Below are 59,064 nucleotides of genomic sequence, written 5' to 3'. Positions count from 1 at the left end.
ATGATTTTTCTAGGTTTCTATGTCTGTGATAACTCAGTAGAGAGGGATTTGGTTGGCCAAAAACAGAGAAATTGTGTCCTAGATGTGAAGTGATCATACAGCTAAAAACATTGTAGCTTATTGACCAGGTTGTGTGTTTCATATTGGTGCCTTGAAATAGGCCAGATTGTGATGCTGTTGCTCTGCTAATAGTCCCGTCAGCCAATGGGATTTCATACCTTGAATTTCTTTATTCCATTGAAGTCAAAGAGACCCTTTGCAGAGGAAGGTACTACCAAGCGAGCATCACAACCTGAGCATATATCTCTGTATTTAGGAGAGGGGGATGGGGAGGGCTTTGTATTGCAACGCCCTTCATGCCCTGTGGTTTGTGTGTGTGTGTGTGCGCGCGTGCACGTGATGTCTCTAAATTAGCTGAGTGTTTTGGGGTTTTTTTAAGCCAAAAAGAGGTAGAGGGGGGATTAATTTAAAAAAGAGGGTATAACTGAAGCTGTAATAGTACAAGCCGTACTGTCTTAACACTAACTCTGAAATAATAAACGGATGCATGTCAGGGTTCATAAGTAACTGACTACACATACTGATATCAAATAATATGTTTCCTGCAGGTTAATGCTAAATAGTAATACTTTTCTAACTCCTAGGAGACTAATTACAAGTAATTCCAGATTTCTCTGAGTTGCGTGCCCCAATACTCTCTCTACCTGTAAAGATCTCCCACTGGGGGATAAGCTACATTCTGAAAACTCTCAAAGCACATAGGTGCTTATGTTGTAGAATGTAGCAGCACCACTATGAAATTATACCACTTACTCAAGAAGGTTATAGATTTCTGTATCATCAGAAGTAGCTAGCATTCTCCACAGACTAGATGGGGAGTGCCATTGTACAGATAAGCACACTTATTTTATCTAGATTTGGGGAAGAGGGTTGGGGTTAGCAAAAAGCAGTCTAACCTCAACATTTTTTCTTATTGTAGGTGTTCTCTTAATCAACAATTAAGGGACCAAATTCTGCTACAGGAGAGGTGTTTATTTGAAAAAGTAGGGCAAAATTCTCCTCTCTCATCCATACAATGAAGCTAGACTCGGATATTTGGCACTCTGACAAAACCAGATCAGGGTCAGGAAAACCAAACATTGGAGCAGACTTATGCCAGATAGGTGCAGGAAGAGAATTTTGCACTTAACAGTAAAATATGCTCCTCTCATTTAGTTTACTAAATTGCTTACATAAGCAATAAGATATGTCAGGCAGCCTCTAGGAATTATTGCACACTATTGGCATGCAATCAAGATGAGGCTGAAAGGCTGAGTGGTGGTAACCTTGTAACAACTGCATTAAATGCCCAGGAATTCCCTGACCTTGCTTTACACCCACTGGCATCTGCTGTAGTAGCAAAGCCAAAGTATAACTGCAAGCAGTTCCTTCAGTGTAGCTGAAATGAAGTGAGATGCGTGGGTTGCTCTTCCTGATGTGCTGTCTGGGGAGCTAAAATGCTTGTAGTTCCTGCTAAGGAGTAGGTTTGGAAATTCTTTCAAACAGAATTCCCATTTGAAGTCAAATTTGCCAGAGTAATAACAGTAGACTCGTCCCCTGGAGTGCAACGTGACTTGATCCTCTCAGTCAGGGTGGAGTCATGCTGTACTCCAGCCGACAGCGAAGGCTTGATTCTAGCCTGTGCGTTGCTCTGCAATCATTGCTCTGCAAGTGTGGCAGCAAGTATTCCACCCTAGTTGGTTTTGATCATTAATAGATAATTTTATTAAATTATCTTCTCTCTGAATCAAATCAAATATGTGCATCGTGTCATGTCCATGTGAGAGCAGATGCCATCACCTTGACAGCTTGAAGAAGTATCCGTTTCCTGTTCCGTTTCTTTTGGGAGGGGGGCATTTGCTAGTCGAAGCTTCTGCAGCACCAAAGCAGTATTGACCTTGGAGTATTATGTGATTGTGCACAGGCTGCAGTTAATGAAATTATCTTCTCTTTCAGAGATAAGAACATGGGGAAATCAAGCAGGGAGGGGACAGGCTGAATTGTGTGTCACAATAGAGTTATCAGTGAATCCGGAGAGCTGAAGGCAAATTCATAATCCTGTATTACAGTATGTCAGAATAGGACATGTAGTGACACATCAGTTAAGGACCTATTGGCTGCTGCTAAAATGTGATATATGAAATTTAACTCCCTGTCATTCTGGGAGAAGAATGGACAAGGTAGCATGGATCAAAGGCTTATATTTTCTTTTTAAAATCTGTATAAGTTTATATGAAAGTGAGAAAACTGGCGGTTTACCATTTGTAGATGCCCTGTCTGTCTTGGATATTTGCTGAACTCCATAATTCAACACTAGTTATTTTTAGAATTGATGTATCTCGAATAAGACTGGGACCTTCTACATAAAAGAAATCATTTCAGCATCGGTGACAGTGAGCTTTTATGTTCATTCAGATTTTTTTTAGCTTTGTTTACCCTAAACACATATTAAGAAATTCAAGTCAATAATCCTCTTTTTTTAAAACTGCCTGTGGGTGAAATCTACCCATTACGGCATCTGTGGAAAAAGCCTACCGGCCATTTACACCCCACATAAGAGCATCGGTGTGTGTGGAGTCTTCCAGAGGCCTTCTGGGCTGGGATGAATTTCATCTTCAGTATGCACTTGGGAGCTAACATGTCACTACCCAATGATGACCCGTTTCTTCAAGAAGTTTTTAGAGCCATCTGTATTTCAGAGGTGGCATGAACACAGACTCCGGGAAGGAGTCCCAGTTAAATACATGCGTACTTAATCTACCATGAAGGAGTCAAATTCTGCTCTCAATTACTGAGGGTCGCTGGGGTTGCATCATAACAACAGAGCAGAAAAAGACCCTCTCTGTCTATCTAAGTGAGTGCGTAGCTCATAATTGTGCTGAGAAGTGTCCTATTGGGGCATCAGTATGTTATAGAAACCTGTCAAGCTGCTTGTGTCATTGCAGCTTGTGCACTTCTTGGGGTTTAGGACCAAACTTGCCCTGAGGATGCAATTTGACCCTTGCTGCTATGCACTATTTCTGACTTGATCAGAGTGAGCATTGCCACCGAAGTGCCTCAGAATAACCACGTGCTGAGCGAAAACCACTGTACTATGATAGCAGAACTTCATTTCTGGCCAATAATCTCTCGTGGGCTAAACCACAACACTAATTCAGGCAATGTTCAGAACCAAAATTAATATTTGTATTGCATTGCTTGATTCTTAGCTTCACTAGTTTTCACAGGGGAAGAGTAACCTTTCCTCATCCGACTGGACGTGGAAAATCTGAATGGGCTTAACGAGCTGAGGATATTCCCCAAACGTTCTAATTTCCAACTGTCTTGTAACCTGCCAGAGGCTTTAGAAATATGCAATATACAAGTCCTGCTTAAACACTCATCTGGCTGGCAAGTCTGATAACACCAGCATTGTAAGGTTAAATATTAGTGGCACTAATGCGTACTTGGTTCCTTTTTAATTATTTTTACATAGCTGCTTTCTGGGGGGGTCCATTGACTTGGTAAAATCAATTATAGAGTCCCTGAGCTAATAGATCAGACAACACTAATTCATGACAATTAAACCATATGAGGCTGTTTCACACATTTTGTTTTTCTTTCAATACAGGGAAACTCCATTTATTATGAAGCAAGATGACAATCCCAAATTGTCCCAATTCCTAACAGTACAAACTACCTGTATAGTTACATAATTTTGCAGTGAGGAAATGATTTGAGTATCATAAGGTTCCAGTCTGATTAGTCAGCTCAGCTCCAGAGCCTGTAACATAGTTTGCTCCTGCCTTGGGAAGTTATTTCATACACAGACATCCCAGCGCATCTTTGGGAGCAGAGCACGTTCTGTTAGTTCCATCTTCATTTAGTTACTGGATTTGCCTCCCATTAATCAGCATCGCTGGCATGACTTCCTGATGGTACTTGTGCACTTGTGACAGCAGGTGTGATCCTCCAGTGTATTGTGGAGTCACTTACACCCGTGCCAAGTTAGTGTCAAATGCTGCTGTTTTCATTGGGTGGCATTTGTGCAAATGGCATCACGAGTTGCAAAGCAGTGGGCCCAATGACTTCAGTTCTAGTGACATGGAAATCACCTCTGCACTGACTTTAACAGAATGATCCCGTGTGACCTTCTCATTTTTGTAAATAATGCTGAAATCTCTTTACTGTTCCCGCCATGTACTCTTAGTCTCCAAATAGCTGGAACACCAGGGACACTAACCACACCCTGTCCTTTTGTGTTCATGATTTTGCAGTCTTCTAGTCAGGCTTATGAAACTGAGTCATCTGTGAAATAAATGTTTTAAAAAAAGAAGACACACTGTGCTGTTTGTTTACCATTCAGTAAAATAATCGTAGCCTGCCAGCTCCATTTATCTCTTACCTATGCAGCTCTTTCCAAATCAAAATGCTTTTCCCTTCAAGGGTACGCCTCTGTTGACACAACATCTGCATTATTGATTGCAAATGCAGGACCTAGTGAACAGAGCACGCTCAGTGTTCACAAACCCCTCTAGTCCTTGTCACGTGCGGGCGGTGCATATCAGCGCAAATAAGCAGTGCATATTACAAAACATTGCAAGGTCTGTGAAAATTTTCCTTTTGAATTATGTTTCATATATCTAAAGATTTTGTTCATTCTATAATGTACTTTCCAAAGTTCGTTCTCTTAGCTACTTTCAATTCCAACTGCCAAGACAATCGTAAATGTAAAGCATTAAGTGTATTGTTAGTCTTAGAGTTAGCAGTTCTGTTTTAGTAAGCAATTAAACTTTTTGTACAGTTTTTTTTTTTTGGGGGGGGGGGGAGAAGGGAGGAAGGGGATTGTTGTTTTTATAATAGATGTTGTGTAGGCTGATTGTTTACTGGAGTCAGATTTGTGCTTGGATTTGTTACACTCTGCTTTTCATTAATCACACCCAAACAAACTCTTTTTTGGTAGGATTTTCAGCCTTCCCTCAACTTGTCCATGAACTTTTGATTCTGAAATAGCTTTGTGCTTTCCAGAAGATATCATTGGTCTTTCTGGTGTTTAAACACATTTGGGGTTGATGTTTTGTTGGCTCTCAAGCACATCAAATCAAATTGCTCTGTACTTTCCCAGCATATCCTATTTCACCAGACCCCCAGGAGTTTTATAGTGGCATTCAACAAAGAAAGAAATGGACTTTTCTTGGAAGATGTTGGGCAATTTGGAAATGATCCATTCCCCTCTCTTCCTTCTTGAAAGCCAGGAAAAAGAAGTGTTTGCTTAGAAATCCAGCCACCTTAAAAAAGCCACTCCTGTGTGAACACCAGCAGCTGAGGACTGAATTAATGTTGTAGGGTAACAGATGAGACTGGTCACTTTAAAGATGAGTTTCTGCACCCATTGTGAATATCTTCCTAATCCTATAGCTAATGGTCCCCCGTGCCATTACTGCAGTGTTGTGGGCGCTCCCCGTAGAATCTGGGGTGTCTCTTTATTTAAAGGATGGATTGGGTTATGTGCACGGGAATGTTTTTCAGGGCTGGGTGATGTAGTGGAAGATGTGCCCTTCAGCATCCCTGTAAGGCATTTTGGAGGCTGAAATTCGTTGCTTTAACTGGCTTTCCATGCTGATTTACTTGTAAAACTTGCTTTGATGACGACGACCAGCAGTCCCCACCAGAAAGGAGAGTGGATAAAATGCTTATTTGCCCTAGGTAAGCTTTACAAATTCTCCCATTTTTTCCTCTGCTTGGAGTTCCAGCTCATCATCTGAAGGGTGCAGCCTGCAAGGTGCTGAGCACCCGCAACACCCATTGAAATTGTTTCAGGTCAATGGAAGCAGAGTATTCAGCACTTAGACCCCAATTTGGCATAATTCTTAAGCATGTGCTTAAGTCCATCCCTATTCAGCAGAGCTCTTACTCATGTGCTTAACTTAACATTGAAGTCAATTCTGTATAGTATAGAGATGTGTTCCTGAATTAGCACTAAGCACTGTGGCTGAATAGGGCTGGATTTTAAGCATGCTCTTAACTTTAAGCAAGTACTTAAGTGCTTTGTTGAATCACAGCCATATAGTGGGTGATTAGTACTTGACAGAATCAGGCCCTAATGAAGCCCCTAAGATTCAGATAAAGAAATCTAATCAGTAAAGCTAAAGGCCAGAATTTGATGTCTCCTCCAAGTAAATGTTTTATATTCCCTGAAGTTTTGTACTTGGGAGTGAAGTATTTGGATGTGTTTTAAAATACGATTGTCCTTTTCAGACGTGAACTTCTGATTGTTGATATTAAAAAAGCACATTTTTGTAAATGTTTGTTAATGTTTTAAAGAAGCATAGAATTAAAAGAGGTAAAAAATTGACTGGGCTTTTGCATTTTTCTCTCCTTGCCATATTTCCCTTTCCCTCCTGATCTGTGCCCTCAGCCCTTTTCTGCCTTCCCATAGATCCAGTGTGAACCCTGAACCAAGTGAGCTTCTCTCCCTGAGACAGATAAACTGTTCTCAAAACACGCCTTCATTCAGTTGTGGAATTTTCAAATATAAGAAACTTCAGAGATCACAGTATAACACAGCATTTTTTTCTAGACTTTCATACAAACTGAAACAAGCCAAGATACTTTGCAGAGGTAATTGTACTGGCAAGTTAAACAGTAAGTAATAGCAAGGAGGGAGAAAAGAGTTTTAAATACAATTTTGGAGAGCTAAGGCAACAGGAAATCTGCTTAAGATAAGAGCTTCAGAGAAGACTCTCACCCCAACTCAGAGGAGATGGCAGATGGTAGATGAATGAACGGAATTACCATTTTAAAAAAAACAAAAACCTATAGGAAACATTTCAAGCCCCGTGAAATTGTCTAGGCTTTTAGAATGGCTATGGAACTCCATAGTGGTTTCATCTCTATTAAATTCTATAGAACTTTCCTGGAAGGGCAGACTCATTCCGCCATCTCTGAACTCTGCAACATGGTTTTGGAGATTGTCTTTAACCTAGTCAGTTAGTGGGCTCTGCTTTTGACAGATTTCACACTGCAGCTGTCAAATACTGACTCAACCACCTACACCAAAAAGAGGGTGGGGGTTAGGGAACAGCAATTCATGAGATTCTGGCTACTGGCCTTTCTGAATTTCTGGCTAAAGCATCGAACAATTGTGACCTGTTTTCCTTTGTCAGTTGCCAGTGTTTCCTTGATTGCACATATTATTTCCCTCATTTGTATTCGTCCAGTCCTGTGGAGCACAGAACTGAAGCGTTGCTCCTACGCCACTGCTCTCGGCATATCAAATGCTGCAGCCTGAAAGCTCCCTGTCCAGGAAAGATGCAGGCCATTCCCACTCCCTTTTGCACAGGCTGAGTTCAAAGGGAATGGAACAGGCCAGAGAATTTACCTCCCTAACTACCTCTCAGCGTGATTTTTGTCCAAGGCTCTCCAAACCTTTTACAAACCATTAGCTGATTTAAGCCTTGCAACAGCCCTGTTTTAGTAAATAGTTCAGCTGCAGATCTACATGCTGAAAAGGGTCCACTAATTGTCAGTGCTAAAATTCCTGAATGCTCACCTTGAGCACCTATGGACTCATAGACTTCGTCAAAAGGGACCATTGTGATCATCTAGTGAGGTCTGACCTCCTGCACATTGCAGGCCATGGACACCTACTATGAACACAGGGTTATTTACCAGTAACTGCTGTACTTTGAGATGTGCTGCTCATATCCATTCCACTATAGGTGTGTGCACGCTTCCCATAGTAGATCCCATAAGGCCAGCCCCCGGAGCCCTGCGCACACGCCACTGCACATGAAGCGCTGCCGGTCCCGCGCCCCCTCAGTCCCCTCTTTCCGCCAACACCGGCAGCAGGGACGGGGGGTGGTTTGTGGAATGGACGTGAGCAACATACCTCGAAGAACAGCAGTTACTAGTAACCCACCCTGTTTTCTTCAAGTGCTTGCTCATGTCCATTCCATTATAGGTGCCTAACAAGCAATACCTTGGAGGTGGGCCGGAGTTACCGGTGAGCTGCCTGCAGCACCGCTCTGCTGAAGCTCGCATCTTCCCGCGCCTGCTGGACGATGGCATGATGAGACATGAAGGTATGTGTAGATGTTCTGCACGGGCACTCTCACTTGGAAGGCTTGAGCTCCGGTTGAGTGCGCTGTGATGGTTCCCGGAAGCGGCACCCTCGCCTGCTCGTAGCAGAACCTGATGTGGCAAGTTATCCACAAGGAGCTGCGCGGGGGGGGAGACAGGTGAGCCTTTCAACTGGTCGGCCGCCGTGACGTGTCCTGAGGGACCTTTTCCACTGCCCCCAGGCTCAGGAGGGTTTCCACCTCTTGAACGAGGAGTTTCTTATGAGAGGGGTCTCTGAAGGAGGATGGAGGGGAAGGGTTGTTGTGGGGGGAAGAAACAAACTGGAGGGCATAGCCCACTGAAACTATGCCAAGGACCCAGCAGTCCGAAGTAATTTTGGCCCACTCGGATCGGAAGGGAGTTAGATGGTTTAAAAAGGGGTGGGAGGGCTCCAGGAAACAGGCAGGGGCGCTGCCCTCAGGCGCACCATCAAAAGGGCCTCCTTTGATTGCCCAACCAGCTAGATGACCCCTGCTGAGGGGCTGAGGAGGAACTTGGGGGGCAGATGGTGTCTCCCAGACCCCCTATTTCTCTCCCATTGCCTATGGCTCATGAATGGCCGAGATTGATACCTCTGTTGTCGCTGTGCCTGGGGGTGTGACTGACACCTAGAGGACTGCAGCATGTAAAGGCCCAGGGAGCGGAGCATGGCCCTCGAGTCCTTCAGACCACGCAACTTAGCAGCAGTCTGGCCCGAGAACAAGGCTGACCCATCAAAGGAAAGGTCCTGGATGGACTGCTGGCCCTCTTGGGACAGCCCGGAGGATTGGAGCCACGAACATCTGCGCATGCCGATGGTGGAGGGTATGGCTCTGCCCGCCGAGTCAGCCACATCCGAGGACGCCTGCTCTAGCCACTGTGGTACCCTCTTCCATGACTGTATTAAAGTCCAGCGCCTGGTCCTGGGGCAGAGCATCAGCAAAGCATCTCAGGGAGTCCCAAAGGTTAAAATTATACCTGCCCAGGAGAGCCTGCTGATTGGCAAGCCGAAACTGTAGGCTTGCCGTGGAATAAATCTTTCTCCCAAACAAGGCCAGTTTTTTTTGTCCTTGTTTTTTGGAGTAGAGCCCGGCAACCCCTGCCAATTCCTCTGGTTGGCAGCGTCCACCACCAGACTCCCAGGGCAGGGGTGGGTGAACAGGTACAAACCCTTCGGCTGGGACATAATATTTCTTCTCGGCCCCTTCAGATGTCGTGACGACGGAAGAGGGAGTTTGCCAGGGGGCCTTCACTATTTTGAGCATCCCTTCCTGGACAGGGAGGGCAGCTGCTGCTAGGACATTAAACAGGCTGTCTGCCACCTCTCTTAGCTCCTCCACCTCCAGCCCCACGTTGGAGGCCACCCTCTTCAGCAGCTCCTGGCGCACTCTGAAATCATCCAGCGGCACTGAGTGATCCTGGGAGACTGCTTCGTCCGGTGAGGAGGAGGAGGAGGATTGGAGGGGCACAGCGGGAGATGGCACCCCTTCCCACCGATGAGCAGTCCCCAAAGAGGTCCCTTCCTGTGGGTCCAAATGGTCCTCCAAGCGTGAGTGGTGGACTTTCCCCGGTACCGATGGCACTGACAGAGCACCCAAGGACTTGATGGACTGTGTTCCCGGTCCCACCGGAAAATCCCAGGAGCCCCAATCTGGCCATTGGGATGGCCACTCCCTTGAAGCCATCTGGGGGCTACATGCACCTGGGGCTCTGGCACCTTTTGTCGACGGTGACTCACCTTGTGACTACCCCCCAGGAGGACACAATCAGAAGACCACGGTGGGGCTGTCTCAGAGGCTCCCGCTGTGCGGTACCAAGCCTGGGGGGAGTGGTGCCCCAATCCACGGGTGCACCATCGCTCCGGAGAGCGTCCTCTCGACGTTGCTGACCTCGACGACGATCAGCTACAACGTCGACACCGCGACCGGTGCTGGTGCATGGAACCGTGCTCCGAGGAGCTGGATGTCCCAGAGCGTCGTCTCAGTACCGAGGACTTGTGGCGCGACTTGCCTCTCGGTGCCGAGTCGGCCTTCGGTGACTGGGTTCAACGCCGCCTCGGTGCGGGCAACCTCCCCGGTGCTGGAGAGCAGGAACAGCAGGATACATCTGCGGAGCAGCGCCCAGCGGGTGACCGTGACCGGTGCCGTCTCCTGGAGTGGACTTCTCCCCATGCTGGGGATTGAGACCGGGAGGGCGACTCCATTTCCCGCCTTGATGCAGGCCAGGCCGATGACGGTGACCTGGAACAACTTCTAGGGGAGTGGTGTTGCTCCACTCTAGGCAACCGGCCAGCCCCTCCCCGCACTGGAGATCTCTTGAGCCATTCAGAGGGTCCCAGCACGGGTTTCCCTTGCGACACCAGCCCCTTCTCCTTCAGTGGAGGTCGGGGCGGAGGCAAGGCCAACAAGGCTCTTGCCGCCTGAAAGGCCTCCGGTGTCGGTGCTGGCAGGTGCACAGGGGCTCCTCCCCTTTTCGGAGTCAGGGGTGGCTCCTTGATCAGAGAGACTGCCTCCGGCGAGCGGCTGTCCATGGTCCGGTCCTGGTGTGGTTTGGTGCTCGACCCCACCCGCTTGGACAGTGCGGGGGAGTGACCACGTTCCGAGCACTGCTTCTGCTGCTTCTTCTTCTTCGGTACCGGACATGATGCGCAGTGCTGAGTCGTGGCCGATGCTGACAATGCACTCTGTACCGACCCCACGCTCAGTACCGAGACAGAGTTGGCTGACTTGGAGGTCAGACAAAGCGCTGTCTCCAGGAGCAAGGCTTTCAAACGGATTTCTCTGTCCTTCTGAGTCCTGGCTTTGAAAGCCTTACAGGTCTTGCACTTCTCCTTGTGATGGGCTTCCCCCCGGCACTTCAGGCAGCTGTTGTGGGGGTCGCTGAGCGGGAAAGCCTTCCCGCAGGAGGCACACGGTTTGAAGCCTGGTGACCGGGGCATATCCCGGTCTCCACTAAGTCCCAGCCAGGACTATCCTAGGTAACTAACTACTACTGTTAACAGTTGCTTAACAACAACGATAGTTCAAACAATGGGGAATGAAGCACTTGCGATGCAAGCAAAGGCAGTTCCAGCAACCGCCACGGGCGGACAGAAGGAACTGAGGGGGCGTGGGGCCGGCAGCGCCTCGTGTGCGCAGGACTCTGGGGGGCGCCAGAGCCAGCCCTACAGGATCTGCTAGGGGGAAGAAGGTTCTGGTGGCCATGCATGGAGGTGTGTACACACCTATAGTGGAATGGACATGAGCAAGCACTCGAGGAAGAATGGGGTCTTTTAAAAACATGGCTCAGTCTCACTCACTACATCCACGGCAGAGCTGACAGACTGCAGGCATCCTGCACTAATAGCTAAAGACTCTGCTTCATGCTTTGCCTGCTAAATCATTGATGAAAAGTGGAGAGAGGCAATGGGAAGAGGAGCGAAAATTTTTGCAAAAGTCAAGCTGGGTAAGAGCCACTAGCCTGGCCATTACTGCTGTGCACCCTGCCACTTCCACCAATGAGCCGGAGGGCAAGATATGAGAAGTCCTTCCTCCCGCCCCCATCCATGGCATACCACCAGCTCCCCCTGCGGGCATGACAGCAAGTCCGCTTGCATGTACCATGTGGAAAATTCCAAGGTGGTGGCGTGAGAAGGGAATGGAGCAATGTACATGGGATTGTGGCCATGTTAACGTTTCCTCCTGCCACAGCTTTAACTTCGGGACAGCTAAACGTCTGTCAACAGAATGACCAAGAATCGGGCAAGTCTGACAAGGGGGCGGCGGGAGAGAATCCTAGAAGAAGCCAAAATTATGATAAGAAAGCTCATGTTACCAGTTAGAGTTCTGTGGAAATGCTGTAGCAACACACCCACGGTGTTTCTGGATAGGTCTGAGGAATTAAGGAAGTGCAAGTGCCACTCCTGTAATTTCAAAACACCACGTAGTGACATGTCCCATCTTGCTGCTACCTGTGGTACAGTGTTCTTTTTCTTTCCTGTTGGCATTAACTTGACATATAGTAATACTCCCAAGGGCTGCCCCTATTGTGTTGGGTAGGGGTCTCAGAGTGTGTCTGAATTACCTTCTGCCACAAATCAGAGTGAATTCTATAATGGGTTTTTCTTGGGGATTGAGTGATTAAACATAGTAGAAGCTGTAGGGGTCTGTTACAGCAACAGCAGAACATTCAAAATTAACTTCAGGCATCATACAAATTTAAAGGAAAATAAATACAAAACATTGTAATTATTCTGCTGGGTCCTGTGTTTTTAATTGGCAGCAGCTGAGAGCTGGTACACAGCTTCTTAGCACTAATGGAAATCTTCGTTACAATGTTTTCGAGAGCTCAGACTGGTCATTTTTGTATGAGGCACCCATGAAAACCCTCCCGTGTGGGGTTAGTTTTTGCAAATCCATAAATCAAGAGAAGTTGCAGGCAGGAGGGAGTGGTAAATGTAGCTTTAAAAGGAGTCTCATTGATAATACCATTAAAATGAGACTTCACCCAGTGCTTAATTTGTACAGAAAGAGGTGCCAGGGCTCAAACAATTAGGTGCTGGGGCTCAAGCAATTTTTTTACATTCATAACTAATGTAGGAAGTCTATAGGCACTGACTTCACCTGGGACTTCATCGTGTGCAGGTGTGGGGAACGGGGGAGAAAGACAGATGCCCTAACTGGTTCATTCTGTTTTTAATTTCTGCGAATGGAAACAGCGTGCACATTGTCATTTCACTTAATAAGAACTGTCCTCTTACTTTGGCGATCACTATCGAGGCTGCAGGGAAAGAAAAGGTAGCCACAAGCTGGGTTCTTGTATATTTTAATGCCCCATTTTTTGCACAGTTAACGCCTCTGTGGCAGACAACTATGAGGTTTTTTTCCTAGGTGCCGTATCTCCAGACACATTTTTGTGGCTGTAACTTCTCTCTCTCCCTGAAAATTTAATCCACCACATACACCTATAACATTGCTTTGGTACCTTCCTGGGCATCCTCATACAGGCATTGATCTGTGTTCCCCTTGTAAGGATACATACATAGACAAACGGTTGCTCCAGTGCTGCCCATTCACACTGCAGGGGATTACACATCTGGCCACTAGCCCACAGTTTGCCCTCATTAAAGTCCAGCAGTGAACAGCACAGGCCCTGAAGAAGTAAAGACAAGGTGAGATGTCTGTGGCAGTGTAATAACATCAATCATCAAAACTAGCGCCTGAAAAAGGTAATTCATAATCCTTTCTTTTCAGCTCATCTCGGAACATACCCCGGCTCAGGGTCCTGGCCCAATGCAGATAAAACAGTAACAAAAATACTAGTGCTGGTAATGCACCGCAACCGTGACAGCCAGTGCTTACACTATTACTTAGCCTGAAGCAGAGTCGACAGAGGCCTTGATAAGGCAACATCTACACCCTCCCATAGTCTAAGCAAAGAGGTAGTCTGAGCGGACAGCAGTAACGACTGAAGAGTAGGAGCCTGTTTACAGAATGAGGGGTGTTTTGGAAGGATTCACCAACTCACACTAGAAAGCGCTTTGCCCGCCTGAGATGGAACAGGCTCCTGAAGTATTACCGTTATTGCTGCACTAAGGGCTTAGGTTTGACCCCTGTACACTTAGAGCCAGCTTTTTCCTTGACGGGGCTATCCGTCTAAAGGCCTTAATAACAGCACCTCCCACACTTCAGTGTAGCTAGCCTCACCACTGCTGGGGTGGGCACAGCACCATAGAGCCTTTGGTTCCTAAATCATCTAGGCATTGTAAGCCAGAGCAGAACAATGCCTAAACACCTGTTAAAACGTGGCCCTAAGCCTCATTGAAGGGCAATGGAACTAGGGGGGCCTAGAACAGCCAGTAGCGCAGTGATTGGGGCATGTAGCAGGGATGTGGGAGGCACCAGGCCGGCTGATTTGGCGTAAGGCCATTGGATTGTGTCCCTCCCCCGACCAACGTGAGTGCCTGGGCTTGCTCAGTCACGCGTTGACGTGATGCCATGATGTTGAAATAATTAAATGGTAATTAGCACAGGTGCTTGATGAGACCTGCCGCACAGCCCTGACCACCTGGCTATAGCATCAGTCTCCTGCTTTGTCTTGTTCCTGTGCCGAAAGCTTAATACAAAAATAGAACAATGTCAAGCATAGCAGTTGAGCGCCTCCCGTCCCTCCCCACGCCCCGACTACTCAATACCATGGAATTAAGGCACACAGCTGAACAAGGTATATGTGTCTGCTCCAAATCAGAGCGAGCCAGGCTGTAAAAACAGGTCTCCCAATCCCAACTAAGTGCTGTGGCTATAAACAATTGGGGGGGGGGGGGGGGAGAGAGCGAGAGAGAGAGAGAAAGTAAAGGTCTTGTGCTTTGGGATTTGGTTTTGTTTTTTTTCCTCCCGAGAAAGGGAGACCTGCTTTAGGAGCAAAACTGCAGGAGCAGCTTCACAGCTGACCAGGTATAGGCCCTTTCCGCTAATTTATCAGGTGGGTGTCAATGGCCCAGCTCAATGGGCGTTAAATACTGTTGTGGTGCTAGGCCCTACGTTCCCTGTCCACCTTTCCTTCACATTTCATGCCTGGCTATGTTAAGCAGCTGCCCACTCAGGTCGCAAGCCTCTGCAAATGCCTTTCTTAGTGCCCTAATGTTCCTAAGACACTGCCTGAGGAGTTGGGCACCTAACGCTGGGCTGTGAAGTCCGCCAGCTGCACTGCCTAGCCAGGGCGCCTAAGTTAGTTATATCGTGCAATGCTGAGCACCTGTGGCAGAGCAAGAAACAGCCCCCAGGGGGTCTGGCTAGCACCATAGCAATTGCCCTAAGCTGCCCCTCTGATAGGAATTGCCACACACACTGTTGTCACTGAACAAAGTAATTGCCCCTCTGCTCTCAGCTAACACAATGGCACATTACCTGCTCTGGATGCCAATTTGTGCCGCCATTTAATCTGTGTGTTGCACGAACTTTGAACTATGGGTTATTTAAGTCCTAAACAGCCGGGGATAAGGGAGTGGGTGGGGGCACACAGCTCTGGCCACAGTTGCTCGAGGGGAAGGGTATACATAACGCCAGCCCCGGCCACTGACAGCTGAAACCAAAGAAATCATGGAGGGCCAGTAAAGTCACAGAATCGGTGACTAAATCATATCCTTATTCAAACAGCCATCTGCCTCTTTGGGGGAAGGCCAGATTTCAACCCTGCCTAGGAACTGTTGCCAGGTAGGTCAAGCTACCCAAAACCGTATCGCTATTGTCCAAATGGCTCGATTGGGCTGCACAGTCATCAGGAATGTGTCTGATTATTTGGGCCTGATTGTGCCCTCAAGGCATATTGGCCAAGCGGCATTGTATATGCGATGACACATTTGCTACCAGTGAACACAGATATTGTTGTACACAGATTACTCACTTCTAGACTAGGCCCAACCCAATGCCTCTGCATGGTATGAGGAACCACAGCACATGATAGCATTTGTTCCGGAATTACATGGTATTTGGAGCTAGATAAGCCCTTTGTGGAAAACTCAAAGTTATTCATGAAAGGGAATAAAAGGTATAGCTTAAATGGCTGGCTTGGGGTTTTGCCAGGTGTTTGATGCGTAGTCTTTAAGGTCTGCCAGGACCATCATGATCAGCTAGTCTGACCTCCGGCACATTGCAAGCCACAGAACCTCACCCATCTACTCCCATAATAGCCCCCCTAACTGCTGGCTGAGTTACTGACGTCCTCAAAGACTGCAAGTTACAAAGAATCCACCCTTTACAGCTGTAAGTGACCCATGCTGCAGCAGAAGGTGAAAACCCCCAGGGTCTCTGCCAATCGGTGGAGGGGGGGGGAAATTCCTTCCCTACCCCAACTATAGCACTCAGTTAAACACTGAGCAAGACCCACCAGCCAGACACCTGGGGAAAACTTCTCTGCACTAACTCAGAGCTTTCCCCCAATCTAGCATCCCGGCACCTGCTGCTGGAGATATTTGCTGCTAGCAGTCACAGATTGGCTACATGCCACTGTACCCAAGCTCATCATACTAGTCCCTCAATACATTTAGCAAGCTCAGTTCTGAAGCCTGTTTGTTCTCCCACTGGAAGGCTGTTCCAGAACTTTGATGGGTAGAATCCTTCATCTAATTTCAATTAATTATACCAATGCCTTGTATACTGGTACTAGTACATCCCTGTCTCTAGTGGAACTGCATCGCATGCTGCATCCTAGGACAGCATTAGCCTTTTTCATGTCCACATCAGACTGGCAGCTCATAGTCAGTCTGTGATCCACCACTACACCTAGGGCGTTCTCCTAGTGTAGACCTGCTCTCTGTCTTTTCCATCACGTCTAATTTCTTTAGTCTACCTCATCATTAATATCCACTGCTACTCCATGACCTTTGCCTTCATTTCTGTCTTTCCTGTCCAGCACATACGCCAGTCATTACTACTAGTCCACCATGTTTCTGTTATCCCTTTCACATCTGGTTTCACTGCCTGCACCAGTTGGTCTAGTGCCACCATTTTGTTACACACGCTCCTTGCATCGGTGCACAACCAGCTTAATTGTTGCTGTTTGGCTTCACCCACATTCCTCGCCCGTTTGGGTCCAGTCATTCTACTGTCCGTATCGCCCATCTGACTGGTATCAGCACCAGCCTTCTTCTTAATGGCCAGTCTCCCACCCACTTGCTCCATCGCTGTGGCCTTTCTTACTTGATATCCAGGCTAAGTTATGGTCAGAAGTAAGGGGAAAACCAGCTTTCCTGGGGAGGAGGGTGATTGAGTAGCAGGTGTATGCCAGGAAGCTGCACTGGTAGGATGCATGGCTACAGAGGCCTATGTTTGGCAGCATGTCGTTTTGGCCTGTGCCCCAACTAGGCCATGCCTCAGCTGTCCTCCTCTCCTACAGCCCTAAGTCGAGGCGTGACTGTCATCACTCCAGACCCCAGAAACGACATTTGCAGGCAAAACATGCAGATATTGGCACGCCTGGGGAGGCGCTCCCTTGCTGTTACACACTAAGAACTGGTCCTGCTAGTGCAAAGAACATGTGGGATAACAACCCTCTTCAGTGGCACTGAACACATTAAAGCTCTCTGCAAAAGTACCCTGGTATTTTAGCTTTCCGCTGATCCATATGTAGCATTAAATATGCAAAGCCAGACACCCTTTAACGGGACACTGGTCAAGGGACCCAGGCTCCACATTTCATCGCACTTTTCCTTTGCATGCTGCAGCGCTAGAGATGCATGCACACAGTTTCCAAAACAGTCACGTGCCTGGTGAGTTGGTTAACCCAAAAAAAAAAAAAAAAACAACCCCCCCCCCCAAAACCCTTGTACTGTTAAATGCTTGGCTGAGGCTGGAAAAAATGTATCATGGCCCACCTCGGAGCAAGGAATGCAGGACTGAACAGATGCCATCATTGCCAGTGGGTGACCAGCCCAGCAGGCAAGGCATTCCTTCAGCATTGGTGACCTTCTGTACTGTCATTCTGCTTCAGTTCTTGTGCATTGCCAGGGGATTGAGCTGAACTGTGCATGACAGCGTCTACCCAAAGTACCACCTGGCTGACATATGAGAAGATGGGCACGGCCCTGGCACAAGCAAGGGTCCCTTAGTATATTTCCCATCTACATAAGCATGCCACCTACAGACTCACAGTACAGCTTAGCACATTCATACCAGTTGCAGCCTCCACGTGACAACCAACCGAACATCCCTCTTGCATCAGTGAGCACAGTACGCTCTGATGGCCACACCATGCAGTTTTTAATGTTCTTAGATGGCTCCTTTAAAAGATGCATCTCCATCAGGCCCCACCCTCCACCCCCAGGCCACGTGCTGGGGTATCCATTAAGAAATGACTGCACCACCTATTTGCTGCCCAACACAGTCCCCTGCAGTGCCATGCTCTGTAAGGTCTGCCATCTATATATTGATCAGGTCTGATGGCTTGGAAGGATTGTTACAGTAACATCCAATTCCCTTCCAGACATAAGTTCAGTGACGTAGCTAGCATGTGTCACATCAGCGTCGCTCTTTAGTACTTCTTTCCTGCAAGGGGAAACATGAGGTTTTTATTAGATGTAGTTATTTAATGCCTGCCACATTCTGTTGCTTCGTTAATGCAGGCAAGGTCAATGAATTGCACCTTGCTCTGGGAACAGAAAGCAAAGATCTGTGCACTGCCACTGCAGCGCACTGTCCTGCTCATAGTCATCTCAATGTTCCTTTGTGCTCCCTGCCCCGCGGCCGCACACCGCTTCGTTGTGTTAGCTGTCTTTTTGATGTGCTTTTAAAAACACAACACACCACCACTTTACACAGGTTAGAAACGACAACACATGCAACACAGTGAAGGCTCACGCCCCTGGAATTCAAACGAGCAAAAAGGTCCATTGAAAAATGCAGTGATGGTAGGAGATGAGCATGGTAGGGAAGAGAGAGCTGAGGCCTGGCCTTGAGCTACTCCAGAGGACAAGGCCCATTCTGGCTGGACTGGGCTGCCTCTCTTAGCAAGAAAATCAAGAACTTAGTTGTGGAGCATGAGCCTGGGGAATGCAGTGAGAGTTGGGAGGGCAGCTCATTCGTGGGTCTTTGGGCAGAAGACAAGCATCAAACAGAGGACAGCGAGCTCTGAGGAAGAGCTCAGGGTGCAGGCTGGGACAGTCTAAAGAACCTGTCTGGGAAGCAGGCATGAGAGAAGTTTGTTGAGGGAAAAGGGGGCTGCCCTAAAAGTTTGTGTTTGGGGTGTGTTGAGATGAATCAATTGTGGCTCTAGTTCAGTTTAATTTACAGTGGAGTTTTATAGTGAATGAGGCCTCAGGACATTTGCTTTTTGTTCAAGAGACAGCATCGAGTCTCTCTCATCAGGCCCAGCCGTGTTTGCTCCCCCCTTGGTGAAGGGACACTCATTTTTGCCTCACTTTCATAACCTTCCCCTCCTCCTAACTGATACGCGGGGTGTTCTCAGCCCTCCCGCTCATGCTCCGCCCTCATTTAGTCACCGTAAGCTCAAAATGCTGTTCTAACAGGCTTCTTTTACATCACCCACGTCTGAGCAGCAGATTTTTATCTTTCTAGCTCTTCCTGCCCCTAATCTGATATAAACAAATCCCTGGGGCAGGGGTAGCAAATGTCGCTATAGCTGCACATACCATCGTCATTCATTGAGGCAAAGTGAATGGAGGTTTCTTAGTTTAGTGCCTTGGCTTCATCACCACCTTGGCTAGTCACGTGGCTACGGGTGGGCTGGGTCCTCTCAGCTGGCACAGATGTGGCCAGCTCTGCAGAATCCCATCACTGCTTCCAACCACAGGGGAGGCTGCTGAGCCTCAGAGGCAGCTTGGCTCCAGCCCTGACTCACTCCCCCTGAAAGCTCGCAAAGAATTGCACAGCTTAGCACAGCCTCATTACTACCAGCATTCTGGCTGCAAGTGTTCTTGTTGAAGTGTTCCTGTCAAATTAATATAGTTCAAAAGACTGAAATACATGTTTTTCTGCTTTCCCCCAATCTCCCTCTATATCCCAGTTAAAGCCTCGAGGAAGCACCTCTCATTTCCCCTAACTCTACACCATGGGTCACCAAACTACGGCCCACGGGCCACATCCAGCACACTGACACATTCTGACAGGCCCACTCCCCCCTTCCGGCCCCACCTCTTCTCCCACATGGGCCCAGTGCACTGCTCCTGACCACACCCCCACCCCCGCCCACGTGATGCAGGCCCAGTGGGCTGGCCAGGAGCCACTTCTGGCCCCGAGCAGTGCCATGCGGCAGCCACTCCCCCCTCCCAGCCCTACCCCTTCTCCCCCACTCCTCTCCCACATGATGTGGGCCCAGCCCCTCCGGCCCACCATAAAAGCAAGACTGAGTGGTGTAGCCCTAGAAGCTGAAAGTTTGGGGACTCCTGCTCTACACAGTTCATCGTCCTACAAAGGAACTGCTATATCATCTCACACCCTTGGTCCATCTAGTCCAGAAGTCTGCCTTTTCCAGTGGCCGTTACTAAATGCTTCAGCCATAACAGAACATGCACCTTTATCTTGTAATTTATGCCCCCTACATCCTCTCCTCTCACTGCTCCTGTCCTCTTCTTTTCTTCTCCCCACTCCCCGCACCCCTCCATGCTTGGACTAATTTCTTGTCCTGTGGGTCTAACAGGAATAGCCATACTGGATTAGACCAGTAGTCCTTCTAGTCCAGGACCAGCTCCTTCAGAAGACAGACAAATAACTTTGCTGAAGGGGGTTATAGAATCCCGCCGCACAAGGATTTCTGTCCCTCCCAACACATTACTATTGTAACTGTAGCTCGTGTCATTCTCCATGTAAATGCCGAGTCCTGGCTTGAGTCAGACTAAACTCTTGGCCTTAGTAACATACTACAGCAACTTAAGCTAATTGTATTTCCATATGGCCAAATGTAGCACACGGATGGGGTACAGGAGACTCACTCACTATTCCTGACCCTTCCAGTGGACACTCCCCTTACATTTGTCAACATTAAATTTAATTGCCAGTGAATTGCCATTCATCCAACTTTGTTAGGTAGCACTTATGTTCAGTAGCAGGAATACGGAGTCACTCCAGTGTCCCTAAAACACTCAGATGTCCTATTACCACCAACAGGGGTCTTGGCATACATCCTAGCTTAGGGTCAGGAAGTAACTTCTGCTCCTTCAGTAGCTTGAGTTTCAGCAGGACTTTGACACTTAACTGGGTTAGGTGCCTTTGAGGATGTCACTCAGTCTCATAGCAGAGGTTTTGATTTGTAGACAGATCAAATATGAATTTTTTCATGTAAGTACTATATTGCATCTTGCTTTCTATCCAGAACCCTTCAGCTGAGATGATGCTGGTTTTGTTTTGTTAGGGTTCAGAGAAATAGAAGGCTTTCATAAGCAGACAATAAACCACCAGAATTAATCCTGCTCCAGGGTCCAAATATCAACCTAAACAAGGGCACTTTTTTCTTTACAACATTTCATGTAGCACAGTACAGAAGCCAAAATATTCAGATCTAGATTGCTCAAACAACACACTCAAAGCCCATGAATCCACTCATTAAACTAACTGAGAACAGGATGTGTAGTGCTGGAAATGCTTGCTTGTTTAAAGGTTTCACACTACAGCCTCTTTGCTCGATTTAGTTCATATTTGACAATCCAGAAACATTTTTAAAATTCAAGTAAGTATTTATAAAGTGCCTATGTTGCAATGGGACATTAGAAGGATCCAAGTTTGGCTATTTGAGATCTCAAAATGCTGGCCGGAAAAACAGTTTCTGAAACTTTGTCCTCAGGCATTAAAAAATATCTACATTTCAAAGTCAGTGGGTGTTCAACATCGGTAATAAATTATACTGACATCTCTTTTATAGTTGCACAAGACATCCCCCTAATGGCTGACATTTGCAATAACACTTGTTATACAATTAATAATCATTACTTCCAATACCACTGTAGAACTGCTTCAGACAGAGCATTGCCAACTCTTGAAATTTTATCACGAGTCTCATGGTATTTGATGTTTTTCTTAAAGTCCCAGCTCCTGGAAGCATGTGCTTATGTGAGAAATTCAAACCTTTTGAAAAAAAGATGAGAGGTCAGTTCCTAGCCCTCATGGCTATGGAGAAAAGTTTGAAACCATAACCCAACTGTACCGAAGACTCCAACACAAAACAAAAACACCGCAATTGAATGATTTTTAAGCCAGTCTCATGGTTTTTTTCCAGACCATGATTCAATTTTTTGCATGCCTAAGGGTGGCAATACTGCATATATTGAATGCAACAGATGTTTTAGTGTTAGAATGCCATTAGCCTTTAAAACCGTGCTCCCTTCAGTTTAAGTTTGGTAAGAATCTGAAGTGTTTTCACTCTAGAATTTAACGTATGGAAGGTAGCAGTTTTGCTTCTAGATTCCTGTAAGTTAGATGGAAAAAAGCTGCTCAGATAACTTATTTAACCCCCCAGGTATGATTGTGTGCGATGGTACATTTAGCGTCTTCTCCTGCAAGTGGCAAATTACGGATTCTCCCTCAAGACAGATTGGAAAGCAAAGTGGTAGGAGGCTGCTGTACTTAAAAGCCATGCTCTGCCACTATTAGTGTCCACCTACCCCATGGCAAGTCCACCCTGATTTTAGCTTCCATACTGCAGTTTCCCACCTGTGTCCGCAGAGCCCTTGCAATTGGTTGAGTGAGAGCTTCCTAGTGACAGGGTGTTCGCTTATCTTTGTTTCCAATTATTAATGGCATTAAAAACCAAAAGTACATTAAATAGTTCCCTCCTATGGACTTTTCTATGTGCTTATGGACTTGCCAAAGGCATGTTACATGATTTGAAAGGGGAGGGAGACAGATCTCTTCAAATGTTTGATTCCCACCTTGAAAAAAATCTGGGAACTCTTGACCAATAGATTCATACTTTTCCCTGTGCCTATCTCCATGCCTGAAAGTCTGGTTCTGCTTCTATGTATAAATGCAAAAGTCATGTTGCTATTAGAAGAGATTTTTCTCATCCATTTGCACAGAGAGATGAGAGGTCACTGCCTACATAGACAGTCTGTTGCTCCCTGAAGTAGAGGTCAGGATTGAATGTCTTGCACTGTCCCTCATGAGAAGTCAAAACCCCTTTTAGCAGATGAGCACTTCTACAGAGCCCTGCATCAGAAGTTACAGGAAAACATTGCTTATAGAGCTTCATTTTGGAGCAAGTTACAGTTCTGCTGCAGGGGTTAACAGCTTCAAGAACTTAAGTCATCTTTCCAAGTTCACAGAAGTGTTCTCGTTTAAGCACCCAGCAAACCTATGAGCAACTTCCTTCCTTCTGCTCTACACTGATGAGAAAGTACAGAGCCACAACAGCACTTTCCCAGCATTCACAACTCCTGCAGCATGATAGCACTCTCCCATTTCCCCTGCCCCATTGACAATAAGGTAGCCAGAATACATACCAGGGAGGTACATTTTCATGCCACTTTTGCAAAGATGCTGGAATTCACGGTAGAGAGAGACACTGAAGTGTAGCTTCAGCCACAAGAGATGAATAGCAATTGCACCCTTTCTGAGCTGATCATATCTGGCACAGAGGAGCAGGGAGACATTCGCCTCTAGATATTTATGCTCATTCCTTCACTGCAGGACCTAGACTGCAAGGGATACAGGACCATGTGGAAAGAAGCCTGAAGGCGAGTGTAGAAGAACAATACAAAGCTGAAGATCATGGGCCTGAACAGAGACAGGAAGGGGGTAAATTATATAAGGGTTTGTAGGCCAGAAAAAAGAGCTCAAATTTAATGCGGTGACAAGACTGGAAAATGAGTTTGGTGGGTAAGGTTTTTTTGAGGCAGTTTAAGACAGAAAGGGATTCTTAGATAATAGGTCAGGATTGCTCAAACTGGGGGTCATATACCCACCCTAGCCTGAGGTTGCAGGGGCAGCTAGATGGGAGGAAAGTTCTGGAACAGAAAAAGATTGAGCAGGAGCTCATTGTACTAGATTAAAATCACAGAAATTAATGGATCAAGGCCCAGCAATATTAAAGATCAAATTTCAAACTATGAACAACTGAAATAGTTGTGTCCCTCTAGGACAACACAAAATCACAAAACTCAAGATGAAGCGTATGAGAGCTGGGGATAAAGCACACTAGGGCAAGGAGATCTGACTAGACAGAGATTAGACAGATCCAGAACTAAACCATCCTTTAGAAAAGGCTGCAAATCCTCTCTTTCCACCATAGCAAGTACATCACTTGCAACAGACAATTCCATCCTCTCAAAACTCACCCTCCTAATAAAAACTTAAAGAACTTATAACAAATCAACCAAAAAAAAAACCCGCAAATAATAATAGCCCAAGCAGAGTTCTTAACCCCCAAAAGTGAGGCAAGCCAAAGACTTCAGGAAGTCACTATTGCTATTGATTTTACATGGAAAGTGCTTGGAAGTGATGGGTGCTCGTATAAAACCTTAAGATAGATAGAAGTTAGAATAAGGGGGTATTTTTCTTTAAGAATTTGGCACTGGTAATAAAAAGGCAGGTTAGAAAATGAAGTCTGTGCTCTATTTATACAATAGTTACAGTGCAGCAGCAGGAGTAAGGCAGACTTCCCCTTGCTATCACAATAGAGCCCTGCAAATCCACGGATATCCACAGACCATGTTTGTGGATCGGATGTGGATACAAATTTTGTACTTGAGCCGGGCTCTACAAATCAGAGTAAACGATGCAACAAGAATAAACAATGCTAATTAAATAGATAAAAAAAATCATCCTTAAAGAGTGCTGATTCTTCACACAGAGGACACTACAATTTTTAAGGGTGCCACTCTGTCCAAACTGAACTGAATATTGTTCATTTCTGACACAAGACACTGCTTTATCAATACAGATCTGCACAAAGGGGTTAGGGAAATTGCCCAACACAGTTAATCCATCTTTCCTTCCACAGACATGGCTCTTCTTATAACGTACATACCTATGTAAGCCTTCAAATTATCCTACACAATCCTATCAGTATTCTCCCACTCCTTGTTACATCCAATTTTTATCTTGTCGAACGCTCTCATAATAAATTCAATTGGACCCCCACCCTTTGTTTCAAGGCATTCCTTTTGTCAAGGATTGGTCATGGCTTCCTACTCATAGAGCATGCACAGGGAAGCACTGACAGTCTCCGACATCCTCCAAACGGTATTTAGTTTCCTACTCATTCATGTGGAACACTGCACACGGGTCAAAGATTAATTTTAAAAGGAAGCCTCTGGCCATACGTGAATTTATGCAAACTTGGCACAGTGTTTCTATGGCCCTCTGCATGTTTCTAATTTGACTTTTAGCGCTGAGGCCAGGTCACTGATTTCAGTTATTGAATAGCACCAATAAATCACAGCTACTATTTTGAAAGATTATTTAAAACTATGTCCTTGTATTGTATGCTATGCACCAACTGATTTAGTGAACTCTGGTATGTAGTGAGATTTATTCCTTCAGTTAAGTATACAAAGAGGCAGACAAATTCATTCCTTTCCTGCTCTCTCCTTCAAGAAAGAGGAAAGAATGCAAAATAAATAAGTAAAATTCCCATCACATTTATCATGAACTATTAACTCCTGTAGTCTCCTTTATGATATTCCCACTACAGAATGAACACTCTCCCCCACCCCCACCAGGAGTGATGATCGAGCACAAAATTATCACTTCATGCATTTTATTGAGTCTATTTAAATTTGCATTATGACATCTTACATAAGAAACAAACTCCTCCTAAATGTTAGCTATCAAATATGATCAAACTGTTTTATGAGCTTTTAGAGTACCATTTTGTACTAAAGTCCAATATAAACAGATGTAAAGCACTGTACAAAAAGGAAACTTGTTACATTCTCAGTTTAATACAGGGCTTCCCAGCCAAAGCCTAACAGATACGGGATTAGGGAAGGGCTCTTGGGATTTTAATTTAAGTGACAAAACCAGATAATGGAACCAAGTAAGGTTCAATAATGGATTCGCCTATAAGAAAAAGGAAATCTCGGTGCAAAAGAGGTTGGGAAGCCCTGGTATAACAGAATCAAACTAGTTTTTACACAACATAATTTAATGTGCTTTGAGTAAATTACATTACCATTAGATTTGCTTGTCTCCTTCCCATTACCAACCCCCCCCCCCCCCCCCCAAAAAAAAAAAAAAAAAAAGCAGCCTCTTGTGGGTGGAAAATCTGAAATATTTCTAAATGTGTTGCTCAGTTCCCTTAACATGGCTCCAAGTTAACCCTTCAGATAAACTGGCACAGGCATTTCCATGACAACTGTGTGCCTAATCAACTCAACATCTGATCACATAACCCTAATCAAGTGACAAATCCCCACAGCAGTACTGAGGATGAGTGGAAACACTAGATACTTACACAGAACACCACATTACAATTATAGTAAGGGTCTCAAATTAACTATGAAAAGAAAAGTTAAGGCTGCAGCTAAACAGCTAAACCCAGCCAGCTGAACTTTGATATTGCAATATATGAGCTGATTAAGAACACACACTGTTGGAAGACCCATGGAATATCTAGGCACACTGGTACAAATGGAAACCAATGGTCAGCTTAAACTAAAATTTCTTTTCTCATCTTAAAATTAGACCTTAGTTACTGTAACGCAGCTTAGAATATGAATTTCCTCAAAGTGTAGGCAAACATTTTAAAATACATTTCTTACTGAAATTATATTGGTGAAATTGTCCTTTGGACACTACATATTTGCATAATCCATGGATAGCTGACAGTCATTATCGTCCATTGTGTCAACATTAGTTGGAAATACATTAATCTGCTAGTTGGCAAAATGGCCAATCATGGCTTCTTCAAAATCGGTATACTATCTTGTTAGTGCAGCTGCTATGCATGCACACTAATACTTTCTAAAGAAAGTCCTTAAGAAACTTTTAATGAGTAGTTTCTATGCATGCAGTGCAACTACGCTATGTCAAATAACACTATTTTCCAGACAAGTGATCAGTTAACATAAATGAGCTAACTGCCTGCAAAATAATATTTGCAAAAAGCAGTTTATTTTACAAAAGTGCAAGTAAAAGAACCCCAATAAAAACCAGTCACTTTTCACAGTTCTGTCACTTAATGGATAAAACCCATTTTAAAAAATGTCTACAAATTTGCAGTTTGATTAGAACTATATACTGCACTCTTACATAACAAAAGATTGTGCACTCATGTTTTAACCTCTTGAGTACTTTAGTATGTACACACTGGGGATCTGTGAAAGGATTTGCACAAGAAATCCTGTAAGAAAATTCCTTCGGTTAATCCCACGCACCAGAAGGATGGCTGTCCACAATGTGCAGTTGTGTTTGTTTTATCATCATCAGCTTTCCTAACACAAGCTCTAGCAGGGAAGCTCCTTCAAATAAAACCAACTTAACTAGCAAAGAAATTAAAGTTCTAATAAATAATGGAGACAAAGATGTATATTTGCCCCAACTTTGAAGGAGGGTAAGAGAAGCTTCCACAAGATGGCACTATAAGCTAAGGAGAGGAGAGCAGCAAAATGTATCATAAGGCTGCCAGAATCTTTTAAATGTATTCATCTATGTACACGTGGTCATTAAAAAAAGAGATAACGGCTGTGTTTTAACTCTGAGTGGTCATGGGCATCCAGTAAAGTGACTGTAAAAAACAGTGCACATCTATCTGCAATTCCAATGCTGGAAAAAATAAGTTTAAGCTTAAGAAAGCAACAGATGCTAACATGTTAGAATGCTTGGCACCAAAAGGATTAATATATTTTTAAATAAATTGATTCAAGAGAGACTAACTTTAGCTAATTGTGAGCATCTCACTAGAAAAGCTTCTATACTTTACCTATAGATAAAGCTTGCAATTTAATTTAAAATTGAAGTATTAATATTGGCTTTTAAAGCTTAATATAACTTTAATTTAAAGGAAAGAATGACCCCCATAAATTTTTGTACTATATAGGAATGAACTAGATTACCTTATAACACTAGGGTCTGATCCATCAACCCTTACTCAGATGAGAATTCCTGCTGCAGGATCAGGGCAATAATTGTCCACAGATTTGTTTTGCACAATTCATAACATGAAAGTCATTCATTAATGCCAGTGAGTTACTGGGTAGAACTCAGAGCACAGTTATACCATTGTTCATTTCCTGAACTGTTGTGGAAGGTGGTAAATGCCTCATCTATTTAAGAGTTCCTCACTCACAGCAATATCAATCTTGTCAACTGCTTGAAGTCAAAAGAAACAAATCCCAGTGCTATTGGCATAGTAAGAGTTTAAAATGGAATTTCATTATAAATAATTAAAACATCTGAAACATTCAAAGTATTCTTAATTGAGGTGAAACACTGGTTTCTGGTACCTTTTTGGGAACCTCAGACACTTTAAGCTGTTGTTACAATTACATAAAGTTAAAACATTAAGGCATACCACTTTTAGGCAATCATAAAACTACAAAGATGGTTAAACTGTATGATTCTTGGAAACTAAGAACAATTTTACTTAAACTAGTAACTATGCTTAATGAAGTATTACAGCCTTGCTCCACTGCATATCACTTGTTGCTAATGGGCTCATGTTCTCATTTCTGTCCTTAGCCCTCATAAGACATCTGATTTTCAAAAGCTAACAGTGTATTTAGAAATCAGTAGCAAATACCACTATAAAATAATTCAATTTTAATTCTACAGTCCAAGTCAGCAGAGTGTTACTGAAAAAACACAAGTGATCGCATACACTTATTTGCACACTACAAGAGAGATTCAAAATTATGGTTTCCAATGTTTAAGTAGTAGTTTTGGCTTAAGATTCATTATCTACATTCATGAATGAAATCACTAACACTAATATCTAACCTCCAATTTATAGATGAATATCTCTCAAGGAAAGAACTTTTGAGAGCATGTATTCATGTATAAATGCTTTTGTTTTAAAAACATATGATAAGGAACACCCTTACAATGATGGAGTGTTCCACCAGGAGGAAAGTGAGCTCACCAGCCAATCAGGATGCCCCACTGAACTGAGAATGACAGGAAAATGCACTGCTAGAAAAGCAGGAGGGCTCCAGAACACCTTGGAATCCTGAGCTAGTGAGTAGTTCAATTATAATGGCTTAACAGCTAAGGTGACGTTCTGTGTAACCACCACTCAAACAGTGAAGATTTGTTAACGTAAAAAAGATTGGTCAGGTGTGGTTTTGTCATCTGTGTATCGAGCAACATTTTGGATCTAGCCAGCAAGAGCAGTTCATATCCTTAGTTAACAACTACTATATTTTTACTTGAAACAGAACTTTGCTTTCCTTGATAAGCACATAGTACTGACAAAGCTACTAAAGAGTAAAACACAAGGATGGTTTCTTGGGGTGGGAGGAGAGGAAGAAGAGTTTTCCCACAATGCTGAAGACAGCTGAGGTATGAGCATTTCCAAAGCAGACTTAACACTGTAACAGTGTAAATGCGTTTATAAGATTTGAATTTTGATAAGCCCACACTAACTTAATACAAAATGCAACTGGTATTTAGACACTACAGTAAAAAGACACAGCTAACATTTTACTTTAAGGAAAATAAGTTGCAAATTCAAAACTTGAAATTTCATTTTTAAATATGTTCCAGTAATCAATAATTTAAGATTAATAATTCATGAGAGAAACTTCTGTTAGAAGATTATTTCTCAGTTACACCTAAATGTTAATTTCTCTACCATGGATACCATGGATACTTAGGTGACATGCAACTACTGTTGATTTGGGAGGCCAGCGTGTTAAATCACTAATAAAAATCCAGATTAATTTTTCTCCTCCCACCCCAATGATATAGTAATTTGTGAACATTTGTCTGCTGAAAGTTACATACAGCTCCCTCAGTGATTAATAGACAGCTTAATACAAAACTTGGGCAAAACCCTCACTGAATGAAACTGGTACATACAAGTTTGTATCATTACACATCAGTAACCATACAAAGAAAAAGCCAGTCTTCAGAGCAGGTTTCTATTTTTTATATATTTGTGTGTATGTGTATATATATGTATCACATACATACACACACACACACACATATACACACACACACACACACATACACACACACACAAATACATAAATCTTTTTTGGTGGCATTACTGAGCCAAAACATTGCAATTATAACATTCAATTTCCATCAGTTTTAATGCAATTAAGATTTCTAATTCTTAACTGTTTTATGTTACAGTAGCTGTTCACAAATTAAATAGTATAGATATGCACTGCTCTTGACAATAACATTTACAAAAGAAGCTCGGTTTTATTTAGTTTGCTTTGCATGTGGTGGGTGTCTTAGATGAAAAGCATTCTCTTCATTTCTAAGCATGGTACAATTTTAATTCTTAATGCATTAGTACAACAGTGCACTGGAAAAGTACTGAGCTTCTACAAAAAAGCTTTACAGTTGTAAAACAAAAAATGTGATTTTTTTTTATTTAAACAAGCATAGGCAATTCTTATACTTCCACAAGATAAATATCCCGATTAAGCTATCAGCTCACTCTACAGCGTGCCATAGTGATGGGCTGGAGACAGCTGTACAATGGGAAAAGGGCTAACATTAGTGTTATTTGCACTCACGTGTCCAAGAATACCCATTATGAAAAATTAACTAAAATTATATTTAAGGGTGCAGTTGAATTAATTTCATTGTTCAGTGGGGTAGCTGGGTTTGTTTTAAAAAATCCACTACGAAGCACATGCTGTAGCTGGGATGACTTCTCAGATAAGTTCCTTACAGGGAAGAGCTGAGTGCTGAGGTCTTCAAGATTCACAATGCCTTGGGGTGGGGATGGGGAAGGAGCTTAACAGTCTTGATGAAAAAAATAGAGAAATTTATAGCAAATAGATGTGTTTGGGCAAATAAAACTGTTTTGAATTCGAGACACTGAAACTGAATAGATCTGGAGACTCTATTTAAAGAGATTCCCATTTTAAAAGCTTTAATTCTGAGAAAATGTTTCCATGGAGGGAAGATTCAGTCTAACATTACTTTACATTGAAGCACCACTCAAAAAGTGGCCATAATGAAAGTGACTTTGTTGCCCATCACTATTACACCAGCTGTTCAGCGACGAATTCAGATCTCATTTAGACAACACTTTCTCTGTTACCAGATGCTAAGACTGCTCTACGACAAATAGGACAAGTGGAATTTTCTGATAACCAACGATCAATGCAGTGGACATGGTACTCATGGGAACAAGGCAGTTTACGAAGCTTGTTGCCTTCTGTGTATTCTGTAATACAGACACTACAGGTTTTCAGAGCATCACTTTCACCAAAATTCCTCCACGCTAGGTTGTCAATTTGTTCTTTGGTGAGTCCTCTTGGCTGGTCATCATCATCCTCATTTAGTAGAAAAAACTGAGCTAGGCTAAGAAATGGTAAAGAGCCACTTTCTTCAAAAGTGACTGATCCCCTAGTATTCCGACCTTCCCGTCTAGCACCAGATGTTGAACCTCCTTCATTACTAGTTTCATATACCTCCCCTGAGCTACCTTCAGTACTTTCATTGCGTGAACTAGTACTACCACCATCACCTCCATTCTGTAGCTCAGGAGCATCTACATTTTGGTTTGGGACTGGGCCACTAGGATCTGCATCACCATCACTGTACATATAGTAGTTTAACTCTCCAAAACCTGTCATTATCTGCCTTAGAATGGTCTGAATTGCAACTGATGTTGTCTCATTAAAGCCTGTATTTATGATTCTACGAATAGGAATCCTGATGGTACTGACATAAGTTCTCACTCCGGCCCGTTCTGAACGTGAAAACGTGCGCCTAAGCCCTCCACGTTCACTCTCATAAGTGACTGTATTGTTTGGTGTCTGGGACCTGGATCGGGTTCGGTTGGCTATGCTGTCTCTCTGCCGATATTCTCCTGGACGGACTCTTCTCACTTGAAGATCAAGAACTATAGTAGGAGGCCTCTGTCCAGGAACTGCAGACTCACTGCTGCCATTTGTTTCTGAAGAACCTAATACTGGAGGAGCAGGTCTTGTTTCAGGGGTTGAAAACAGAACTGCGTTTTCACTTGCCATCTCAGTCCCCATTGTATGTTGCCTTAATGTCACGTGCTGTCTAGTTCTTGAACTTCCCTCAGATTCATTTACCAAGGAATGATCAAGTGTCTGGGATGGCATATTGTGATGAGACCTGCGTGGAGTCTCACTTGCTGGATTAATAGGTGACCTACTTCTATCAGTCCTAGCCCGGGTTCTTCGTTGTTCTGGGCTCCTGCTTCTTGCTCTTCTCTGGCCTCTGTGAGGAGACGCGTCCTCAGTTGCTAATTCCTCAGAGGTACTTCTGTCTGATCCAGGCTGCCTTACAGATGGCGATTCAGATCTTGGAGTCTCAATGTCACTTTGGCTATTTTCCAAATCCTCCCCATTGGAGGGCTCTACAGATGGCTCATTTTCAGCTTCTGGGTTTGGGTTCCCATTATTACGGTTGACATTTATTTCCAAACTGAATCTGAAATCACCACTGTTAGGGTTAGTCCGGCTCACTGCCCTCCAAGACTGGTTTCCTCTTTGTCCGCTCCGTGTTGTATTTCCAGTCTGTCGTACTGAATTAAGCCAGTCTATTATGGAATCTCTATTAGAAACATCTTCTGTGGATTCTGCACCTGTCAAAAGAAAAGGAACTACCAAAATTAGAAAAATGAGGTAATTCGTAGATTAACTGTTCCAACAATATAATTCCTTATTTAAGCAAGTTACTTTTAAAATATTTAAGCCTTTTAAACAACATAATGGTTTCATACTTAATAGCTTGATAAATGTTATGTCTACGAGTGCTTTTTCTTTGAGGGAGAAGGAATGAACATTTTCCTACTGCCAATAATTATGCCTCTTTAGAGGTTACAGCCAAACAGCAAACAAGTCATCAAAATAATTTAAATTATTTCTTGTAACAACTAAATGGAAAGTCAGTTATGTTTCAACTGTAAAATAATCCACATTAGATAAGATGTTCTTAACTAGCTCAAACACTGTCAATTCAGTGGTCTAGTACAGTAGTTACATCACAAACCAAGTTGCTTGGAACACTTGGTTCTCTAAAGTCTAACGAACTGATTTAGCTAACAGTGAACGACAACAGGCCCTAGTATGACCTGTGTGTAAATCTTCTATGCAGAGAGGCAATGTGGCAACCTTGAAAAGAGTAAAGGTGAGAAAATGTGGAAATTTCAGAAAGCAACCCTGTAAGGGAACAGAATGGAGCGAACTCTAAACAAAAATAAAGAAATGCAGAAATAATCTTAGTGTAGCACAATGGAAGTGTGATGTGTTCCAGCTGAAATATCTTCAAAACTTTGACCTCTCAAGCAGATATCAGATGATCTTCACTTAATTCTGAAGCACAGCTCACCTCACACCTGCCTAAGCTTAACCTGTTCCATTCCTGCACTCAAATTAAGATCTATATTGGGTGCTAAAGTTAAGAGCTTTCACAAATACAGTATATACCTCTATTCTCATCACCGTTTTGCTGTGGTGGACCTTCTTTAACTTGGTGTAGCCTTCTCATCAATTCTTCTTCAGTAATTTCACCTTAGGAAGCAAGCAAAGATTTCCAAAACTATTTCCAAGACAGATACGTAAAGGCAAGAATAATCCATAGCCTAAGAGTTCTTAAGTCTACATTCTTTTTGAACTGCAAATACTGTATTAACAAGATACTGATTGCTTTTAAGTGTTCTTTGCTGAATTCTGACACTCTGTGATACCTATAAGTCAGGGGTAGCCAAAGTACACCTCAAAGCCCTCCAATACTATTGCCCTTAGGTAAGACTTGCTGAGGCTCCAGTTTCTAACAGTTACAACCTACTCAGAACAAGATGGTGAAATTATTGCTGGGTCTTGTATTCACATGTCAGCAGTCTTCTCCATCCTGTGTCAATTAAGGCCTGATTTACATGAGAAAGTTGGACTGGTTATCTCAGAGTGTTATTTTAACCTGATTTAATTAAACCAATGCAAATACCTCAGTGGACACATTTCAGATTAAGAGTTATTTATTTCAGTTTAGTATAAGTCTATTAGGAATCAGTTTTAACTAAACTGAAATAAGCCACTCATACTGAAATAAAACTGTTCACAAATGTTCAAACAAGTTTAATCAAATCAGTTTCAAAATTACACCTTTAATTAAATCAGTGTAACCTTCTTATGTAGAAACAGCCCAAGTGAGAGTCAGATACCTGGCAAGATGCCAATGCAGCCCTCAATAGTGCAGACTTTGCAAGTCCCAGTGAACATTAACCTTCCAGTAAAATAGAGTTAAGCAGCTAGTTTAACCTAAGTAGCGCTACATTACCTTCAAGGAATGTCCTACTGTGTGCTCAACTAAGCAAAAGAACTACTTTCTACAATGGCACAAAATTGTAATACAAATATAATAAATGCCGAAGACACATTCAGCACCACAATGGTGAGAGAAACTAGGTATCTGGAAAATGGGTGTAGTGACATTCACATTCATAAATTAAAGTTTTCATGCTACCTATGTGTGATAACCTACCTGGCGTTCCTAGCAAATTGTTATCCCTCATAAGCCTATAGTCCTCTTCACTCAGGTTATTTACAAAGTGATAAAAAGCTTCTTCACGTTCTAATCGATCCAGCTGACTCCGACGCTGTGCTTCTGAGTGATCAATACTTCCTTTATCGTTAGAATCAGAGCTTTCCATGTTGATGAAAGAGTGGGAAAGTATCTAAAAAAGGAGAAAAAACTACATATCTTGAAAACTGTACATACAAAAATGGATACAATAATCTGTAATGCTTACTGACAAGTTTAGTGGAATTCAGCACAATCTGTCATCGAACTTGACCCTCACAATGCACACAATCTCTATCTTATATTTAAATTATGTAAGGAAACATTTAGTTTACTGATAAAGTTCCAGTTATAAGGATATCTAGTATAACTACAACTTAAATCACTACTTGGGTCAGCGTTTAAATCAATCATTTTGAAAATGCGATATGTTTAGGGAAGCATAAAAATTGCAGACCAAATCCCCCAGGCCATGTTTTGTGCACCCAACAATGCCCAAGAAGGAAATGTCTAAACTCCCTTACAGTACATCCTGACATTGCAGCTACTTGACAAAGTACAACTATGAGCAGTCTAAGGGCTGCCTTAAAACCATCCTGTAAAGGATGTAAGTCACCTGAATCCACCACCATGTTCCTTTAGAAGGCAATTTTTATAAGATTAAGCCTCCCAAGCTCAGCCTTGTAAGGAAAGGAAGTGTTACTTGTGTTACTAATCAGCAATACTTCTGGTCAATTAAGAGGAATAACCAATCCCCAACAGCCCAAATAATTTGGAAGAAATGTGAAAACTAGGAAGAGGAATTACAGCTCAGTAGATTGTGAGTGCCAAAAAACACCTTGCAACACAAAGATCATTCAGTTCCTCAAGAAAAATGTTTCTGTAGAATGAATTCTAAGATTTAATGCCAAAAGTAACTTTTAGACAGTAGTTCAACAGTCAATTTTGATGAAAGTGGAATATGGGATCAAAAAAAGTTTTGTACATCTGGCATATTGCCAACTTGTAAACAGGAATCCAATATGCCAACTTGTAAACAGGAATCCAATATATATGCATTCCACCCATCTTTTCCTACTTAAGTTAGGTCAGAACCCCTAACACATCTCTCAACATTAGTGAGATATATGGCAATGTCTGCATTTGGTCATGGTCAACAGCAAAAATATACAACCTCTGGAGCTGGGTGGCTTGATTTAAATCAAGGCAATTTAAATCATTGAATTCAATCATGATTTAAATCACCAAGAGAAAATCATTGATTTAAATCAAGTTTTCCATTGATACTTCTTCACATATTTCTTAAACAATGGTGCAAATCTGATCACTAAAGCATGTTAATTTACAACTCAATACAGCATTTTACAATATCTAGGAGGGTATACTTTGTGTAGTTTTTTAGATAAATTAATAAAAATCAAGTTAGGAAATAGTACATAATACTCACTACCTGTGCAAAGATGCAGATGCAGCACATTAGGAATGCTAAGAACTAAATCACACACACACACACACACACACACACACACACACACACACACACACACACACACACACACACACACACACACACACACACACACACACACACACACACACACACACACACACACACACACACACACACACACACAAGCAATTATATTTTATTAAACTAAATCTTAAATGTTACATAAATGTTTCACATTCGCAATTGCAGCAGTCTCCTGAGTTGCTGGCTGATGGCTGTCCTTAACTTTTTTTTTAATTTTTAAATTTTATTAACACAACACTAAATGTACACTGCCTTAAAACTTCAACAACTAGCTCATCTTCCCCTCTCCCACTGTTATTTTTATTCATAGACTGAAACAGAAATACGAGTTTTCCTGCTTTTTCAGCTCCCAGTCCATTTCTTAGCTTTGAGTGAATAATACCAGATGATGAAAATATTCTCTCTGAGCCTGCAGAGGAAGCTACGGCTGTGAAAAATTGTCTTAGCAACTGAAGGAACTCTGTTTCAAGGTGCCTGGCTAACGATTTCTACCAATTCAGAGGAGTGACTTTGTTTAAAACATCAGTAAACATGTACTGTTTAAATGGTTCCGCTCCAGCCCTGAAATTTATTATGACTGGCATAACTGAGGAGTGATGTTGAGATGCCCATGGCATGGCAGCATCATCTTCTTCAGAAGTTAGGCATCTACCTTTATATCTGGGGTTGAGAATGTTCGCAAGAAAATGAGGTGGGGTTAGTGCTTGATCCATTCACTTCTTTATTGCTTGCAGTTTAACTTTCTGGTGAGGTATTTTTTCTTCAATGTCTCTCGAAGTGCCTTCCAAATTTCAACAGCATCAGAGATGTAGCAACAATTCCTCTGAAGTTTAAGGCTATGGATATAGGCTTCAGTATATTGAGCATATCCTCTACATTCCTCTTTAATCCAACGTTAGATTCTTCAGATGTGATACTTCCATCTATTTTATCACAGTTTCTTCACAAAGTCTTATGAGAATAGGCTAGTTTTTAAATAAATTGTTCAAAACAACCAACCACAGAATTCCATCAAACATCTTGAGGGAGAATTAGTTTAGATCCTCCTGCTCTCTTCAGTGAAGCTGAAGCAAAATGGTTGTTGCGGACGTATTTTGCGACTTCAGCAACATTTTCTTTTATTCCTGGAGAAGACATACTTAAGTCTTTAGCTAAAAGATGCATTAAATGGGCACTGCAGCCATATGTTATTAAGGAGCATCCTTCCATTTCTTCTTCTAAGTATCTTCTCATCTTTACCACATTTGCAGCACTGTCTGTGACAAAACTGCACACTGGACAGTTGAATTTTTGTTCACAGTTTATTACAGCTTTCACTGCCACTTCTTTTAAATATTCTGTTGTGTGGGCATTTCCCAATGTGTCTATTGTTTCTGAAAGACGCACAACCCCACCTTCTGTTGTCACACAGGCATATATTACTGGATCATTGTGTACATTGCTCCACCTACCAAGACTTAAACTGGCAAATTTCCAGTCAGTATTTCTTGCACGCTGTTCAAGTTCCTTCTCATACACTGTGTCTAGCAACCTTTAAATAATGTCTGCTCTACCAGGTGGAGTGTAGTCTGGCCATAAGGACTCAACCATGTCAATGAAGTGTTTATTGTTAACCATGCAAAAAGGAGAATTTGTGGCATAAATGAACCAAGCAATCTTTTCATCTATGGTGTCTTGTTGGTATTTGCTGGTCCTTACTACAAACCCATCCATGGTGGTGGTTTTACTGGATGACTGAAATCTTTTGCTTGCTACTAATACTTTGTTAATTGAAATACGTTCAGTTGCAGCACTGCTGCTAAAAGTACCAATGGATGACTCTGAAGTTGTTGCAGAAAGACAGTCTTCAAAATATTCCCAGATAGAGTCTCTTACACCCAGAAGCCATGACAGTTTTTCTGTGGCAAAAATATGGGGGAATATACGAAGCTGTATGTGTACTAAATAATGTCTTCCCTTTTTCTTTCCAGTCCACTCCGCTGTTCCTTTCTACTCTGCCTCCGTCCTTTGTCCCTGTCTTTAAGACAGTGTTTTAAATAACTCTTCTGCCTTGCTTGGCCCAGCTCCACCATCACATAAGCACAGAACAAAAATAATCCTCTCCAGCCTGTGTCTTTCTTTGCACATGTGACTTTAGTCTGTTGAGAAACAGAAACTGAAAGCCCAGAACCTTCAAGAAGCAAGAACTGGTAGTTAGGCTGGACAGACTAGAGCCATTAATTCATTTTATGAGACTAAGTGTAGGTTTAGCATGTTTTTTATGATATTTAATTGTAATTGTTATTTTTTAAATGAGAAATTTAATATTTTATTGATTTTTTTTAAAAATCTGATTTAAATAAAAAATGCATTGATTTTTATCCACCCTGCTCTGGAGAAATGAGACTAACCGTAAACCCCTACAATTGTATCCAAACAGAAGGCAAAACAAAGAAGCACGGTTATTAATCCGTATGCCTCTGCAATCATGATGTAATGCACCATCTTACACAACTGTTGGAATACATCAATTATTCAAGTGGCTGGTTATCTAGTTAGTTTTACACCTGGTGGAATAATCCACTACAACACTGCCACCAGGAATGTTTCCTTCTTTTAAACAGCTCCTGAAACCTCATGAACATACTGCAAGGAAAATTAAAATATTCTGTTTTGTGCTTTTTAATAAGGGAATTTCCAAATATAATAGGATCTGTTTCTCAGGCACTTGTTTAGTACAGTGGTTTTCCCCCAGGGGGTCCACAGACTATGTCTAAGACTTCCAGAGGGGTCTGCACCTCCATTTGAAATTTTTTAGGGGTCTGCAAATGAAAAAACATTGAAAACCACTGGTGCATAAAACTGATCCTCTTTTTGGTTTCTAAACACAACTGTCAAGAAAAATCAGATTGTCTCTACAATTTAAATCATTACATCTCCCAAATAGAAGAGTGGTATTGCATGATCTTCAAGGCCCCGCCCGCCCCCCCCCCCTTTTTTTAAACACACATTCAGATAATTTACACAAGAGTTACTGTTTGTCTTCTTCCCTCTTCAAGTTCACAATTAGATGTTCGGTATGGGAAATGTCATTATTAGAAGAAGACCTCAGAAGATAGTCTTGCATCTAGATTCAATATTGTTAGGGTTCCTCCTGGCAACATCTCTACATTAGGGATTTTCACACCGGTATAGCTACCCCAATAGCTTCACCAGTACAAACACCTACTGTACTCTGCAACAAGCCGGTTTATCCACCTCCAAGGAACAGTTCTTGTCTACCCAATGCCATTGCAGAACCCTATAAATTCTGGGTGCCTATCACTAGGATACTAATAGTACCACAATGACAGTAGAGTTTCCTTGGTTCTGCCTCGCTACACAACAGGATTTAAACGGTGACATTAAAGCAGAACCACTACCCTATTCCTACCCAACAGACTCCTGTGAAAACAATAACTAGATACAGCTGTCCTTTGGGGGTTTAATTACTGAGGCACTCCATCCAGATTGCGCACTGCACTCATGACACTATTTTGATGCCTAAAGGGAGACCTGTCTACTAAAAATATTACATTAAGAGATCATAAGCAGCATATTACCGTAAAGCAAGAAATGCAAATAAGAGCACACCATGTATGCCAATACATTACAACAGACATAACTGTGGCATCCTATTTTTACTCATGTAGTGGAGTCCATACACAGTATGTTTCACCTGTATGAGTTTCTTTTCTTGCTTTAGGTCAACTTATCATGAAATTTTGTTCTTATCTGCATAACACAACCTGAAATTTCCTTTCTTCTGCCAGTACAGGACTGCCAAGAGAGAACATAAATGTCTGGAGGAGCTCATGTCTCTAAAATGTAGTGAGGGCAGATCTGTTGATTATAGCCAACTTTAGTTTATCCAGTAATGAAACTGAACATCTTTATGGAAGCTCAATAAGATTTGTCTAAAGTTCGCTGGAAACAAGAGTCTGTACAGCTACTTGACTGAAACAAGTGTTTAAAAAGGTGATGGGAAGCGTTTTTCAGCAGCTGAATAACCAGATATTACAGTAAACTCTTAAATTTGTGTGTCCACTCTTTGACAAGTTAGTCAAATGGCTTCCCCATAGTTACTGATTAACAATCCGCTCAAAGGTACCAGGGCACAAATAACTAGTGATACCCCTACCACTATTACAGAGCAGCAGAGTCTATGAAAAATAGTAAGCTTATACTAGCAAGAAATGACTATCTATAGTTCAGTATTTTATAATCAACAAGGGAGGAGTTATGTTATGGTCTCTAGCGTATAAATGAAAGAGAACTAGAGATATCCATTTGGTATTGAAAAAAAGTTACCATTATCAGTTACTTTGTTCCACTATCACTACTAAAATGACCAATTAATTAATAGTGTGACAACTAGGCTTGAGTAGAAAGTCATACAAATGTAAGGCTATAATTTAGAAGTCAATCTAAAAGAGAGGGTTAGGCATCCCCAGAGATAAATGTTAACTGAGAAAATGGCACAATGACATAACCACTAAGCCTTTCTTCCGCAAAAATAAATAAGCTTTCCCAGGACATAGTAAAATAACCCAAAAGCTATCTGAGCTGAATTTACAGAGATATATCTTAGTACATGTTCTTCTATTTCTATAAGTGAATAAAACACTCACAAAATTAAGTAGCAGTCAAATAGTCATTGCTGAAATCTGCAATTAGGATTAGGTAAAAGGAAACTTGAGACCCTAAAGAATCAAAGTCTTTCCTTTACATTGTTTGGAGAAAAAGGAACAATTAAAAAAAAAAAAAAAAAAAAAGTTGTGATCTTCATCAGCAATACATAGTAGGTCTCAAAGTCCTTAATAAGGGGAGGAAAGAGACAAAGACCAACCAAATTAATAAAACAGCAAGCACTGTTAAGAACTGGCTAGAAGGAGTTAATCTATCCCAAAACATTGTGTCTAGATGACTGATATTTTAAAATTAAATGAAAATATATGGGTTTCAATATTTAAGAGTGATGTCATTTCCTTTGGCACCTACTGGATGTTTTCTAGAGAATTAGATTCCTATACATTATGCAGATTTCTTGACTCACCTCCCAACAATTTAATTTGTAACTACGTATACACAAAAGGGATGGTTTATAGGTGGAAACAATTTGCAGTTGCGCCCAACACAGGACTAATTTCTAAATAGTGATTACCTACTACATCTTATTGCGTTATTACTTCCATCCCACAGGAACAATTCATCCTTTCTTATAGTAAGATGCAAATTGTTATATTTAGTGTAGAAGTCAGAGTTGCCCTTACCTGAACTAAATTTCAAGAAAAACGTACAAAGACAAAAGTCAGATGTCGACATGAAAATATATTAATTCCCCACACCCCAAAGATCACCTAACTCTCTAATAGGTCTACCAACGCTCTCATGTTGAAAGCTCTTCCCCTGCACTCTGCACCCAGAAAAACTCCCCACAACTCAGTTTGACAAAAATTAAATCTTGCTATTGAAGCATCTTGAACTCCATTTCTCTCAGGGTACAAAAATATTTGCAAAAACTATGATTTTTAAAGTGCCTTATTTAACATAGATGTGACATAACCAAATTAATGATTAGGCTTCAAAAAACAAACTAGTCAATCTGTGCCCTTCTAAGATGCACGATAGAAAAAACTAATAAAAACAGTTTTAATGTAGCCATGTCAAACATCAAGTACTTTATAAATTAGTTTGACAAGAGTAACACACCACACGTTTCATGTGTTTCCAACCTTGAAGTTTCATCACTGTTCCATGCTGTAAATCTTTGCTCTCCAAAAACAGACCACAGAAAATGACTGTTGAACGAACCCAATTACTAAAAGCATTAAAAAAAATATAAAGCATGTGAGGGAGAGAGGGCTCACTGAGATTTGCACCCCAATCCTACAAGATTAATGCAGATGGAGTACTGTGTCTAACCTGCAGCCCCTCTGAAGAAAATGGGTTTTCCACATAGACACAGAGGTCTGCCTGCATGCCTCTTACTGCATGATCAGAGCCTTCAATCCAATTCGAATATCTACACTGCAGAGGCAACAGGGGATTGAGTTTTCAAATTTTGCCTTAAATTTTGGGCTTATTTTTTTCCTGTTGCTATTAACTCTAATGGAAGTAGCATGAACGTGCATTCTAAGGCAAAACCAATCACCTACAGAAAGCTCAAAGTATCCATCTGTAAATTAAATGTGATGGACAGATACGTATCTTAAGAACTTCCCCCAAACATTACACTGCTCCAATTACACCTGTACACTCTCTGCCTGTCCAAAAAACACAATTTAAGCTGGAAAATTGTCAACATGGCCAAAGAATACCAGAAAAATTATTCTCTCTTTTTACAATGTATTTGTATAAATGCTATTTTAATAAAGGAACAAAGATGTTTCCAGAGCTCTAACAAGCAGAAGCCATAAAAATCAGAATGTCATTTTAGTCATGGGTGTGACATTGCAGTAGAACATACGCCAATACTTTCACACATTCAATAGAATGTTTCATTCTTAGAATTCCACTGTCAATTCTGAAGGCTCAAAATGTTATCACTTTCCTTATTAAAATAGCATTTGTCAAAAAGACATGTTGAAAACAAAAATAAATAAGACATTATGTTGCTTCCGGTCTTTAGTTTAGATTGAGTATACCACAGAAGAGAAGACCTATTGGACATGAGGTATCACAAGCTTCCAGCACTGGAAGAGGAGTCTCATGAAAATGGTGCTCTCTTGCTCTAAAAATGAGCATCCCGTAAGGTCAGCAAGCAAGACGCCCACTCTGAAGTTAGGAGGAAGCAGCACTGTGGTATGTCAGCAGCCAGTGTCGTCACTGAAAGGGAGAGCAGCAAAAGTAGGGTAGCATCCTGGGGATCCAGACCCGCAAAACTGACGACCGTCGAGTAGTGCTCAAGTTTCAGAAGAAACAGGACCTCCAGTTAATGGAAGCTCTAAATCAAACATAACCTGTAGAATTTCAATGCAAAAAACATGTAACTTCAACTCTTCTTTTAACTTCATTTCATCTGCAAAATTGTTGCTATTACAGATTCTACAGGAAATAATAGGCCAATGCTATGCTGACCATCACTACAAACTCCAACCAACAAATAAGGATTATGGAACAAGCCTATCTTGTTGCTGTCTAATACATGATATATTCCCAAATATAAAAATTGGTTTAAAAAAGAGAACCAAATTTAATAACATTTAAGTTACATATCGTGTTTAAATATAAAACCAAGCTATACGTAAGACTACAATTTCATCATCTGATTTTGATGACAAAACAAGAAAGAGAAGTTCATGTAGATGGATACAAATGTCTCTTGCATACTGAACTTGTAAACGATTGTTCTTGTTGGAAGTTTTTTCAAAAAGTTATTAAAATTAGGATGATAAAGTCAATGCATATTAGTATATCTTACCTAATCAAGTGTTGCCACTTGATTTTTTTAGCAATGAAGCTGCTCAGCTTTGCAGTTCTCACTGAAAGAAAGAGTTAAACATTAGCACTTCAGATCAGCCAAGAAATACCAATTGGTGTCTGCTAACATAAACCAGGACAACAAGATGAAATTGCAGCCTTATTTTTTAAGTGCAGCCAAGAAGAATTATGAGACTAACAGAAAAGCAAATGAAAATGTTGTGACACTGTAAATTACCTTTATATAACCATAGAAGGATCTGTCCCTACATTGAAGTTTAACACTGCCGCATATTTTTAAAATATGGGTTGCGAGATAGTTTGAGTTACTTGCGCATAGGCACCTAAGAGATTCTAATGGCAAAAAGATATAGATGTGTTATGTTTTATCCTTTCAACACTGACTGGTTTAGGTTTTTACAAGTTCCTGCCTCTCTTAGGCTTTACCTAGAAGAGAATTTAAAAGTGTGTAGGAACATGTTAGCTAACATGCTCTAAAAGTCTAGTGTAGACTATTCAGCTAATAAGCAATCAGTTATTCAAGCTAGAATTCAATTAAGCCAGTTTAACATGCCTTAGACTATACAATACCTTGTCTCCACTAGATTTGTTAAAAAGGGTTACTGTACTAGTGTTCTAACAGACACCTTTAGATCCTAGCTTAAACACATTCTTAGAGCTTGTCTATACAAGAATTGTACTGTTTTAACTATAAGTCTATAAAGTGATACAACATCCTTCCTACCCATAGTGTGAACACAGTTTACTAGTATGAAGGAATTCATATTCGTACTGCTATTTCCCATAAGGGAAGGGGAATAAGCTACACAGGTGCAAAACATCTTTATATCAGTATAATTGTGCCCCCTTACGGGCTACACTAGTATCAATATTTCTGCTTTAAAAAAAAAATCACACCCCCAACCAAATAGAGAACTGCAAAAAATGTGTGAGGATTAGGTCATAGGCTGTTCTGAGCTTGGTAGAGAGGTGAAGTGTTCTGAAACTGTCAACACTCTCTTTTCCTTTAACATGTTGACATATCTCTGAGGTAGTTAATATGGCCTGGACAACATATTTATTATCCAGGCGAGGAACCTGCTATTTGTTTGACAGTCACATCGCCTTATAAAAATACTGGTGTAGTTAATTATGTGACATTAAGAGTCATAAGCACATACGCCTTTAGGATTGCTAATTGGGGAGGAGGAGGAGAATGTAATTATTTCCTTTGTAACCTGTTTAATAAAACATGGTGTTTTCCTCTTTGGTGAGCAGTTACATCAATATTTCTGATTCCCTTAGTTTCCAAATAATTATTATCCATTCCAAAATGGTAAAACTATGCTGGGCATACAGAGCCACTTTTAAACACTGGGCAATCACCATAACACCTCAAATCCCAGACTCAGAGAAAACTTTTTAACTTAAACTACACAAGGAAGCAGCTACTGTTTAATTCTCAGCACTACCTGTCAAGTTACTGTGGTTGAAATGATTAGAAGATGAATGTTACTGTTTCTTTTTCATAGCCACATCCAACTTGAAATTAATCAGTATAACCAATAGGGCTGATAGGAAACAAATCTTAAACGTAGTGCAGTCCACCTGATTATTGTTATTTGGGTACAACTTCAGTATGAAGGCTTATTTATTCAACGCTAAACAGGGCTCTTTATTTATTCAAACCAGAAGATACAAACTATCTCTGATGTTCCAACTTAATGTCCTTGGGGAGTTTCTTGCATTTTACAAAATATATCAAACGATAGATCAAGAATAAATCCATAAAATATAGACAGACTATATTCTGACCCTGCTTTGAGATGGATGACTACAAACAGCATAAAACACTCTAGATTAATCATGATTAGAAGTTTTGAATCTCCATAGACGGTCCCAAAAGTATATATATCATTTTTACAATATCCTCAGAACTTTTCTGGGGAGATGGTAAATAAAGGTGACTGGGAAGGTAAGCGAGATTAGGCAGACAAAATAGGGACCACAGTGCCATGAGTTTTAGTGGGTCACAAAGCTATACATAACCTGGAGGCTTGGAAATCTAAGAGTGCCTCACAAAGAGTGACATGGGGAGTCCTCTCCACCTCTCTCCTCACGATGGGGCTCCTTGCCCCTGGTGTAGGAAGAACGGAATTAAGGCTTGGACCTGAAAAGCTTGAAGGAGCCACTAGACAGGAGAGAGAGGCCCAAGTTTTCCTACAAAGGAAGGCCAAAGTTTCCAGTTTCAATTCCCCTCAAGCCCAGCCGGGTACAGGCCAGGCACAGAGCGGGTGAAGGGGAAGGGCCCTGGGCTGTCAATGTTCCCCTGCCCGAGAGGATGGGGGCAGAAGTGAGGCTCCCGTGCGCCCTACAGGGACCCGCGTTCACACTTGGGAATGAGGTAGAGGGGCACCAAAGGGTGGCCTCCAAGGAGGCCTACTGCCCTCTCTGCCCCAGGAGCGGGGATTCCCACCCCCGCCTGAGCGCCGGGGCCCTCCTCCCCACCTCGGCAAGGCCGGCCACCACAGGGGGACACAGACTCCCCCTCTCGGCCGGGAACCAGAGCCGCCGCTTCCCCGGAGCCTGGGCCTCTCCCGCTCCCTTCCTTAGGCCATTTTGAACGTCTGCGTCCGGCCTCGCTACTTACCCGCCGTTGCCGCCAGGCCCCCCCCTCCCCGGGTCTCGGTCCGTTGCTTGTCCCGATGCTCAAATGCCTCAGCCCTGGCTTGCCCTGCTCCGTCCCTCCCCGAGCAGTAGCAACGTCTCCTTCCCTCCCCCTCTCAGGCGGCCATTTTCTGCTCCATTGTTACCAGGGAAGTGTGGGGCCGGAAACGGGAGCGGCCACCAGAGGAAGTGGAGGAAAACTCGCTGCGCATGCTCACTCCTCTCCCGTCCGCGGGGCGCCTGACACTACCAGCCGCCATAGAGCCTTGGAGGACCGTGCGGAGAGAGAGCGGCCCCACTCACTGACTGGGCAGGGCAGCCATTTTGGATGGGGCCAACAAGGAGGGGGGCGGGGCGCTGACTGCGTGCGGCGGATCTCCCCCTCCCCCCCGACTAGTAGTGGCGGCGGCCGGCGCGGGGTGGGTAAAAGACGAGCTTCTTAGTTGAGTAGCAGCGGGGGTTGGGCCAGGCTGGAAACCAACGCGCTCCGGAGAAGCTTAGTGGCGCTGTGCCGGTGCCACCCCCAGGGCTCCCCTAGGCTTCCTTCCTATTCTCCTCAGGCTGCGGGCGGGCCATGGAACCTCCCAGCGCGGGCGTTGTGCAGGGCGGGCGGCCGGCCAGCCAGCCTCCGTCGTGTGGGGCGCTCAGACGTTGGGCTTTAAGGTCTCGTGGGAACGACGAGGCGGGTCCGTTGGGTTCCCGAACGAGGGGGATGGGCCCATGGAACGTGGGGTTCCGGGAGGGGCCAAGCCCAGACCCAGGGCTTGGGCCGGGACCCCACCCTGCTCATATCATGCCCTGAAGCTTAAACTCCTTTGCCGGGGATGGTGCGGGGGGGGGGGCGGACGCGAGCAGAGTCGTAAATACAAAGGAGAGTGCTGTCAAGCTGCCGGCCGTGTAAACCCCAGCGCGGGGTGCCGCCCACGCCATGCTCCAGCGCGGGGAAGCCCCAAATGACATTGCAAAGAGCGGGGAAGGTAAGAGGCTCTTCCGTCTTTCCGTCTTTGACCAGACCCCAGCGCTCCTGCAGTCTGGGATAATCAGATACCGGTGAGGTATTGTTTCCCCTTGGTTTTCCATTCCAGGGAATTTCCCACGCTCTGTGAATTACAGGGGACAGTGGGTGAGTGTGAATATACACATTGTTCAGTTAGCTGTGCACACATAACTGTGTGTAGTAGCAGCCAGACGGAGTGGCCATTAACACCAGGTTTTGTCATGGCTGTATTCACATACACAGATTCATAAATATCCACGAACCTTCCAGCTGTCTAAGGCATTTCCCGGACTTCCTGTGTCAGCAGCTGGTGAAGTTTACATTTTGGATGTCAAAACATGGATTTCAGTGACCTGGAATGGCCCAGGAACATTTAGCATTTGTTAGGAGGCAGTGTAGCCTACTAGATCGAGCTCTGGCCTGGCACTCAGTGACTTGGGTTCTATAGTATTCCTGGCTCTGCCCTAGCTTGGTGGGTGCTGGCACCTGCCAGCCACTTTGGGTTAGGCCTTGTCTACACTTAAAAAATAAATCAACCAATATAGGTCGATTTACAGCCACCCCTGTAATTACTGCGGTGGCTGATGTCCACACTGTCCTCCTTGGGTTGGTGGAGTGCATCCTCACCAGGAGCACTTACATCAACCTAAGAGGCACTGTGGGGAGCTGGGAGCCCAGAGACTCCTGGGCTTTCTGTGGGCTACTCCCCCATTCCCCAATCCTAGCCAGGAGACTGGGGAAGCTGGGCCAGGCTTCTTGGTTTCCTGCTGTCTGCCAAAACAGCCATGTCAGTTTTACAGCTTAGCCTTGTATTTGATAAAGCTGCCCAGGCTGGGAGCAGGTGGAGCAGCTCCAGGACTTCTGACCCCAGCTCCCAATGAAGAGCAGAGACCAGCAGCCCCAGCTGGAGGCAGAATAGAGCAGCAGGGAAGCGGACTGCAACTGCCCCTGTCCCAGCTGGTCCTAGTGCACAGCTGGGAACCAAGTGGCAGCCATCCCTGTCCATGCTGGCAGTGGGCAGCACCTGCCCTAGGCTTGCAGCAGCCCCTCCACCGCTGCAAGGAGACGCAGTGTCTACCCTGACACTGCATTGCCCTAGCTCTGCTGACAAAAGCCCTACACCTTTCCTCGAGGTGGTTTTATTTTGTCGAGAAAACAGCAGTTTTGTTAATGGGGGATGATTGTAGTGTGTACACCAGCACAGTTTTGTTGACAAAAGCTGACTTTTGTTGACAGAACTCTCTAGTGTAGATCAGGCCTCAGATTCACGGAGGGACCTGGGCTGGACAATGCTTGCTGTTGCCCCACCTAACTTTTAGGTGCCTAGAAAATCCCTGATATTCACAAAGCCTGAGGTAGACACTTAGTCTTCCTGTAAAATGAATGGGGTGAGATACAAAGATAGGCCTCTTAGGCCACAATCCACAAAAGTCAGCATGTGGCCTCCAAACCAAGGGGGAGGGGTGACTCCAGGGCCGTTTTAAGACCTTCGTAGGCCCTAGGCACACTTGCCTTTGTAGGCCCCCTGACTGAAATAACTAATTTGATTTTAAGCTATTAATGAATAGTTTTTTAAATAAAAAATTATATATGAAAATTTTTCATAGGCCCTGAAAGTTTTGTAGGCCCTAGGCACTGTGCCTAATGGATAATACGGCCCTGGGTGACTCCAAAGCCCCACCACTCTGAAGGAGTCTGGCTCTTAAATCAGAGCTGCAGGGAGACACTTGGGATTCTCAGCTGCAAACCCTCTCTTGGCATTAAGTGCCTATACCATTTTGCAGGATGCCCTTCCTAATAAATGTTAGCCTAGCAGTTAGGATGCTCATGTGAGAGTGCTCTGGTTCAAGTCCACCCACCACCTGAGTGGGAGAAAGATGATGGTAGAACCCTGTTCAAATCCTAGAAGAGTATTCTAACCACTTGGCTAGAAGGTGGTTCCACTGTAGATAAATAACTTAAAAGGTCATTGGTGCAGGGGGACTGGAGCTGGGATCTCCCACTGCCTTTGTGAGTGCTATCATCATTCTACAAAGTCGTTCTTATGTGTGCTTGTTCTCTCTTTTGCCCAATGACTCTTTCAGGCAGAATGGGCCCTTGAACCAGGGGTCTCTTACATCCCAGATGACTACCCTAACTCCTGAGCTAAAAATTATGAGGAAGGGCCTGCTTTCCCACTCCCTCCAGTTGTTTTCTGTGGGTTTACCTATAGGGGTCCAATCCCAAAGGCAAATTCTGAGCACGCTAACTGGATCAGGCCCCACAGGCAACTTATGTGGAAGAATGTCTATCTTCTCCCGGTTCATGCATCCCTCTGGGGGTTAGGCATCCAGATACCTCAATGATGTTGCAGTGCACATGCTCAGAAGCAAAAACATAGACACCTAAAGAATTTTTACTGCAGTATTTAAGCCTGGAATGAAATCTGGCACCTACAGCTTTCAGGGACAGCTGAGACAGTAATGAATCCTGATGGGGCCTGATTCTGGGATTTAGATGTCTAAAATCGCAATTGGGCACGTACGTCCTTTTGTGAATCTTGTCCTTCACCGCTCTTTGCCTCAGTTTCCCCATCTGAAAAATGAAGAAAGTGATACTGTCCTCTTTTGCAGAGCACTGAGATATACTGATGAAAAACAGTGTAAGAGCTACAAAATGAGCCCTAATTATTTGCATGTTGGATCTATCATATCACGGTCATTCTTCTACCATCTTATTATGGGGAGGTAACAGTTCCTGGGGGCTACAAGGAAATACTTATTCCCACAAGGCCCATATGGATTATGTCCCTGTGCTGTTCTTCCTGTTCCATAACTATCAATTGGTGCCACACACCAGCCTTTCAGGGCAAGCATGCCTCACTTGGGACATTCTGCAAGAGAAATAAATCCAGTTGGGAGAAAAATTGAGACCACACAAGAGTGATGGAGAGAAGATTAGGGAAATATTTATGGTCCCAATTTTTATAGCCACAGGAGTTTTGTGGTCATTAAATAACTACAGAATTAGGCTGGGTTGGGGGGGAACGGGGGGCTCACAGGTTGTTCGTTTTGAAGCTGACCTAAAAGAAGGGAACTATCAAACAAATAAAAAAAGAGGGTTTCCCTAAGACTCTGAGAAGATCCCCTCTTAATGGCTCAGAAATAACCCACAGAACTTTGGAAAGAGACACCTTCCAAAAAAATCCATCCTCAGTTTTAAACAGACTAATTGCATGAAGGGCACAATGCTTCAGGAAGTTTGTGTGGTGCCAGAAAGATCACAAAGAAAGCTGTATGCAGAAAAGTGGCTAGGTTTTTTGTGTGTGTGTTTGTTTTTTGTTGTGGTGGAGGTGTTGCTTTGGTTTTTGTTTATTTAGCTTTACTGTGTCTTATCGTAATATTAAAGGGAACACTTTAGTTTTTGGAGTTTAAATTTAGACTTTATAAAAATTTAAAATGAGGAAGATCAGGGGAGAGAAGTAATTCACTTAATATGAATAGAAATATTTAAATTATCAGTAATGTTCCCCTCTAGCTTTGAGAACACAATGACAGTATTATGCTAATACTAGTGCTAGAGAAAATAGACGGATCAGTTTTAGTGTTTTTAAATCAGTCTAACAACCAGCAAGTGAAATTAATTGGAATAGATAGCAAAAATGACCAGTCCATTTTCACTGTCCAAGGAGAGTGAAATTTTATAAAAACTTAAAAAGGCATCTGTGATGAAACTAAATGTAATCTTTTAAAATTATTTTGCAGCTTTAATATGCTGTAATGTTTTAGTAATATAGGGAAGGCCATGCTTTTTCTAAATATGTCTTATTTACACACAAGTAGTTTTGTACCTAGACAAGCCAAAGCTCCTGTAATTAACAATAACTTACAGTAACTAGAGAAGGCATACAAGCCCATTTAACTATTTTCCCCTTTAATTCATTTTAGCATAAAGTTTTGTGCTGATAGTACCAAAGATAGATGCTTAGCGTGAGCCAATATTGGCAATTAGTAAATCAGCTTGGTATCTATCCAAGAACTCTACCAAGAGTTCTCAAAGAACAGGGAGACAAACAGGAGATGATGTGTCTGGGACAAGGTGATTTACACTTTTAAATGAATACTGTATTTTATTTCCTCCCTCCCCTTTTAGTATGCTGATTACAGTCACACAGTGGATGCTAGCTGTGCTCTACAGGCAGTAAACCTAAAGCAGCAAAATATTAGGGACAGCAGACTATTCAGTAATTGTGGTTCAATGTCTTATACTTCAAGTGTGGTACCATAGTTTCTGTTCCTGGAACTGCCATTGACCAGTTTGTGACAGATGGCAAATAATTTCCCAATCTACCTAATTAATCTTGATAAGTTGCTCTGAGATCCTCAAATGAAAGATACTAGAGAAAAATATTATTCACTGGTTTTGTGGGTGACTGTAGGCTGCTAGGGGAAGACCGTTGTCATTTTGCCAGGGGACCAAGCACCCCTTAGTGCTTCCCATGTGCAGCAGATACTCTGGGTTTCAAAGCTTTTCAGAACCAGCTAAGGGATTTCAATGCCCAATTGCCACTTGGAATGTCGCTGGTTCTGTGTAGAAGCATCATATTTCAAAGAGACTTCAGGAAAAAATAACTTTGCTTACAGAACTTTCTGGTATAGAGAGAGAATCCAAATCTACAATAAAAACAACATGTAACTCATCTTAAAGTGTTTTCGATTTGATAATGTGTGTGCCAAGAAAGACAATTACAACACTTTTCACTGGAAAGTTTAATGTCTTTTCCTTCTGAGCTGGTAAATACATCTGCTTTTAAATCCCCTCGAGTCTCAAAAACTGGTTATTTGGTATGCAGAGACATAAGCATCTTTTTTTTCTTAAAATGTATTAAAACTCTTAACACAACTCTTAATTTATTCATAATATATATTAGCTAAGTAATAATCCAAGTGCAGTGAGGAGAAAACTCCAACCTCTTGGGAGCTTCTAAACCTAAAGCAATAAAATAAACTCAAATCCTATACATTGTAGTAACCTTAGCAGCATCAGGAACTAAAACAGGTAAATTAAGTTGAACAACACTAATGTGGCTTGCATCTAGGACATCTCAGGATGTGAATTTGCTAGATCTTGCAAACTAAGGACCTAATGCTGCAAACACTTATTCAGATACATTTCTTTACTCATATAAGCAGTCCTCTTAACTTTGGAGTCTAAAAAAGACAGATGATGTATTCATTCATATGATGATGCTGAAATACTTTCCATTCCAACAATAATTCAAGAAGATGATAAACAGCAGTTACTATATTAGACATTTTCAAATCATCAGGACAGGATAATTTTCATCCAAGAGTTTGGATTTGCATAAAAGAGCTGGCTGAGGAGCTCTATCAGTGTTGATTGTTAATAAGATTTGGGTCACTCAAAAGTTCCAGAGGACTGAAAGAAAGCTAATGTTGCTCTTATATTTATAGACAGTAAACTGGATGACCTGGGAAATTATAGGCATGTCAGCCTGACATTGCTTCTAGGCAAAATAATGGAATGGCTGATGCAGGACTTGATTAATAAAGTATTGAAGGAGAGTAATATAATTGCCAATTAACATGGATTTATGGAAAATAGATCTTGTCAAGCTAACTTGATTTTTTAAATGTGATTACAAGTTTGGTTGATTAAGGTGTTGGTGTAAGATATGTAGACTTCTGTAAGGCATTTGATTTGTTACTGCATGACATTTTGATTAAGAAACTAGAATAATGCAAAATCAATATGGCACACTAAAAACTGGCTAATTGACAGGTCTTGAAATGTAATTGTAAATAATCATCAAGCAGGTGTGTTTCTAGTGGAGACCCATAGGAATCAGTTCTTGGCTCTATTCTCTGCATTTTTATCAGTGACTTAGAAGAAAATATAAAATTACTGAAAGTTTTCAGGGGACACAAAGACTGAGATTGATAAATAATGAAGAGGCCTGGTATCTGACACAAAGCAATCTAGATTGCTTAGTAAACTGGGCTTCAACAAACAACACGCATTTCAATAAGGCCAAATGTAAAGTCATGCGTTTAGGAACAAATAACATAAGCTAATCTTACAAGACGGGAGACTATATCCTGGGATGCAGGGACTCTGAAAAAGACTTTTTGATCCTGGTGGATAATCAGCTGAATATAAACTCCCAGTGTGAATCTGTGGCCAAAAGTGCAAATATGATCCTTGGATGTATAAATAGGAGGGAGGCTACGGAATAGTAGAGAGATTATTATTAGCTCTGTAGTTAGTGACCACTACTGCAATACTATGACCAGTTCTGGTGTCCACAATTCAAGGAGGTTGTTGATAAATTGGAGTGGTTTCAGAGAAGACCCATGAGAATGTTTAAAGGATTGGAAAAGATGCAAGGAGCTCAATCCATTTATCTTAATGGAGAAAAAGTTAGCAGATGACTTGATCATAGTCTAAAAGTAACTACATGGGAACAGAAATTTGACAGAGAACTCTTCATTTTAGTTGATAAAGGCATAACAAGATCCAATGGCTAGAAGTTGAAGCTGGGCAAGTTTAGATTAGAAATATGGCACACATTTTAATAATGAGGGTAATTAACCATTGGAACAATTTACCTAAGGTCTGTGGTAGATTCTCTGTCACTGTACATTTTTAAAATCAAGATTGGATGTTTTTATAAAAGATATACTGCAATTCAAACATGAAGTAATTCAGGGCAGTCCTATGGCCTCTTATGCAGGAGGTCAGACTAGATCACATCAGTCTCATCTGGCTTTATAATCTATAAATCTGTGAATAAACACGGAAAGGCTACTACCATAATTATTGCAAACATAGCCCCATTTCTGCACCCCCTTTCGCATCTGCTTAACGTAGTAGGGCGGTTCATATTTTTTAAAACTTAAAAAAAACTGTACTTTTTAAAAAAAGTCACACTTTATTTTTATGATCCGTATCAAGTTTTGTTATTGAATACAAAGAAATTGCAAGCACTCATTTTGGGAGGCTCTTGGTTAAAAAGATACTAATACTATAAAATACAAGCTAAAGGATATCAATGTTTGCAACAGCATCTAAATATGAAGTGCTTCTCCAGCATCTGTGTTCAAGCTGCATCCTTGCACTATGTAACATTACTATTTCTATTACCGGTTGCTGGGAGCCTTGTGTGAACATGTTATGATGCAATATTAATGCAAACTAACAACAACTTTATTGAACACAATTTGGTTGTCCGAATGGCTAGGTTGAACTCACTGAACACTCAGACAGCATCTTGTCTCAGGGGGTGAGGTTATTATTTATATAGCACCAACAGTAGGCTAGGTATGTTATGTATGCGCTGATTCTTGTGCAAAACCTGGAATGGGTTTTTTTGCAGGGGACTTTTATTCTAAAAATCCTGATCAGGAACAGAGAGGGGAACTTGCCAGGACATTTTACTATTCAGTCATGATGCTCTCAGCCCAGATCCTTAAAGGTATTTAGATGCCTAGCTTCTATAGAACTCAATGAGAGTTAGGTGTCTAATACCTTTGAGCATCTGGGCCTTCTAGCCTTGCCTCTATTTGAACCAAGAGGGCAGATTCCCATGGTCACTGAAGAATCCTTACACTTAGATATCATTTACAGCATTATTTAATATATATCTGGAGAGTATGTAAATGAAATTTATACTGTCTGGTTAATTACACAAGTAGCAGTGGGGAGCGCCTAGTGGGTTTGCCTCTGCTCTCCTTTGCAGCTACATTGTGCTCTTTCTGGGAATATAAAAATAACTTGCCTCATGAAGCAATGCTGAGCAGCTCATATGTCCAAACAGATAGGAGTCAAATGCCTGAGTTTAGAATGCAAAGTTATCTGTTGTGGGAGTGAACAAGTTTCCCAAGGCGATTTTTCAATAATCTCACGACTGATTGAAATTAATGCAGAAAGAAATTCAGTGCAATGCTAAAAAATCATGTAAAAGGGCTGGGCTTTGGGAAGGAAATTTGTGGATGAGCTGTTATTAATAATCTGTTTTTATTATCTGTGTTAACAGAATTTTGAATTGTTTGATTTAATGGGATGTTGCAGGGCAATATGGATCCCGTACCTCGAACATGTCACTAATGAAGAGGTTCATAACATCATCACTCAATGTTCTGGATCATATGAAGATCTCTTGACGACTGTGAAGAAGCGCAAGCTGAAGTGGTACGGCCATGTAACAAGATCTGGCATATCCAAGATCATCCTCCAAGGGACACTACAGGGGAAGAGATGGACTGACAACATAAAAGAGTGGACAGGAATGGATTTTGCAGAGACTCAAACACTAACACACAGTTGTCAGGGGTGGAGACAATTGGTTGATCGTTCATTAATGATGATACCCCAACAAACCAATGTGGTTATGAGAGCAATAGCAATAGTAGTACCACGCTTACCTAAAATGTATAAAAACAGTTTAGGAGTTACAGAAGCTTTACAAACATCACCTAACAAATCCTCATCAGATCCCCTGAGGCACAGACAGGTGAAAATATACCCAGAGCTGCATAGCAAACTCCAGGCAGAGAGGGGAATAGACCTTAAGAGTTCTTGGTTCGCACCACCAGGCCATTCCTCTGAGGTAGTGGTAGTGAACCAAGATCAGAGTCACATGAACATATTCCACGATGTGTGGGGTGCTCGATAGCATGAGTGTAAAATCCTTCAGCCTGTTCTAACTCATCAAACATTAATAAATCCTATGGCACAGCAAGAATCACATATCAAAGCTCGAGGATTTACAGATTAAATGGTTTAATGCTGGAGAGAGAAGAGCAAGAAAGACTGTTGTAGACCTCCTCCTCCCTCTAATCTGAGCCCCCCCACAGCCTCCATGGATTGACTTACAATGTGCTCGTTTTCCTGTTCCCTCTCCAAAATTAAATCATTCGCAGTATAAGGGTATTTCTGCACTTTGACCTGGAGGTGTAATTCCCAGTTTGAGGAACCATACCTATGCTAGCGCTGATTGAGCCAACATCAGTGGCATACCAAGTGGGGAATGTGGGGGAGGAGAAGGGGGGGGGCCCAACACCTGCTCCCCCAGTGTTGGTTACCTTCTCCCCAGGTGTGCCCAGCTATATCTGCATGCCTCAGAGCCTCCTGTGCCCCCCACCCATCCTGAAGGGCCAGCCCATAGCACACTTACCTGCTGCTCCAGCCCCGCACTGGCTCAGATTGGGCGGCCTCACCCCTGGCCTCAGGGGGGGGAGTGCCCCTTCAGATCATGTGGGGGGGGGGGAGGACCACAGGAGTGGGAGCAGCTGCCCCTCAGTCTCCTGTGCCCTCTACCCATCATGAAGGGCTGGGCCAGGGGAGTGAGGCTGCTTCCATCCGAGCCAGAGCTGGGTTGGAGCGGCTTCACAACAGGTGGAGGGCAGAGGAGACAGAGGCGGCTGCTTCTGCTTCCGCTCCTGCCCCCCCTGCATTGTGAAGGGCAGGGTAGGGCAGGTCCTCCTTTCCCTCCCCCCAGGCTGCGGGGTGGGGCAGGTGAGGCCACCCCAACCAAGCTGGAGGCAGGCTGTGGGACTACAGAGGGAGAGGCAGGTGCTGGGGAAGTGTGGGGAAGGGGGGTGGTGAAGCCAAGCCTGCATTTGCGCCTCCCCCCATGCCCCTTTCCCCCTCCTGCAGGTACAGATCCCCACTCTGTGGGGCAGATGGGCGGCACTGGGACCCCTCCTCCCCTTCGCAGGGGGGGTCGTGAGGCTTGGGGAGGGTGCAAATGTAGGCTTGGCCCCCAGGCACCAGAGACCCTCCATACGCCACTGGCCAACAGTGCCTAGCATGCTAAAAATACAGTGTAGCCGGAGCAGTGGGAGCGGCTATCCACCCCAATATGTGCCATCGAGATGCTAGGTACATACTCAGAGCAGCTAGTATTGCCACAGCTACATTTCACTTTTAGTGCACTAGCTCAATGGAAACTAGGGTGAGTATGTCTTCTTGAGCTGGGAATCACAGCCCTAGCTCAAAGTGTAGACATGCCTGAAGTCCTCGAGCTTCAGAGCTTGGATCTTCTGAGGCCATGTTTAGAGAGTAAATTTAATAATATTGTTTTAAAGTAGATTGGTGATTTAATACTTTTACAATTATTCATTTAGTTGTAAAAAAAAGTATTTAAAATAATTCTAATTTTTCTTTAATTGCTTCTACTATCCCAGATAGGGAGACACCATGGAGTGACAAGCTCTGCGCTCTACCCTAGGAGACTCAGCAGGTAATTTATCATCCCCCCGCCTTTAAGTGTGCGAGGAGATTATTGATCATGAAGCTCCCAGCAGATTTATTTGGGATGGGGCGGGAGCAGCAGTTGGCAGAGAAATCTCAGCAGAACTTGCCAGGCATAGACTCATGCTACTGCAATATGTTAACCCATCTGAGACTAAAGAATACAGATATATATGCTGTGCAGTATGTTCCCATATTTATTTTGGAATGCTTTTATTAGGTTTTCAGCATAAAACTACAGAGCCCAATTCACCATTGCCCTGTGTAGTGATTTGCACTAGTGCAAAGTGAATCCAAATCAGAATGGTAGTGTTTTACATCAACTTTGCACGGGTGTAAATAACACAAGGTGCAGAAAACTATGGGCCTGATTCACTGGTAAGCAGCTGTTAAAAGAGCAGTATCATACATCTCTCTGCATAACATGAATCTTTTATTGATCTTGGCCCAGATTTTCATGATTTCAGGCATAATTATTGCCACTGTACCTGCAATCATGGTAATTATGTTTGCAAACTAAACACACCCATAGTCATGAAAATCTAGGCTCTTATGCAGCCTTGCAAAATTTCTGTGACAATTTATCACACAATTTACTGACTCACATTTTACCATGATGACGAAATCCACCTGAGGATATTTATTGTATATCTCATGAAAATCCAGGTACTAGCCATTTGAGCTGGTGGCTTGTGGTTATGATATGTACATGAATACTTCCCAGATTAAACAGTTCGGTACACACTTGTGGCAACGGTTGCTCCACAGTTCAGTTTGCAACAATTTCTGTTAGTCTGATTCGGCAAAGCACTTAAACACATGCTTAACCTTAAACATGTAAGTATTTACATCTCTATTCAGCAAAGCACTCGCTCATATGCTTAATTAAAATTTTTAATTGACTTCACATGCTTAAAGTTAGGCACGTGCTTAAGTACTTTGCTGAACAGGATGGAATTACTACATACTAAAGCTTTCTACAAAATTTAAGTGAATGAAGCAAGGGCTTCAAGATGCTCATAAAAGCACAAAGACTGTGATTTGACTGTAACTTGGAGCTTCCTCCTTCCCCCCACCGTGTACACCTATACAAGGACCAAACAACCTGATCCTAACAAATTGGGTCGCATAATACTACTGCACAATAGAGACATATTATCCCCCTTTTACAGATGGAGGAATTGTGGCACAAAAATAAGTGGCTTAGCCAGCGTCATACACAACGTCTGGCAGCGCTGAGAACAGGACCATGTGAAATCCCTATATATTAACCAGAAGCCTATCCTTTCTTCAGTTAGCTAGTTTCTGATATGGCACCCACCACCATGGTATGTGGGCATCTGATTCTCAACAAATTATAAAGTGGATGCATTAGATACAGTTATCTGTCGCTGTGATGGGTTTCCCCAGCGTGCAACCTGCAACTGGAATACCACTGGGCCCCCTGAATGCTCCAGCCTGGGCTGTCTCTCACAGCACTTTGCTAGTGACAAGCAGCAAACCCCTTCGGGCACTGTTGTTACCTAGCACAAGAGCATGTGGAGCCCCACACCCAGCTAGATTGCATGAATGCTCTGAGCCCCTTATGAATCACACAGAGAAAGGCACTAGCCAGTTCCCCCCAGCTCCCAGCCTGGCACCCCAGAACTGTACCATCTTACCCTGGTCAGAAGCCTGGCCTGTGTAAGTTCATTACTCAGTCTGCCCCTCCCTCAGTGTGGAAAGGACACATGCTAGCCTTTGTGAACAGAGCTGAGATTTCCCAAGCACTTTAACCAAAAACACACTGTTTTCGGTAGAATATAAAACAGATTTATTAAGTACAGAAAGATAGATTTTAAGCAATTTAAGTACCAGGCATAGAGATCAGAGTTGGTTACTTAAGAAACAAAAATAAAGTCGCAGTTTAAGTTCTACAGACTAAACAGGATTTGAATCAAGCAGTGTCT

General features: G+C 42.9%; 1 protein-coding gene and 1 long non-coding RNA gene across 4 annotated transcripts; one reads left to right on the top strand and one right to left on the bottom strand.

Moving 5' to 3' along the window:
- Positions 1-29,892: 29,892 nt before the first annotated feature.
- On the bottom strand, positions 29,893-46,374 carry RLIM (ring finger protein, LIM domain interacting). Of its 3 annotated transcripts, none has more exons than XM_067548261.1 (5): positions 46,011-46,374; positions 43,199-43,259; positions 34,185-34,377; positions 33,131-33,214; positions 29,893-32,286 (listed from the first exon to the last, which is right to left on the bottom strand). In XM_067548261.1, exons 3-5 carry the CDS (start codon positions 34,351-34,353, stop codon positions 30,743-30,745), a joined length of 1,797 nt encoding a protein of 598 aa, XP_067404362.1. In that variant the 5' UTR covers positions 34,354-34,377; positions 43,199-43,259; positions 46,011-46,374; the 3' UTR covers positions 29,893-30,742. The 3 variants fall into 3 exon arrangements, with proteins under 3 accessions (XP_067404362.1, XP_067404361.1, XP_067404363.1); XM_067548260.1 differs by lacking the exon at positions 46,011-46,374 and adding an exon at positions 45,848-45,998; XM_067548262.1 differs by lacking the exon at positions 46,011-46,374 and adding an exon at positions 45,247-45,265.
- A 9-nt stretch (positions 46,375-46,383) lies between these two features.
- LOC137153167 (uncharacterized) lies at positions 46,384-56,119 on the top strand. The gene is made up of 2 exons (XR_010919712.1): positions 46,384-46,841; positions 54,932-56,119. It is a non-coding gene; the product is annotated as an uncharacterized lncRNA (long non-coding RNA).
- Positions 56,120-59,064: the final 2,945 nt, after the last annotated feature.

This window comes from Emydura macquarii, unplaced genomic scaffold (genome assembly GCF_026122565.2).
Source record: "Emydura macquarii macquarii isolate MOO-44397 ecotype Brisbane River unplaced genomic scaffold, CSIRO-AGI_Emac_v2 contig_1253, whole genome shotgun sequence".
Lineage (NCBI taxonomy): Eukaryota > Metazoa > Chordata > Testudines > Chelidae > Emydura > Emydura macquarii.
Note: the sequence above shows the minus strand (reverse complement) of the source record. Positions and strands in the feature narration are given on the sequence as shown.

Excerpts from the sequence above, each read along its gene's own strand:
- RLIM (XM_067548261.1), bottom strand. The coding sequence starts at position 34,353 with ATGGAAAGCTCTGATTCTAACGATAAAGGAAGTATTGATCACTCAGAA. Across the intron at positions 33,215-34,184 it reads CAATTTGCTAGGAACGCCAG|GTGAAATTACTGAAGAAGAA; the intron begins GTAGGTTATCAC and ends TTGCTTCCTAAG. Across the intron at positions 32,287-33,130 it reads AAACGGTGATGAGAATAGAG|GTGCAGAATCCACAGAAGAT; the intron begins GTATATACTGTA and ends TTCTTTTGACAG.